Source organism: Thalia democratica, chromosome 1 (genome assembly GCF_965202585.1).
Source record: "Thalia democratica chromosome 1, ktThaDemo2.hap1.1, whole genome shotgun sequence".
Lineage (NCBI taxonomy): Eukaryota > Metazoa > Chordata > Thaliacea > Salpida > Salpidae > Thalia > Thalia democratica.
In genome coordinates, this window is record NC_139165.1 from 86847586 (window position 1) to 86919674 (window position 72089).

The 72089-nt window shown below is 24.7% G+C and overlaps 3 protein-coding genes across 3 annotated transcripts; 2 read left to right on the forward strand and 1 right to left on the reverse strand.

Annotated features, from left to right (window-relative positions):
* Nucleotides 1-1826: 1826 nt before the first annotated feature.
* Nucleotides 1827-2525, forward strand: LOC145840694 (kelch-like protein 26). The gene has a single exon (XM_082948023.1). The coding sequence runs from the start codon at nucleotides 1827-1829 to the stop codon at nucleotides 2523-2525; it is 699 nt and encodes a 232-aa protein (XP_082804149.1).
* Nucleotides 2526-15263: 12738 nt separating this feature from the next.
* LOC145844858 (calcium channel flower homolog) lies at nucleotides 15264-25584 on the reverse strand. The gene is made up of 5 exons (XM_082952282.1): nucleotides 25454-25584; nucleotides 22376-22451; nucleotides 19763-19888; nucleotides 16624-16731; nucleotides 15264-15947 (listed from the first exon to the last, which is right to left on the reverse strand). The coding sequence occupies exons 1-5, from the start codon at nucleotides 25560-25562 to the stop codon at nucleotides 15869-15871; spliced, it is 498 nt and encodes a 165-aa protein (XP_082808408.1). The 5' UTR covers nucleotides 25563-25584; the 3' UTR covers nucleotides 15264-15868.
* A 6178-nt stretch (nucleotides 25585-31762) lies between these two features.
* On the forward strand, nucleotides 31763-33233 carry LOC145840704 (la protein homolog). The gene is made up of 2 exons (XM_082948034.1): nucleotides 31763-31943; nucleotides 32353-33233. Exons 1-2 carry the CDS (start codon nucleotides 31763-31765, stop codon nucleotides 33231-33233), a joined length of 1062 nt encoding a protein of 353 aa, XP_082804160.1.
* The last annotated feature ends 38856 nt before the right edge of the window (nucleotides 33234-72089 follow it).

Here is a 72089-nt window from a genome sequence, read left to right on the forward strand (position 1 = left end):
AAAGTTTTTACCTTCTTACTAGTGTTTACTTTAATGTATTTATTTAATTAATGTTTAGATTAGACTAACTTGATACTTTGTATGCTTTATAACTTTTTTTTTCTGCTGTAACTTTAGATAATTAGGGGAACTTGAGCTGTTTTATAATAAGATTATAAATGTTAAACATTATAAAATAAGTCAACCAGGAACCGAGTTGATCTGAAGCAAGTTAACATTTTTAAGACATATATATACAACAACCCACAGTGTTATTACAGTGCCATTATGGTAAGAACTTTCGAAAAGTAATTCTGGAACCAAGCCTATTTTTTAATGTAATGTTTATTGTAAAGTAATTTTTTTAATGTTTATGAATGATAATTACTATTTATTTTAAGAAGTAAGTTTTTTATTTAATTATATATACTTTTAGTAAATTTCAATTAGATTTAATCCTTGTGTAAAAGACTTGACAACATTTAAAGTGTTTTCTAAAGTAAAATGATTTTAATTTTTCAATGTTTGATATATTCTTTATAATGAATAAAACCACCAAAAGTAATGCCTGGTTTTCAAAAGTAGTTTAAAATATCTTTTAATATCATCTAATTCTGCGTTAAGCTTAAATTTAACTATCGTTTTTATTTTGGTTCACTAAAAGCTTACAACACATTTTTTCATCAGTAACTAATAAACTTATTATATAATTCATGCCAAATTCAAATTACCAAGTGAAGTGCCTATTTATAGTTTAAGCACTGAAACTATTTTATTAGTCAAGTAAATAAGCTAGTAATTTTTATAATTGATAATTAAGTAAGTAAATCTTTGCAGATTTAATTCAAAATATAAAGCAACCTTATAAATATCTCCAAATAGAAATAAAATGAATCCGGACCATTTCGTTCAGAAAGTAAAGAAAATAGCTTATTTAAAAATAACAGAGAATGGATCACAAAAAAATGTAAAGGAATTTGAACAATTTTTACCTGGTTCAAGTAAGCTGTTATATTTTGTACTAAAAACGGATTTCATTTAAATTGAGTAATTATTTCGAACTATGTTAAGACAGTTATAATATAAAACTCTTTTGAATATATAAATATTTAATGATGTTCTTTAGTTAAATAACCAAAGCATATAGGTTTTTTTACCATAATATTTTTTTAACATTTGTTCAGTTTATTACAAATTATTTTTAAACAGGTGAAATGATAACTTTTAGAAAAAATTTCCTTCTCATTTTAAAGTCGGCAAAACTTTTACAAGCAGATGAAGGGATCTACGGGGAAGACTTGAAAGCGTTGATTAAAAATAAAAACATTTTCTGTTTCTTAAAGCTAACTAAATTATTTTCTTTAAAATTATTAAAAAAATTTTTAGTTACTGTTGTTGAAAACAACTTTGTAAGATTTTCAAAATCTCTTGGGTTTAAAAATATTGATCATGAAACAATTAAAGCTTTTATATCTGCATCAACGATAACTGTAAGTTCGGAGATTGAAGTTTTTGAAGCTATTGTTAACTGGATTGAATACGATGAAAACTCTCGAAAACACTATATGTGTGATCTTTTAAAATTTGTTAGGCTACCCTTGTTGACTGATGAAATTATAGAAAAACTCGTTAAAAACAACAAGTTTTGCCAGTCCTGTCGAAAATGCTGCATTTATATGGAAACTATCTTAGCAAATAAGCAAAAGCAAAAAAACTCAGGTTCTGATTGCTTTCAAAATCGTTTCTGCATAGATAACTTTACTCTTTTTAATTTTTGCTCTCATATTACTTGCCTTAGGTCAGACATTGAGTTTAGAAGCATTGACCAGCATTTTCAAGAGTTCGAAATGAAAAGTTTTGAGTTCTGCAACACAAGAAATCGCAATTATTTTAAACTGTATTCAACCGAAAAGAGAAGCTTCGATAAAATTGAGCCGAATATTGGTTGTGAAAATTTTCGCAGTTTCACAGCCTGTATTTTTATGGACAAGCTTTACGTGACCGGAGGTTTGGACAACAATGACGAAACAACTTATTGTGCGGTGTACGATCCTGAAACTGCTAATTTTACCAAACTACAAGACCTGCAAGAACCGAGGTGTCACCACTCTTGCGTCGTTTTTGCAGGAAAAATTGTTGTGACTGGAGGCTGGTATGCGCAAAATTCTGTAGAAGCGTATGATCATTTTGAAAATGAATGGTCGTTCATGCCTAATCTAACAGAAAGAAGGTACTATCATGGGTCAGTAGGTATGGGCAACAAACTTTATGTTATAGGCGGAATAAACATTCGAAATTGTGAAGTATTTGATTGTGTATCAAATAAGTTCACTCTCCTCAAACCATTGCCATTGGATTATGGATTGAAAGCCTTTAATGAACTTAAAATTTTGTTTTTCCGAATAAAAGACAAAGTTGTAGTAAAGTATGATTTTGAAGACAAATTAAAAGACAACATTTTTATCTACGATACAAAGAAAGATGAATGGAATACAATTTGGGTTGGTTACTTCACAGAAAACGAAGGTCAAATAATGCATAGTTAATTATCGACTACAATTTTAAAAAATAAAGATGTTGTATAAATTTTGTTTCAATTTTTATTTTAGTGATAGTTTACTTTTTAATTTTGACGATTAATGTATAACCTAATTTCAATAGGTACACAAGCTCGAAATATAGCTATGTCGTTTTTTATTGTTTTGCAAAAAAAAAACAATTTCTGATAAATATAATAAAATAACTTTCTGAGACTATCTTTTGCTACTAAAATTCTCTATGATAAATATTAATTCAAAGAAAAAAAAATTAGAGCTTACTATATAATAAAAATTGTAACTGTACTACCTTTTTTGAGTAGAATATACATATACTTAAAATATATTTTTAGACAAGCTTGAATATTTCTTAAAGCTTTTTTTTAGTGTTTTTAAATAGAACTGGTTCAACGTTTGTTTTCATATAAGTTTTCGTAAAATACTTCATTAAGTTTAGTTTATAATGATACATTGATATTTATAAACAAACGTTAAACCAGTCAAATTAAAATAAAATAATTCAATAAGTTTATTTTTCTACTTAAAATAAATTTAAGTTAAGTTACAATTATTTCAAACTTAAAAGAAACAACAGATAACTTTCGATTTTTTCTTAATTTTTTAAAATATTAATTTTTTTTTGAAACACTTTTTGCATTTTTAAGTAGAGCAAAAGTCTAATCTTATAAAAAACTTAAATTTAAAATGGGATGTAGGTAGTCTGCCTCTTTTGATTTTAAAGACTGGACAGGAATGAAAATTTGACTTAATAAGAATAAAAAATAAAATAGTTTGATAGTTAAAACCATCAAAAAAATCAGTCTCAGTCTTATACACACACTTGAAAGAGATCTTTCGTTTAATAAAAATCAAACATTTTCAATTCTTATTCAAATAGAATCCTATATGAGTAAGAACTGAAATTGTTTGCTTTTTAATAAACGAAAGATCTCTTCTAAGTGTGTGTATAAGACTGAGACTGTTTTTTTTTTCGATAAATAAAACCTTTGTTTTTCTTTTAAAAAAACGATACATGGCAGGGGTATCACGTGGGATGTAGTAATGAAGTAGATGTCTTGTTTAAAAGAAATACTAAAAAGTTATAAAGAAAACTGTAAATAGTTAATTTAAAATATACTTTTGTTGAAAACGATTCATTGTAATAGTAGTACTTTTTTTTTACTAAACTAGTGTAAAAATTATTAAACTAAGGTATATTTTAAATATTTCTAAGTTTTTCGCACCCTTAACATATATACCCTGTATCGTTGTGGTACATGTTACTTCGATTTATATAATAGTTTTAAATATTCAGGTTAGAAGACTTTTTAGTTATAGCTAAAGAAAGATAAATCTGTAATTTAGTATAATCCTACATAGATTTTCAAAATTATAATTAATAACTATTTTTTTTAATGTAAATAATCACTTTTTTAGTACTTTAAATAAGCTCTAAAAACAACACATTTTAAAAGATTGAAATAAATAAAACCTAATAAGAAATGTGTTGATACTACAAATAAAAAATAAGTATATATGATAAAGTCTATTGAAGTGTCGTTCGTTGTACAAGTGACACTCTGTGCCAAAGCTTCTCTGTACGATTCGGACACCAACCTATTTATTATATTCAACTTCAAGTTAAAGTGAATCCACAGTTAATCCCTTTCTTAATGATACGTTTTATCTTTAGTTTGTTTTCAACAGTTTAAACTAAACGAATTGTTATATTGTTGGTTAAAACATAGTATTTTAACTCATAAAAACAAAACAATAATCTTTTAAAGGCTGTAGTGTGCTTTAGGAATCTATGAGACTAACATAACTTACTTAATCTTGATACCATTATTATCTCAACTTATAGAGTACTTCTAAATTTAACTTGAATCTTTTGTATATATATACATATAACTTAACACAAGCTTTAAAACTAAAAACTTGCATGTTTCTTACATTTTTAGTTTAGCTTAACTAATTTGCTTTATTTTACATAAACGTTTTGTTTGACTAGAGATTGGTTCGCTGTGGAAACTAAGACGCTTCAATGAGTATGGTTTTTAGGGACTTTTCCAAAAATTTAATTAAATTAAAGATCGTTTTCGAGTTGGTTACCTGTTTTAAAGAAAAAAAGGCAATCAAAATTGTTTTTATTTAATTAAAAACTTGATCACAATAAATATTTTGTTTTTATTTAGAATAACAAAAATATGATAAAAGCTTACAAAGAACTATTAAATTTATGTTAAACTCAGTAAAATCTGCATTTTAATTAATAGACATATAAGTTAATTCAATAATTTTTCGTTAGAACGAAATTACTTAAAAACCATTGTAACATAGTATCAATAAATGTGCCAAAATTACTTTGAGTATGTTTTATATACGTAATGCTGAACAAATATAAGGTTAGCTTTGCACCCATCAGACGCGAAGATTAAAAGAAAATTTTTACAGCGATAATGTAAACACATACCAAAAGAAAAACACAGTTAAGCGTTAAAAGTTGTTATCAATGAAAGTCAAAGATTAAAGTATAAGGATTTTATTTCGTCTAAAAGTTTTCCAAAAACTAACGTTTATTTTAAAATACAAAGCATAGGTAGTAAATATCATTAGATTATAACAATTTTAAACATTAGCTCGGTTATAGTCAATTATAAATGATAATACTGTGATTGAGTAAAAATAAAATTAGACTGTTTATTACAAAAATAGTAGAGAAACACAATTCTAAACGTCATGAGTTCTATAAAATATTATACAACTATAAAGCATATATTAAAAGACACAACAAAAACTTATCAAAAAAGCTTTTTTGGGACTGCAAGAACAAAAAACAGTTTCCGTTTTACAAGTTTGAAATTATTTATTAAACAATATTTAACTATGACAATCATACCATATATTTAATCAACACGGCATTTAAGACTAGTTTTACGAGCACATAGTTTCTGTTTCTAAAGTCAATAAAAAGAAACCCAATAAGCATACCAAACTGGATAACTACTTATTCAATTTTTATAAAACTGAATTTAGACTAAAAAAATAAATAAGAGATGTAAAGGACACGAAAATTTTAGAGTAATATTTTAAGTTCTAAGTGTACTAAGCTCAGCAACAGTTTTTAAACCATGTATGTGAAAAGCAGCTGAAAAGTTGCGTAACTATAAGCAAGTTTTAAATAGTTAATGAAAGTTTTCTACATAGTAAATTCCAAGCAAAAACGTAAAGAATAACACAACATGCTGTTCTAAGCCTATTGCAAACAATTTTATAAAAATTGTCAACCTAAAAATAGTTTTTTTTTTGTTCTACATATAAAGTGCTAGAAAAATTTAACTATATTTTAGTAATTAACACTGCTTAATTTTTCAAAGCACAATACGTTACAATACATCTATGATGCATTTTTTAATAGTGTGTGATTTATAATGACAAAGTAGTATCGTGTATAAACTTTATTGTTTTGTAACCTAATAAGCAAACTTCCTACTTTTTTTTTAAATTAAGCGTTAAAGTAAAATCATTCCTTTTTTAAATTGATTGCCAAAGTTAAAAATTAAGTGCCATTATTGTCAAAGTTTAATTAAAACTTAGATGTAATAAACTTTAAAAAGTTATGTCGTTTACTTTATAATAAATGTTTATTAAAAGGTTTAAAAGATTTTTGTAATTTGTAAAACATTAAAGTTCTAATTTTTCAAACAATGTTTTTTGGCAAATTAAATTAATTTCCATGCTTTGTGTACTAAAATACTTAATTTCTTTTTTTTGGCAACTAGCTTTTAAATACAATCTAGGTTTATTAGGATTTGTGAATTTATTAAGTTTGTACATTGTTGATAAAAATAGGTCAAGTTCAAGCAAATAAACAACTAAACATTGCCACACATTTAGACTATGGCTAATTGAAGACTTCAAATCTCTGACCAATTTAGTTAATTTTACAGTTTTTGAATAGAATTGCTTTTTGAATACGAAAATATCAAGCTAGTTGATTGTCATTCAGGCTGGCTTTTTTTGCTTTAAAGAGTGGCAAATTATACTTATGATGTATGTATTGTTCAGTTGACAGTATTAGTTTAAATTTATAATATATGTTAAATTTTAAGTTGTGCAGCTGATATAACTTAAAATAGTATTTATATTATTGTTTACATATGAATGTAAACAATCAGTGTTGCCAAAAAACTTGAATCCTGGAAAAACTTGGAATTTGACAATGTATGCTTAACAAATCTTGTAAAACCTTCAATTTTTAAAAAAGAAAGTGAGAACCTATTGAGAACACAGCAAATAAGGAAAGTTAAAAAATATGTACATATTTCTGGCTAAAACATTCATAAAATTGAAAATTAAAAAAAAAACTTTTTTTATAAAGGGCCCCACTCAAAAATTCAAACTACAACCCAATAATTCTTTTATTTCAAACTAAAGGCAAAGGAGCGTTCTCTAGAATTTAAAAATAATCTTAATTAGCTTTGAAGACAAAATTGGATCTACAGTTAGTAAATTTTTCAAAAATTGCAAAATATGCTAATTGAGCTAAGTTAAAGCTTGTAAATATATGATGTACAGTAAAGTATTTTAATTTATTTTCAGCAATGCCTATGGTAATAAACATTTTACATTAATTATGATAAGATTTGAAGACTCTCTGTACCTTAATTTTTTTTTCTTTTTTTTTTCTCTTTGAGGTAAAAACAGCTTAGTTTCCTTTATACTAAACATAAATAAACAAATAGGTGTCACTGTTTAAATTAAAAAACAGTTTATTAACCATTATTTAATATTAAAATTAGTCTATCTTACTGTAAGCTAAGTAAAAAATATTGTTAGTTATTATGTTGTTAATTAAGTTTGGTCTGAACCAGCTATTTGATGCTAATTCAGAGGTTTCTTTGTTTTATAAAGCATTGGTTTTACCTTATTAATTTTTCAAAAGTAGTTTAATATAGATGGTATCTTACTCTTACCATCTTAAAGCACTTATCAATATGAAAATAAAATTTACACATACTTTTCTAATAAAGCTTATAACTAAAAGAATATTTCGAGTTTTTAACTATTTTGTTTTGTTAATATAAAGTTGTACGCACACTCTATTATTTTAAATTTAAACTAAAAAAGTTTATTTAAATTGAATTCAAAGTCTTCTTTAAGTATCAAGGAAGAAAAATGACACATTAAATTATACTTAATTGATATCTGATAAAAAAGTTTTTATGTAAACAAGCTGCATACCACTAATTTTTGAATTTTAAAAGTATATATTAAATTTAAATATTAACAGACTTGAAAGTTTTGAATAAAAATTTGTTCAGTTATTATTAAAGCAAATATTAGAACATTTAAAATTGCTTAATAATACATATAAACTGAGTCATATTTTTCTGTTCATTTACACTACTAGGTATTGAAAGTATACTAAAAAAAACAAATACTTTTTATTAGAAATTAAGATAAGAGTTGAGTTTGAGTGTAGAAAATACTTATGCAAAAAAAGTTATACTTATGAAATGTACAAGTTTGTTTAAAATAAAAAGCAAGCCTGTTAGTTTAAAGTGTGTTCTCACCAAAAAATTCTAATCTTCTTAGATGATAATTGTGTTACGTTGTAATTATTTTGTAGATAAAATTAAATAATTTAATTAACCTTGTAATGTGGAAAACAATGCTAGTTAACCTAAGTACTTTTTAGGATGTATAATTCACTTAGTATTTTAGAAACAACATTTATTATTGTTAATGAAAGTAAAAAAATGTTTCTCTTGAATTGTATTAGTAAAATTAGCTTAAAAAAAACTACCAGCTTTAGACAGAAGTGAAGCAAAAAGGATTTAAAAAAACTTAAGTACCTTAATCCAGCTCTAACTAAACTATTATATTTATATAACTTTTTTTGAAATTGTATTAATAAAATTGTATTAATAAAAGATCAGAAGTAATGAGTTTTTGCAGACACAGGAACAAATTTTATTATTTTTTTCGAATGAATCTAAAACCTAATAATTAAAATATTAATAACATTTAAATCATCTGTTAGTTTTTTTAAGAATTATGAAAAGAATTTGTTGTGATTTCGTTTATATTGCATTTAGTTTTTTGTTTTTTAATTTTTCATTTTTATTAATTAATACCAATTTTAAGTTCACCTAATTATGCCTTTTTCTTTAAAATTTGATTAATTAATGTTTATTTTTTTACACATCAATGAGTTAAGATTCACATTACTGCCAATGTCTAAATGTTATTTACTGTTTTGAATTTATTTGACAAGGTCAGCTAACGCTCACCGAAACCAGGTAATAAACCAAAGCAGTGCATAATCATTTGTTTTATTATATATAACTTTTTTAAACAAGCAAATTATAGCATAAAATTTTGTATAATGTACACATGAAATGTATTTTAAATTTTAAAGTGATTTGTAAACCAAACCTAAAAATATTGTATAATATAATTTTTTATTAACTTTATTTTTTGCTTCTTTTATCATCACTAAATAGAGCTGTCAATTAATCCCTACCTAATAAAAACTACAAAATGAAAGTAGCATAACTATTGCTACTTAAACTAACTAATTTCACAGTCTTAGTATATATATATTTCTAATAATGTCTGGTTATATTGAAGATGGTCAAGCTTGCAGGTCTAAAAAATTGTTTTCAGTTTTCAGCAAACAAAATCCTGACCACATATCAGATCTCATTCCGTTGTTGGGTAAAGTAAAAGATGAAAAAGAAAGTAAAAATAAAATTAATGGTTTGTTAATAAGTATTTTTGTTAAATAATATTTGATACTTTATTGCATGGCCAGGTATTGTTCCTTTAAACATATAACTTACTTGAAGCTTTCTTGAACTTGTTTTAGAAGCATTTTGTTTTTATTAATTGCATTTTTTATTGTTTACGTATTTTAAATTAATTCTTTTTAAGCTCGTTATAACTGTCAATAACTTTTTTGAACAACGATCACAGTTTTAAAAGTAATAAAACTATACAAAAAAGTATAAAAAACACAGTTAGAGTATAAACACTATTATTTGTAGATTATAAGTTATTTTAAACCAATCATTACAAAATGCAAATTTACTAACTTAAAGCTTGAATATATCTAGTTACCTACTAGATCAATATTTTAGGTGAATTCAAAAAGCTAAGAGCAACGAACATTTCAAAGCCATCTAATGTCAAACATGAAGATCACGTTGAATTTGACCAAAAGACCGGACAATTCACTGTAAACTAACTAGTATTTTGTAAACTAATTGCTTGTTTGTATTTAATTTAAAACCTTAAGGTGAAAATTGTTTATAAATCTTAATTTCCCAGGGTGTTCCTAAACATCTGAAACAAGAATTTTTAAGAGCAGTTTCATCAAAAAAAATGCCAATTGAAACCACAGCATTCGGTAAAGTAAACTTTGAGAGTAAAAACAAAAAGAAGAAAAAACATCGTTAGTTATAACATTTCTTTATAAAAATTTAACTACTAAATTAAATAAAAATTTAATTCAAACCATTTTTTACATAACTTGTAAAACTTTAAAAGTATTTTTACCTTTTAGATTATTTAAACATAGTTTTTAAATTTTTTCTAATGAATTATTTTAAATAGATATTTTATTTGTATTATGTACTAAGTTTGTTTTTATTATATTACTTAATATGTGTTAAGTTTTAATAAAAGAAGCGAGTTTGATTGTTTTTCTTATAAAAAATTGGTTCTGACATAATAGTCACATTTTTACAAAAAGCTTTCATTATTTTAAAAGGAAAAAATATCTATAAACATAAATTTTAGCTAAAGGAAAAACGATGAAAAAGGGCGATATTTCATTTCCTCAGAACATTAGACATAAAGTTCATGCGAAGATCGATTCAACTAATGGAGAGTTTTTGGTTAGTTTTTTAAAGTTTTTGATACTAAATAACTATTCATTTACATATAACAAATGAGTGACTTGATATAATTCCTTGATATTTTTTTAGATTGTGCCTGATTACGCAAATGAATATATCTCGAAGTTTAACCAGAGAAACCAGTCTAAGTCTCTGTTTTAAATTTAACCTTTAAATTCTTGTTGTTTCTTTCAAGTACTTACGTAATTTCTTAGCTTATTAGTAGTATTATAAAAATATTATACAGTATTTCTAAATGAAAGTACCAAGTCTACAGTTTAAATTTTTTTTTTACTAATTTGTACTTTATATTACTAAGCTCTCTAAAGACCCTAAGTTGAAAATTTAAACGGAAAATGTTTGACATAATAATTGAGCCCTTTAAGTATAGTTGTGCTGTTCAAATAATGTTCAATTTTAAATTGTTCTAATACTTGTAGAACACCAATGGTACACATGTATTAAACACTCTGTTTTTGATTACTTGTGCTTCAATAAACCGATTTGTTTTTATTTTTTGTTTAATATCATATATTTTTATTGTTGTAAGACGTTTTGATAAAAATATTAATATACTTTTTGTAACCATCTAACTTCTTTTTATAAATAAAGCATTTTTTTTAACAGTTATAAGGATTTAAAGTTACTAAAAAAACTAATAAAAACAATTTAGAATCATTCAGTTTAAAACGTATTTATATATTTTATTTTTGTTTTTAACACATACATTTATGAAATATAATTAATAATAAAAAATCCAGTTGCAACAAAAATAAATTTATTAGAGTAGTTTGAATCTTTAACTATTCAAATTATAAAAAAACATCAGGTTTTAAAAGGTATAAAATTCATTTATTTTGAAACTAAAAGTATTTAATTTCTAACAATTTCAGTTCTAATATAAAAAAACTATTGAGATATTTCCTAAACTAAATAAACATTATTGTCCAATTTTTAAAAAATCTTTGAAAAAGTGTTAACTAAAAAATAAAATTCCAAACAACTAAGAATTATTAGAATTCAAAATGCCGTAGTTTTAATTATGATATATCCATATTAATGACTAGCTAAAACTACTGGTTATCATAATAATAGATTCTTAATAAGTTTTAATTAAATTATGATTAAATAAACTGACTTCTTTAAAAGTTTTATTCAACAATCATAAGGTTAACTGTGCTGCCAGTGTAACTTTATTTACATTAAAGTTTCCGAAAATGGGTTAAGTGTCCCATTGGGTATCATGACAGATGTTCATGACTAGGGTTACGAGCAGTAAAGGAGCCACAGGGGAGCCATGAGGTCATAATTTGAAACATACAGTAATTAATGTCGTAGAGCATTAAAAAATCGTAGATGTTTTTATTGTTATTTTCAGTAATATTGTTGAAAAGGGCCATAACTCTTTTGGTTTCTTCGAAGGAGGCCACTTAAAAAAAAAAGTTTGCCAAACTCTTATTTACAGTAAAAACTAATATGAAGTACACGACTCCGTTTTACCGACATTCTCTTTTTAATCGAACTTCCGCACTTCTTTGCAGATTCCACAAAACTGCAACATACTGCAGCTTCAAATAACATCAAGAGTGCCCCATTAAGTATGTGTATAAAAAATACTATCAATATACATGTTTATATATATGGCATTTTTTAAACAAGAAATAAACAACTTATTAAAATGTAAAAATAATTTAAATCGGTATTTTGAAAAATTTGGATAACCGTTTTTTATATAAGCATTTATTAATTCAATATGTTAAGTAATAATTGATTTAAAATGCGATTTTTACATAAAAAAGTAAACAAATTTTGTAAGAAACAAATTGAAAAGTTTTTATAGATAAAGTACACAAATCAAGACCAGTATGTTGAAACTATGAGAACTTTACTAAAACTTTATGTTTTCCTACGTTTTTAAAGCAGTTTACTGTTTTTAAAAGAAACATTTTCAAGAAAACTTCCTGTCGGTAATTGAAAACCTTTTAGAAAGCAGTTCTTTAAATAGAAAAATTCAGGGCTGAATTTTTATGGTATTTTTTTCGTTAGGCTGTTTTTAAACAGAAAATTCACTATTTCAGTATCAATAGGTATAAACCATAAATATTTTACTTAGAACAAATGTTTGCATATCCCAAAGATGAAGTAATCAAATGTTTTTTTCAGACTGGTGTATTTAATCAATTTATTTTTTTTATGTCATTAATATTTTCAAGAGTTTTTATTAGTAATTTTGTTCTACTCTAAATCTAGTTTACCAATTTCTTTCTTTAAAATCACTTTTATTTAGGCTGTAAAAAGTATTTTCATAAAGTTTTTAGCTAAAGATAAACAGGCATTAAGTATATTAGCACATAAAAGTTTATAAAATATTTTTTAATAGTGATAAAAAATTTATACAATTGTTTATGCCTTTTGTCACTTCAGTTTCGGTATTATATTTCTAAAACTCGAAAAAAAAAACTGTTATTAAAAAGTCAGTTATAAAAGTACCACAACTTTACTTTTATAGCTTCCGCATCTTACGAAACATGTTGGATTGTTTTAGTAATCAATTAATGCAAACTAGAAGTTGCATTTTAAATAAAACAAAATAATAAGTTCTTAAACTTGGAAATTGAAAAGTGCAGAATTTATACACGTATACCAAAAAAATCAGTTGCTTCTCAATATAGGCTATGTTGCCATTTTTGTTTAGTATCAACTGATTTACAAATTTTGTAAGTTTCATTTTTTTCAAGTGATTGTTCATCGAAATAAAGAAAGGGTGAAATTAAAATTAGAAGTATCAGAAAAAAAAATTAATTAATACTTCACAATACAACAAATAACAAGTATCATTTGTATTTTTTTGAGCACTACAGCACTTTATGAACAAACTTTATGATGTAACTTGTGTTATAACTTAGGAAAAATAACTACTGTGTTTTCCAGTTAAAATTAGTAGTTTCTGAGTATTCATATTAGGTTCTTTAGCAGTGAATATTTACAAATTAACCTAAGCTTACCTATACACTTTTTTAATGTCACACAAGCACCTGAGACATACCTTGTAATACAGATTCTAATCTTTTACAATATGACGTAAATGCTATCAAATAGATCAATTTTTTAATGATTCTTTATTTACTTATAAATTTATTAGTTTTAATGCATTTATGTTTTGTGTCCTAATAATTTTTATCAATCAAAATACTATTTTTTAAAACTTGTTGTACACAATACATACCTACTTTTTTTAAAGTCATCAGGCTTTTTTATAAATAAAACTTGTTGTAAACCAACAACTCACTTGCAAGTGCTTATTTGGTATTACAACATATTTGGTTAAAAGAAGAACAAAAGTATGTTTAAAAAGGTGGCCAAGTACAACGATCTTTAGAAATATATCGCTATAATACATTTTATTAAAAAAGTGAAGGTTCATTTATAAATGTATGAACAAATTGCATAATTTAAATTTTATTGTACTAAACTGTTTAAGTATCACAAGTCATTCGTGAAATGAATCAAATAAATTAGGTTAGACTTCGACTAAATTTTTCTCTTATGGTCAGACGCAACTGAAAAGAAAAATAAACTTATAAATTTTTTTAATTAAAAAAAAACAACTATTATCATAAATGACTTGTAGTATTTCCAATGCAGAAAAAATTGACCTAAAAGATGTTTATACCCCTTGATCAAAGCCAACATCAGTAGAGTTGAGAAACGCAAGCTTAAGGTCATCTCGCTAATCGGTGATGCAAAGACAAAAATGAATTTCAAAACATTTATAGCAAACGATTTATTGAGAAAAATTATTAAAAATTGTTACTGATTGAACAAAATTCTAGGAATTCTTGAACAGAGTATTACACAAGCTTGTAGGTGCTGGCATCACGTAGTAGAGCTGCTACTAGATTAAGTGTTTTTATTGTCTAAAGATAAGTTAATAAAAATTCTTGAATAAAAAAGTTTTAAATCAGTTTGATGGAGCTTTTATAATTTAGTCGTCACTTCAAATGTTTTGCACATAATCAATGTTTTTTTTTTCTTTGTTATGATTATAAATAGCTTTTTTATACTTATTTTAATGAATGTTTTTCACTTTTTTAAAATTAAGTGGTTTTTGTTTTACGAAGACAAAACTGTCAACGTTTTAAAATTAGTGCTTGAAAGCTGTAGAAAAACATAAGAAAAAAAAATTATTTGGTATTTTCATACAAAAGTCTTTTGAATCTTTCTACTGTGGTATTTTATATCTTAAAAACCAACAGTAAAAAGCACTTTAAAGCTGAGATAAAACTCTACAAGATAATAATAATCTGTAAATCTCTTAAAGCTATTGATACAGTGAATATTTAAGTGTCAAAAGTTCAACCTTTCTATTATCAAAGAAACTTTATTGTTTGTTATTCGGTTTCCCATATATAAGGGCAATAAAGCTTATTATTGTAAATCAAGGCTTAGTTTGTAAAAAACATAGTTATCTCAACTAGTCTAAAGAACTAAAATGCATTATATGAATACAATAAGTATATTTGTTGCTCTGGACAGCTTTATAAAAAATTGTTTATGATTAAAATTGCATTAATATTGAAGTTCTTTTCTATTAGCATGTAAAATTTTTTATTATTATAGTAATTACTATATAATTAAGTATTTAGTTATTCAGAAGTGGACTGTTACTGTACATAAAAACGAAAATAATACAATACACCTGTTTTTTGCGTACAGAAATTTTATTGACTTATTACAAAAGGACTTGAGAAAATTAATGTATAAACTGTTAGAAAAGGTGAAGTATTTATATTAAACTTGATAAAAATCGAAATCTGGAACACACTACTTAAAAAAAAACAATTATTAAAAGACAAAAATTAGGTAGAACTGCATTACTTTAAATTTGTTGTAGTTATTATTTTTCGTAAACACAAAACTAATATATTTCTGTTGAGAAATTATTATATAACCTTATAAACTAGTTAAAAATAATCATACTTAAACACAATTGATAAGAAATTATATATATTAGTACGTACTAAAAAAGTAGTTCACATTTGTATAAAAACACCAACTTTCAATAACATACAATCTGAAACCAAATATGATAGTATTTTTATAAGTTTTTTGAACTATATTAAATGTATGTTGATAAATTTCAATTGAAGTTAGGCAGTTACGCATAATAACAACACAAAAAAGTAACATTCAAAATACAAACATTGAGATCATTAAATATCTTACAACAAATATTTACTATATGAAAATGATTAAATAGACACGAAATTAGTATATACTTAAAAAGATATAAGGAAAATGCTTTAAATATGCTTTTAAAATGAACTGGGTTCTGAAACTATAAAACTAAAAGTATTGTGATTCATAAAGATTTGCTGATCAAATGCAAGTCAGTTACAAAATTAAAGCAAGAAAAGTAAGTTGAAAGCAGCTCATAGTCAACAGTTTTCAAGGCTCATTGTGAAATGGTTGATACTTGCTTCCATTGTTTGATTGAGAGTTTGTTACCATCTCACTTCTGTTAGCTCTGTTAAATTAACGTTCTTGTTAAAAATATAACACTATAAAACATATAGAAAAGAATGCACACTGATACTTTAAAGTAGAATATATTTTAAATAAAGTATGATACGGTATTTAATTAATCATTTTTTACATTGTTTAAAATATTAACAAAACTTAATGAGAAGTATCAAAAACTGATTATTATCAAACTTAAAACACATACAAAATATTTTAAATACGCTACAAGTTTTCTGCACATTGAACTTGTACTTAAATATTTTCCTACACAACTTTAGAAACAATGATAAAAAAATAATCTGTAATGAATTTACATATTTTACTATGAAAATTCAATATATACTAATGAAAACATCAAAAAAATTAACATCATAAATAAACTGAAGGACAAATTTAGGATGTTTCATAATTCAAGCCTACTAAAAATATTAAGTAGTAAAAATTCAACAACGCTCACTTGTTTACAAAATGTAAAAATTCTATTATTGACCAAATCAATACCTTATAAATTAATTTGTTCCCATAAGACAAACATTTAAGTAAAAAACTAAAGAAATCATTAAAAACATTCAGTATTCAGATTTTTTTAAGAATCTACTTTAAATCTGATTTGAAAAAACTTTTGCCAGTCTAACTCAATGTAACAAAACTAAAACAAATATCTAATAATAAAAACCAACTTTTTTCCAAGTGACATCAGACCATAGAAGGTACCTGTAGCGAATACTGGTGCACATCCCAAGATTATAGTCATATTGCGGTATGGTATTATTGGAATCACTGCTAATCTGTTTTATTTGTAGTTTTTTATTGATAATACTAATCTATTTTTAAATAAGAATATGCAGTAATTAAAAAGCTTGTACACTACTACAATTAATCGTATGTTATGTTCCGTAACAATGAATTATGAAATTATAACTGTTTTAGTTTTAGTAATTTTAATACTTTGTTTTAGTATTTGTTTTAAGAACTTATACAGCTTTTTCAACTGTTTTTCAATCATAAATAGTTTGTTAGAAATAAAATTAATTTTATTGTAATAAGTTTCATTAAGATTTATGAGAATTTAGGATAATATTTAATAATAAAGAATAAATGTCAAATCAAATGTCGCTTCAGCTTAAGTTGTAATTTTGTAATTGTCTACCTGGTAATGGTGTGTAGATATTTAAGACCAATATATTTCTATATTATCACAGGGCTCACTTTTAAAAAATAACTTTTAAAGGTTTTAAAAAAAATTTTTTTTTTTTTAATATGTGTAAATACGGTTTAGGTTAAAATAATTTCTAACTACCAAAACTGATTATCGCTACTACTATTCTTAGATTGAGCCACAAATATTTAGAATGAATTTGTATTAATCCATCTAGATTCTAGTACATCATAATTAATAAATAATAAACAGGTAAAATGGTATATAAGTAAAAGTAGTACAGTAAATATTATATTCATAAAAGTAAGATATAAAAGTTAAACTGCTTACCAACTATATGAAAAGCCTTTATTTTTAGTAAAATAGTGATGAACTTAATAAACACAGTTAAAAATTGGAAACAAATAAAAAAAGGAATGTATACAACTGTTTGAAAATTAGAAAAATCTTAAGCTATACATTTAGATAAACAAACAATTATTAAACTCTATTCTTGTTTGTATTTAATGCAAGTATTTGTTTTATCATTGACAATTAAGTTATATAAATTTATTAATATCTGAAAACCAATATAAAATTCAATTTACTCATTACAAGTTTTTGAGATAAAATTGAACAAGTAGTATTCAGTAATAAAAAGAAAAAAAACAATTGTCCTCAAAATTTTTGAAGCTGGGCACAATAAACCGTTAAAACAGAAATTTCTTGCACAAGAGGAAACTAAAAGAAAGTTTTTTGTTAAAAGGTTGCTTATAATACGTTTTTTATGTAATCCATTTCAAATTATCAAAGAATAGTTTACAAAAAGAAGTGAGTGAAAACATTTCATTTGCAAACATCAATAAAATATATTTTATGTATGTTTATTGACCTTAAAAAAAACATAAGGTTAGCTGGTTTGAAATAATAACGTTTACTTATAGTATCTTATAATAGAGTTATTAATTGGACTAATGAATTCTTTGAGAAAAAAAATATTTGCAAAAATTACAAATAAACAAGTATGAAAAATACTTTTTTTGTTGTATATATTAAGGGCATAGGGGGGTTAACACTTTTTTTTGAAATTTGATATTATTTTATATACTTTTTACTAAGCTACAAGATGCTTTTTACAGTTTTATAAAGTTCAAAATAATTTTTGAGATATAGCCGGTCAAAGTCGGAGGTAATAATAGGATCCTTATTGGAGGCGCAAATTAAAACGGCAAATAACTAAAAGTCTATCATCTCCTACGTTTTTTGAAATAACTACCTCAAATTTTCAGGAAATGTTTCTTGCAGTATTTAGAAAATTCTGTGTGAAATAATTAAAAAAAATATATATATAACAAAAAAATACTGTTTTTTTGTTTATTTTTTATGTAAAATTTCTGTATTTTAATTTTTTACAATTCATTCCGACAAAATTTTCAAAATAAATCGAGGAAAACTTCTAAAAAGTTTGAGGTAGTTATCTCAAAAAACGTAGGAGAAGATAGATTTTTAGTAAAATAGTCTATTTTCGCCGTTTTAGTTTTCGCCTCCCATAAGGAACCTATTGTTACCTCCGACTTTGACCAGCTATGTCTCAAAAATTATTTTGAATTTTTTAAATCTGCAAAAACATCTTGTACCTAAGTAAAAACTATATAAAATAAGATCAAATTTCAAAAAAAAAAAATGTTTTACCCCCTATGGCCTTAATTTCAAACAAAAGGATTAAGACAAATAAATGTCTTTATCCTTAGCTTTTATAAATTTTAGCTTTTGAAGTAAGTTAAAATACTACAAACTTAAAACGAAAAGTAAAAGATAAACACTTAATTTACAACTTTACAAACATAAACCAAGTATGACTTTAGTTTAAGATAAATTGAATCTTTATTTAACATACATTTAAATCTATATAATAAATTGAAAAAAAAAGTATATGAAGTAACTTTAGCGTACTAATTAGCAGTAAAAGCATATAACCGTACTTTAAAAATAATAATACAGCTTTGAAAGGTATAACTTTCATCCATGACTTATTAACAAGACTGATCTTGGATAATAAAATAAGAAGCAAACTATTTTTTTAAATAAAACTGCTTATTATTTTAAAAACTAATATCAAAATAGACTACTGTTTTCTTTAAAACATAAAAAATAAATTTAATATTATTACGAACAATGTTAAAAGATAATTTAACTAGTAACAAACAAAAATACATACTATCTAAAAAATTTTAATTTAAGTTAGGTTAAAAATATTTTTTAAATATTAAAACGCAAAAATAAATTTAATTTTTATTTCTTTATTAACATCAGCTCTTATTTCAAAGTTTAAACGATTAAGGGCAAAGGAGTTGAAGCACCTTTATACATGTTGTTCTTATTTTTAAAATCTTTGACTTAGCTAAAAGTTGCATTTTACCATTTCTTATAATAAAAATAATGTTTTCAGATGTGAAGGGACGAAGTAATAGAATTGAATAAGATCATTATGGCAGGGTAAACTTAAAAATTCAGATAAGAAAAGTTAAATCAAAAATATATATATTTAACTTTGTTTTTATCATTACTGTTAGAACTGTTTTTTGAGTTAAATAGTGACTAAATTAAATTAACTATTTTTTCAATACACCAAGCAATTTAAATCGATTTATTATGAAACTTTATTTCTATGGAAAACTAACATGACATATATGGTTCCTTTTTGCCAGTATTTTCTCTTTTTAATCCAATTCCCACACTTCTTTGCGGATTCAACAAAAGAACAACAGACTGGAGCTTCAAACAACAACAAGACTGCACCATTAAATCTGTATATTATTAGAGTTTATTTAGATTGATTTTCATTATGACATAGAACAGTTAATAAGTTTATAAGATTAGATGAAATTATCAGAGTTGTCACTACCTGAAGCAAAAAAAAACAACTTGAGTTTGAGCATTAAACAAGCCTCAGTCAGCCCGAGTTCAAAAGATTTTTGAAGTTTAAAACTAGCCTGAGTTGTATCTATTAAATATCAAACTAACTCAAGTTATTTCAAGTAACATGTGCAACTTTAGTAAGTGGAAACACTAACTTTTATTTTTTTAAATTCTACTTTTTAAAACTAAACTATTAAAAAATTACAATTATTAATAAACTATGTTTTAATGAATATGTAAGATTTATACTTAAAAAAATCAAAACTAAAATATAAGCTGTTTTGAATTATATATTATATAAAGAAACTTTTTCGAATAACAACAGAAACGCGCAACATTGCTTATGTTCAACAATTTTAAATTTATGAGAACCTAAGGTTCAAAAAAAATTAATAAAAATTATTATTCTCAAGTATATTATAATACTAATATTATATATTATTATTTATCATATATATATTTATGTATTTATTTATATATTATCACGTATAATATTAATTAAAATTTACTTTGAATATATATATTTAAAATAGGAATATAAATAACAATTATATAATTTAAACATAAAAATCTAAGCTTGAACATTTATCAAAACTAAAATACATACATTACACATACATTTACAACATTAGATAATTGTACTTCACACAAATGCTTGCAAAAATCAAATTCTTATTATGTGCTTTAACGATCTGGCATATTTGAATAACTATATAAACACAAAATGTTTATGTACATAAATAGTACTATGAATATACAGATAATAGTTATAAATTCTAAATGTTTTGGAATTAAACTTAAAAAGTTAACAACCGTAGTAACTAATTATTTATATAATTAACTAAAAGAAGCTTTAAAAATAAATAAACTAAAACTTCAAATATAGCAAGAGAATAAAGTTAAAATATTTTTTGTTTTAAAATTGAAACAGTTTAACATAAGAATAGGTGGAAAAAAATCTAAATATAAACAAGTTAAGATCAAAGTATTTGTTGTTGTTTTTATAGAGTTGTTGTTTAAGTGTATAATTAATAGAATAATAAAACAACCAACACAAGCTTATAAGAAAACTATTGTACCTAAAATCCACAAAAAATATTCATCATTAAACAAAAGTTGTATTTTTTTGCATGAGGTAATCCTTATCAAATTTAAAAACTATTAAACCAAAATAAAAAAAAATCAACAAATGTTTTTAAATTAAAATATAGATTTTCAATATAAAAAATATCAAATATTCTATACAACAAAAGTTAAGGATAAGGTTGTACTTGTCGAATACAAGTTATTTTGTTTATCATAATCTCTGTTATCACACAGATTCCACATGAAAACTGCATGTGGATTTAGAGTCATAGAAAACTAAGGTTAGTGAAATTAAGTGGTTTCATTTAAAAGATGCTAAATAAAAAAGTGAGAACAAAGCATCTTTTAAACATCTATCTTCTAAAAATTTTCAACCAAAATATTAAGTTTTTTATTTTCACAGTTCAATCTTACGTAACTTAGTAGAAAAGTATAATTAAGATTATTTAAAGTTTTGTAAAAAAGTAGCTTTAAAAAAACTGAAAACTTAGTTTCTTAGTTTTGGTTTATATCTTTTTCACAAATCCAACATGTGAGCATTATGGTGTAAGGATACTTGTTGAAAGTATTAAGACAAAACAATTTTTTTTAAGTTGACTAAATTTTTGTTTTGTTTTTTTAATGGAAGCAAAATGAAGACAAATACATTATAGTCTATTGTTTAAAAACGTTGTGTTTTTTTAATGACTGTATTTAAAAAATTTAAATAAATTTTGGAAGTTTTTTAAACTTAGTTAAAACTTTAAAAAAACTTTGAACAAGCATAACCGTAAGAAGGAACTAAAACAAACATATAATAAAACAGTTAGATTGTAATAATAATCAATTTGACTTCTCAAGTTACAAATTTTATTTTAATCTGTTGTTTTCTTAAATTTTTTTAAACATTTGACAAGCTATTGAATAACATACTATTTTACCTCACAAATCTGGCCAAGCTTATTTAAACATTTTAACTTCATATTAAAAATGAATGTTAAACTTTAACTAACTTGTGTAAACTATTGCAGTAAAACAATCAACTAGTTCGAAAAAAAAACAGCTTCATATACACTAAATAAAAATTTATTTTTTAAGAAAACCATATAGCATACAATTCATATTTTTAAAAATATGTTAGAATTTAAAGTATTAATAGTCGACAGAAAAAAATTGTGTCAGAACACATCAACTAAGTTTAAAAGAATAATATTAAGATATATGAATGCTAATATTTTAAAGATTAATTATAAGACAGGTACAAAATCTATATATTATAAGCTGCTTATAACATTTAAAAGTAAACTAACATCATGAGAGCTGCTGAGATTATGCAAAGAGGGTTGATGATGTTTATCAGGTTTGGAACAGCTGCCACAATGCTGACTGTAAAAATAAAAGCTTCAGTAATAAAGATAAAAACATTTTAATGTAATAATAAAAAGGTTATAAAAAAAATAACTATATAATGTACATAAACATTTAAAATTTATCCATAGGTACATAACAGTAAAAGTTATTGAAATACTTATAACTTTCTTTGTAAATACAATCATAAGACTAGGGCAGGGTTGCCAAATGTTTTTGGAAAATTTTCTCCAAGTTTTCAAAATTTCCTTCAGGTTTTTAAAATTACAAACTTCTGTGTCTATTTTTAGTTTATAGTTAAGTTTAAGGTAAAAACATGTGTTTAATAGTATAAAAAATATTGAAAAGATAGTGTAAAGCTACTTTAAATGTGATTTTGAATAAAAAAATTTTAATGATGACCAAAAAATGTAATCTCTATGGTAGATTTTTTGTGTCAAATAAAAATTATGCTATTTAATATGTAAAAATTGTTTAAAATTTCTCAAATTCCAGGTTTTTCAGCCTAAGTTGTCAAAGGTTTTTCCAGGTTTCCAAGTTTTTTGGCAACCCTGCCAGGGGTATGGTATGGTAAGTTCATAGGGGATCCAGATAGGGGGTTCATTTGTAATCTAAAAACTTGAAATGTAAAACACAAGTTTCAGTCATTTCAGTTTTTTGCTCCACAGACATACAACTATCTTTTTACTATAAAACACCTAAACAAGCATGCATTTTAATAAATATAATTAACAAGTTAAAATGTTTGAATTCGTAAAAAAAATTCAAACATCAATAGTTAATTAAACAATTTATATTTATAAAAAAAAACTGTAGTTCCTTTATAAAATAAATCTTTACTTAGATTATTTTACATTTAAATCAATGTCTGTCTCTAAAAATAAGTAAAAAACTATTGGTAATATTTATTAGATGGAACTACATAGTAAGTTATATGGTTTTCAGTCATTAATTTCATGCAAAACATTGCTAACTTACAATTTGAAAATAAATCTTAAAGTAGTACATTTATACAAAAAAATCATGAAGTATTACAATTTTCCCTTAAGAAGCCTAAGACTTGTCAGTACATTATTTTTTCATATAGAATTGTTGGTATTTTATGCTTTATGAATATTCATTACTAAGTTCAAATGAACAATCAAGAAGTTTATATAGTAAACATTTTTTATTTGAAAAAGCTTGTTTTATAAACTAATCAAGGGCATAAATAAGTTTTAAAACTTATCAACAAAACTAAATTCTCTATTAACTATGATATAATAAAAGTTATATGGTTTATATATTATAGAATTATTTAAATACAAAAAATAAGTAATAAATGATAAAATTAGACAAACTAAATAACTGTTTTATCAAATAAATTTGTAATTTATTTCTAAATAACAATACTCCTAAAGAGTATAAAACACAATTCAAAATTCAGTTCATACCAGATTGAAAAGTAAGAAAAATAGAAGCAAACTAATACTGGCACAGATTTACAAAAAAAATATTTGATCTAACAACTACAGTAATGACATTGTTCTGTGTTATAAATTAAGGTGGACCAGTAGTTTTTATGTGAAAATGTGAGCTTGAAGTTCTTTCATGGTCAATGTTTTAAAACTCTATAAGATATATTGCCACTCAGGTATTAATTTAAGGGCATAGGGGAGTCTACCTTGATTTTTACAAGTTGATCTTATTTTATAAAGTTTTATCTAAGCTATTAGACATTTTTAACCACTTAAAAAAAATCAAATTATTTTTTGACATATAAGCAATCAAAGGAAAAACTGATCAAAGGAAAATTGAAGTAGGTGACCTCAATAAGTTCCTAATAGAAGGCTCAAACCAAAAACACAAAAAAAATACTATTTTATTAAAAATTTATCTCCTCTTTCATTTTTAAATCAGTTTACTTCAATTTAAAAAAAAATTTAAAGAGGCAGATGGTTGAAAAAAAAAATTTAAACTAGATAAAAACTATAATATTTTTTCATGTAAAAGTACAAAAAAAATGTTTCCTACAAGTTGTTTTAATTTTATCAAAGATTACACTGGGAAAGAATCCTCTAACTTGGTATTAACTTTTTTTATATTTAAAACTTACCTTAAATTTCACAAGCGGTAAATAATATATGGTATAATAAAATGAAAAAAATTTCAGTCAACTTTTATGTAATTAAAAAAAAATTATTTTAAATATCTTTCTCTTACATTTTTTAGCTAAGGACCACACTTTTTCAGGAAATATTATTAAATAAATTTTTTAAAATTTGAGTAAAGAATTACAAACACTTACAAGAAATAAAAAAAAATTAATACTTTATAAAGTACATACTAAAAAATACATAGAATGAGAATATTCAAAACATTAAAATATACTGCTTGGAAACTGCGTGAAAAGATAAGTTTTCAGTAGAATAATCAATTTTTGCACATTTAGATTGTTCCTTCAATAAAAAACTTATCAAACAGATTGACGTCTTTTATCAAAAATGTTGGTTCAACCTACTAAATATAATATAAACTATTTTATAACATAATTAAAAAGCTACAAAAACATTTTAATACCTCCTTTACTTACAAATTCAGCATTAAAATAACTTCAAGTGTAGTTGCCACTCTTTGTGTCAATAAAACTGCCTTGAGTCAGACTAAAATCTTTAAAATTATTTTTTGTGAATTCAAACTTTTTTTCCAGTTAAATTAACTTCTTAAAATCAGTATACACCAATTTTTTGTAAGAATGTGTTGTAAAAATATCAATAAACTCAACCTGAAATAACTAAATCTAGCTAAAAATCTACAAAACAATTTGGACCGAGATTTTTAAAAATTCATTAACTATGCCAAGTCTTTATAAAAAAAATAAACTGGCCTCAGTCATCCTGAGTTTATAATTCAAATTAGCCTTGAATTAGTTAGTGTGAGTTATCCTGAGATTTTCAAAAACTTCAAACCATCCAAAGGCATCATGAGTGTATGGCATCCCTGACCTATAAAAACTAATACAATTTTTTAACAAAACTAACTGATGGCTGCCACCACACCAACAACTTTCACCAGTATTTTGCACCACCAACTTGCCCCATCATCTTTGACATTTTCCACTGCGTCAGGGTTTTGAATTGAGTCTGACATTATTAGTTTATATAATTGTCTACCTGATGAAAACTTATATGAACAAAAATAATATTTAAAAAATCTGACATTATCAGTTAGTTTAGTGTAGCTTGATTTTTTCGTTTAATTTATAAAAAGTTCATAGTATTTAAAGTGTGTTTGTTAAAAATTTAGAAAAATAGTTGCAATCTAAAACTTGATAATGGAAAAAAATTGAGACTCACAATCCACTCACAATCAAAATCCTCAAATCAAATCCTCAAATCAACCCTATAAAAATCCATCCAGTCAAATTCAAGAACCGCTTACCAATCAGGTTAAGGGTTAGGGGTAACAGTAATAGTAAAAATAAATAAATAAAATGCAAAATACATATCAAAAACCTAATAAATAAATAAATAAAAAAATCTGGTAGATTTGGAAGTTAAGTGGATTTTGATAGTATACCAAAATAATAATTGTGAAATTTATAGCGTAATGTTGAAAACTGTGCAGGAATATTCTTTTAATTAAAGTATATTGTTCAAAGAAAACATCAGCAAAACAAACAGCTAAACCATCAAAATTTATGTTTCAATCTAGATTAGGATCATTAGACCACAAGCTTTTGGTATACTGAGAACTCAATTTCTTTTCTTTTTTAAAATTATTAGTCAGTTAAAACCAAAAAAAAAATTAAACTGTTAACATGTCATTATGTTTTACCATAAAGCTACATTTTGTTGGTATAATCAATGACAAGGCTTATGTAAATATATGTCAAAATTTTTAATATTCAATGATAAATGTAGTATTTTTCAAATTTTATAACTTCAAGTATTTTTAATATGCAGAAATTAATAACTTACAGTATGTTTGTTACTTTAACAGAGGTAGTCACTTGGTATTAATTGGTTTTACATGTATATATCACTAAAAATGGTATGCCAACCAGCAAAATTGATTTAAAAGGTTGTTTTAATCTTAGTTTATTTATATTTTTGAGTTTACTGTTTTTTCATGTTTATATATAAACAGTTTTGCTCAGTTTTCACATGATTTACTAAGCAAATGCAACTTTTATAATTTTGCTATCAAAACTTTTATTCTAAATTATTTCAAACTGCAAAAGTTTAAACTTACTTTAAATAATTTAAATAATTTAATTTTAATTTAATATAAATAGAAAATAAAAAGATCATAACTGATTAATGCATTTGTTTAAACTTAAAAACTGTTAAAATCAAATAATATTTATGTCAACTTAAATTATATCCTTTTAAATTTGAAAACAATAAGTTTTCTATTAACCTTTCAATATAAATAAATGTGTCAGATATAAGTAGAAGCTTTATATACTAAATAGACAAAACATTACAAACAGTTTTAAACTTAGTTTTTAAAACAACTTTGCTTAATTCTAATAATAAGTTGAATATTGCATGGTTAAAACCTATTGGTCAACACATATACAAAAACAAAACGAAAATAAGTAAAAAAAAAAAAACAGATTTTATTTATTAATAAAAGAAAAACAGATAAAAGTAACTATTATTTTATAACTTATAAATTCAAAGATATTTATTACACTAACATAAAATGTTTAGTTTTTCTCAAAAGTCATCAAATAGTCTGCTTTTCTCAATAATAATTTAGTATTTTCAGATTTGAGTATTTCATCAATTTAGATGTAATTTTAACAACTGATTATAGATTCACTTTGGTGGAAAAGATCACACAGTTGGATTTATAGTGTAACTTTGATAATTGCTTGCTTAAGGATATTTTTTTTTACACTTAATGATTTAAATATTGAAAATTGAACATAGTGAAAGTTTGCCAAATGACAAAACACTTTTTTATTTAAATAACAGGTGAGGGTAATAAGTGCTGATTTTATTACTCTAATAAAGTATTATTTGTAATTTGCATGTCTGATTAAAACAAATTAGAATAAAATTTAAACCAATATTCTCCTCCTTTTGACAAAACACAAAAAATTGTACAACAAAGTCTATTATGATTCATTTTAAAGTTGTTAAAACAGTTTTATAAACTATACTTCTTAAGTTGTTTTCAAAATGTTGTCCTTTAATTTATTAGTTGATGTTGTTTTTACTATGAAATAATTCAATATTTGTTTATGTTTTTGGAGACTATATTGGTCATATGATTTTTCACAATTAATTTATAAATAGTGTAATTTTTAATTTAAAAAGGTTTCATACACAAAAACTTGTTTATATGAAGTAACTTAAAAAATATAGTTTACAAAAAAAAAAAAAGATGTATCAGTTTTGATTTTTTTTATTGTATAAAAGTTACTTTAAGTTATTTTAAATTATTAATAAATATTTAAATTATTGTATTTAAGCATTAAATCAAAAACGTTGTAAAACCATAATTTTTTATTTTTGATATCAACTTATAAATTATTTATTTTATTAATATTATAAATTTAAAAACAAAACTTGAATAATGCATTTTATCATTTGGATACAAATACGATTTTGTAACTTTTCGAAAAACGAACTACACTTAAAAACTTATGAACATTAAGTAACAATAGTCTGTTTTTACAAATAAAAATTTGAAAGTTTAATTTATTATTTTCAAACATATAGTAACTAGTACTACCAGTCTGGTAGCTTTGTTAAATTTTCAAAGACTTTACTAATATATGGTTTAATAACTTAGGTCAAGATATGAAACAAAACAACTACACATTAAAAAAGTATTACAAGTTTTAATTGGTTTTTATAGTTTAGTTATATAGAATTTACACCAAAAAAAAGGATATACTAATAAAAACAGAGAGTTTTAGTTTGTTATCACTTATCAGCTTTAGTTATATACTAAAACAGTGAAAAAACACAAAAATATTGATTTAAACTTTAAAATGACGTTCTGTATAAAAACGACTACAGTTTGTCAATACAATGTAAGGAAATATGTAAACGGAAGACTTTATACCAGACATGTTATAAAGTATTGTACAGACAATGGTAAAAGTTAGTATGGTAATTTATCAATGAAGCGTATAAACTTTGGTTTGTTTTAAGTTAGTAACTTCAAGTTCGAGTACACAAAGCAGTGCTTTTTAACATGTTTGCTTTATTCCTCTAATTCCTAGTTTATAAAACGTTTACAGTAAATGGTCAAAAAAAGTTGATGTCTAGCTTTATATACTGGTCGCTTAAATAACTGATGCACTCTTTGAACCTGTATTTAGACTTCATATTGTTTTTGACCACAGGATATTTCCTTAAAAAGTTTTCTTCATTGCTTACTTTTCTATTAACGTCAACAACAGGACATCATACAGTTTTTTTAGGTAGTCCGCGCTAAAAATTTTACCTTTTTCATACTCCCCAGAACTTTTTACAAAAACGATTATAAACATATCTGATAAAAGACCTTTTACGTTGTGGCCTGAATTTTCGTCAACTAGTTTGAGGTATTGTTGCGTTGTATATCTAACCCTAGGGACTAGTGTTTTAAAAGTACAAGAGTAAATAGGCCAGAAAAGTCAAGATCTTGCTTCTGTCTACTTGTATATAAAACTGTTGATGCCCTTTTGAATTCTGTAATGCATTTTCACATTATGCTTTAAAACACCTACATTTAGATTTTTCATTGTAATTTTTTCTTATTGACGTAATCACAACATAATACAGCCTAATTAAAATGGTATAAAAACAGAATAAAATTATATGAAGCAAGTACAGGTTTTATTGGTGTAGATTCAGATCAAAGGTTTTCAAAACTAAAACAGTAGAATTTTTTTTTAATGGATTAGTGACTTCAATTTTGACTCTTTCAATGCATTAAAATTAAATGTGCATTCAAAGTTTGTGTGAAAACTACTAAAATTAATATTAATATCTATTTCTATTAGTATCAAGATCTAAAGTTGAATAGTAATTCCAGTAAAGAACATTTAATGTTATAAGTTTTTTTAAATTATTAAGAGATTTTAATGTTTTAATATGATTTGGTTTGATAAATTTTAAAAATAAGATTTGTGTACAACTATTAAAGTTTAAAAAGTTTATGATAATTTTTATTTTTACCCTATTTATTTTTCGGTTTTATTTTGTTCATAAATTACATTATTATTATTTTGTAGAATTTACACCACAAGTAATTTATTATTAGTATTTTTAAGCCTATTTTTTAGTTAATAGTATTTTCATTTTTTTAGAGCACACAGTTTTAGAACAAACAAAAAAAAAATATTTTGACTGTTCACTGAAAATTAGATCAGAGTCTCCCAAACTTTTTTTTAATGGCTGCTTTATCAAGATTACTCAAAAATCAATCATTAAAAAAAATCTTTTTTTTTTACTTTTTACCCCCAACTCCAGAATATCTAGTATAAGTTTTAGAATTACCATTTAAAATTTCTAAGACTTTTTTTTCTCTTCATCTCAACTCCAGAAGATCTAGTGTAAGTTTTAAAACCACCATTTAAAACACATAAGTTTTTTTTTTCTTCATCTGCAACTCAAGAATATCTAGTATGGTTCAAATTGTTGCTTCTTAAACCCCCTGTGGCTCCTATGCTGCTCATGGCCCAGATTGAGGCAACTTAACCCATTTTGGAAAACCCTGATTTAGATGAAGAATTTTTATCTGGTATACGTTCTACTAGTTTTCTATATCTGTAACTTACAAACTGATTTTTGGACTGTAAACTTAAGATAAGAAGTAGTAAGAGAATATAACATTTTTAAAGAACTGTAAGTAACTTTAGATTAACAAGTTATTTTGATGTTGGTAGGATTGAAATAAATAAGATAAAAATAAATTAAGAACCTGTAAAAGTTTTTTATTTAATATTACAATCTACATGCAACTACATATAATTAACTCATTTGGTGCACTATTTCTAAACTAGTGAACAGTATTTGATTTCAAAAAGTTCATTGTTATGGTCATTATGTTTAGTTTTACTTATTTACTTTTTGAAAATTAATTTATGTGCATTATATTAGTCATTAGTGTTTTATACGCAGCAAACTTGTTTATTTTGAAAATTCAGCATTAAGTTTAAGTTCTATTAAACTAGACTTTCCATGATTTTTACAATAGTAATTGTAAAATTTTATTTTTAAATTCTTTTTTTTACAGTTTAATATAAAGTGACTATGTCAGTAAAGCTTTTGATCAAAAAACAACTGTAGTGACATTTCAAAAATACTTTCAGGGTTCCAACTTAAGATAAATCCAAGAAGTTATGTTTTCTGCTTGGTAATTAAAATTTTTGTGATAACATAACTAATATTATTGTTTTGGTTTTATAGTTTTTTATTTGTAATTTTAAGTTATATGCACTTCTTTTGAGAAAGCAGAACATAAAGTACACCTTAAAATTTTTAGCATCATTTTTTTGTATGAATTTATGAGTACTTAAGTAAAAACCTTAAGTAAAAAGTACTTAAGTAAAAACCCTTATTTTAATGATCTATGAAGTTGAAAAGTACATTTTTTCATGAAAATTGTTTAGTGATGTAACACGCTTAAGGCTTAATTTACTAAGGCTGGCTTTTTTTTTGCCTTGAAAAGTGTCAACCTTGTTGTTAGTATACAATATTCTTTAGCAGTACAAATTAAAAAAAGTTATACAAACAGTTGATAACTATAGAAATTTTGGGCAGCAAAAAAATGAGGTCATAATTTAAAACTTACACTAGGTATTCTGGAGTTAATGATGAAGAACAAAAAAAAGAGTGTTAAGCGTTTCCAATGGTAGTTTTAGTAATATTGTCGAAATGGCCATAGCTTTGCAAGGTTGCCATTTGAAAAAAAAGAGAAACTCTAATTAGTATATAGTTATAAGTTTTTAATAAATGATCAGATTGGCTTCTTTTTTGATATATTTTTCTAAGCTACTGTGATTGACTAGTTGTAATAGATAGCAGTTGTTACATTTACAATTTTACATAAATCCTCTAGATACAAAAAAAAAGTTGACATTGTAAAAAAGTAAGTTTTTTAGAATTATAATTTTAAACTGATAGCTTTTTTATAGAACAGCCATCTAGAAAAATAGTACTGTTAATATATTAAAGCTTTAAACTTAATGTCATATTAGCTTAAGTATATATTACTGTAGTAAAATAGTATTTCATGTTGTTAAATTATTGTAAAATAATCTAATATTTGTACCTATAAAATAATTTAAAATCTATTGTATAAATTAATATAAACTATTTCAGACATATATTAGTAACACGATGACCACTCAACAAGATGAGTTGAAGATAAAATTGAAGCAACAAGTTGAATTTTACTTCAGCGACTTCAATTTACACAGGGACAAGTTCATGCAAAGCCACATGGAAGAATATGATGGGTGGTTCCATATCAGTGTGCTGCTCCGGTTTAAGAAGCTCGCATGTTTGTGCAGAAACCCAAGTGAGATTAAAAAAGTTTTATACATTTATTAGATTTTTATTAAGAAATTAATTAAGAGTAGACTAACTTACAATTTTTAAATTTTATTATTTAGCTTTTTTTTCTATTAATAATTTGTAGAATTTCATGAGTAATTATGAATTAGTTCATTATTTTTTGCGGTTAGTAAGTAGTGTGTTTAAATTTTTAAGTGTCGCGAAAGACTGCTATATTACGACTCGAGTTTTAAATAAAAATAGTTTTTTCTGGGTAAAATTTTTTAAATAACTTTTTGTAAATGAGTACAAAATAATAATGACAAATTTTAATATGATGGTAGCTATTTAGAAACTTTCCAAGCAAAAATCCTTATTACTGAAATATCAAGTGTTTTTAAACCTTAAGTAATTCATTTAATTTCTAAACACAGAAAAAATACTTGCTGCTTTGGAAGGCTCAAAGTTGGTTGAAGTTGACTTAAAAGATCGGGTAGTTCGCAGGCATCCTGAAAACCCACTTCCACTGAATGATGCCGCCTACCAGCAGAAACTTAATGAGAGGACTTGCTACGTTTCAGGATTCGCCAGATCAGAAAAGATCAGTGAAATGCGGGAGTTTCTCGAACAATACGGGCAAGTAGCAGGGATTGAAGTAAAATGGAACAAAAACAAGTACAAACACAGAAACCACAAAGGGTCGTGCTTTGTTACTTATAACTCGGCGAAAGATTGCAAGAAGTTTCTAAAACTTGATCAAGTAATGTATAAAGACTCGGAGCTTTCTAAAATGTCTGTAGAAGATTTTCACAAGGAAAACAAACTAAAAAGTGAGCGGGAGGATGAAAGTTCTAAAAAAAATTCCAATGTAACATTTTTGTTTGTAAACGGCCTCTCCGACGAAACGATCGGTCACAGTGACATAAGAACGATCTTTGAAAATGCAAAAGCCCCTAATTTCTTGTATTTCTACAAATTCAGCAACAAGCATTCGACGGAAGGTTACGCGGTGATGTCAAACAAGGAAGAAGCTGTTGAGGCTTTGCAGGCGATAAGTAAAATGTACGGAGACAAGTTTGCCGTTAAAACAGCCACCGATGTGAGGATTGGTGAGATGCCGGAGGGCCGGCTCGATGAAGCCAGGCAGTCTTATGAGGAAAATCACAAAATGTTTATGAAAACGAAAAGGAAAAAGTCAAAAGCGGACAAGAAGGGTAAGAAGCGTAAACAAACACAAGTCTACGAGGAAGCACCGTTTCAAAGTGAGGCCAAAAAGCTTAAATATTCACCAGCAGAAGCAATTTATTATGAGTAATAAATATTCAGTTAAAATATATGCAGTTCTAAGTCGAATTTGGATAATTTTATTTAACTGATAGCTTTATTAGTCTCTTTCACGTGTTAAAATTTTACAGTTTTTATTAACTTTATTGAAATTTAATAGAGTTGAAATAGGTTAAATTTTGTCAAAATAATTAAAAGAGTTTTTTTTTTTGGTTTTTAACTTAACATGGAATTATATGTGATAAAAGACTGATATTATACTTTGGTAAGATTTAGAAGTCTGCTTTATATATACCTAAGTTATTTATATGTGTTTTGTTCTGTTAACTAGCATAGTTTATTTAAGTTTAACCCTAATAAACCTTTTTTAAAATTTCGTTGTGTTTTTTTAAACAAAAACTGTAAGTGAAGTTAAAGGTTTTTAAAATGATTATAAAATTTTTTAGTTGTGTGCTTGATAGACCTTTTAAACATATGTAATTTTACATATTTAAAACTTAAATAACTTATATGAAGTTGCAATAAGTTAAGTTTTTACGGCTAGCTAGTGAATCGTATGTACGATATGTGTCACTACATTAACTTGGCTCGATTAGCATTGTTAGCAATTTTGAAATTTCAAAACTTTAAATACAAATAGTTTAAAGTAAATAAGATTTTTTTTTTAATTTAAGAGAACGCTTCTTTACTTCTAATTTAAGAAAAAAAAACAATTGGATTGGGGTTCGAATTTTGAGTTGGGCCCTTAGGAAAAAAATTCTTTTTTGGAACTTTTACTAGAACGGAAGATTTAGCTAAAATATATTATATTTTTTTAATTATCTTATTTTATTATGTTCTCAAGGGTTTTTTTATTCTCCAAATTACTAATATTCTAGTAGTATAAACACATTTTCCCGATTTAAACGGTCGCTGTAGCAAAAAAGAAAAACTTATTTTAGTTCAATAAATTATGACTATTTTAAATGATTAACGTTTCTTAACTGTTTTTTTATGTAAGACATAACCTATGTATGTTATACTAAAATTATCATTGTTTGAACTTGACATCCCTCATACTTCTATTCTGAGGAATTTCATTTAAAATAACGATAATATTAGTAATTTAGTAATTAAACAAAAGCCAAGCCTAATTCAGTTAAAATAAGTAAAATTCCTAAATAAATAAATTGAGTTATAATTAACAAATTGTGCATTTTTTCTTTTTTTGGGTGAACATGAAAATTTTAGAGACAGAAAAGTATTATAAAACACATGTATAATAGGAGGAAACGAGTCAACATGTTCTACATGTTCTACATGTTCTGCAATAGGTGAACGTTTAGATGCGTTTATAACCTTAAAGGTATATCATCTTTCTTATCTGAAAGGCAAAAGTTCTCTACACTTTTTCGTACATGCTCTTTTTTTCTTTTTCTTAGATGTAAAGTCGTTTTATTAAGAAAAATAGTTCGTGAGTTAAAAAATGACAATAATTTGATAATTTTTAAAACCGACAAGGCAAATGGGTGTGTGATAATAAACAAGTCTGATTATTTGGAAAAAATGAATGATATTATTAATAATTCAACAAAATTTAAACTTTTAGGCGAAGCAAAAGAACTAGATAATATTGATAAATGATAAGTGAAATTATTAAGTTTCTAAAAGAGTTATTATTCAACAACGAAACTAGTGAAATTTATTTAATTTAATTAAACCGGTTGGATTAGTTACCCCACATTTGAATGGGTTACCAAAAACTCATAAAGAGAAAATTCCTTTGTGGGCCATTTAATTTTTTTTTAAATTCAGCAGCATAAATTAGCAAAGTTTTAAACTCGAATCTTGAACCAGTTTTAAAAACTTTCCTGCGTATTGTTTTAAAGATTCTTTTACGTTCATAGACAAAATTTTAGAAATAGAAGCGAATAACACGTTTATTGCGTCATTTGATGTTAAAAGTTTATTTACTAACGTACCGTTGGAAGAGGTTATTGAAATTTGTGTTGATACATTTTATAAAATAAGTAAACCTACAGTTAATAGATTAACTTTTAAACATTTGAAACTTGCAACCTCTAGCGTTAAGTTTTAGCTTTTCTCTTAATATTGACAACATTCTCAAATATTTTTAATGGTTGTATTCAATTAAAAGTTGTTCTTGCTTTAAAAATAATTCATTGTATCTAAGGTATGAAGATGATTGCTTTGTTTTAGTTAGAAGCGAGAAAATTATTGATGAAAAGGTAGATGTAATTTATGAATTATATAGTCCAATATGTTGTATATAAATAAAATCACATCTTTATTTTTGATATCAAAAATTTATTAACCAACTTCTAAAAAATCTTGTCCAAGTACAAAAGTAAATATATGCACAAACTACAATAAATCTTTTATAATATATTACCATAGTAGATTTAATAAGGATATAGATTTAAACTAAAAGTCTTAACAGTTTCCTATTAATATTCAATAATAACAAAAACATTGAAACTATGCAATAACATTTAAGATAAACTTTAAAACTAAGTTGTCATCATAATATTTAGATACCTTGTTTCTATAATATATATTAAGACATAGAAAGCAATACAAAAATAACACTTTTAATAATTTTACAATACTTCTTTTGAAAACTTTTGCTCAACAATAACTTAATCCAAATTTGGTGGATTTAGCGTTTTAGCTGCTGCAATTTGTGCATTACCAGCTGAAGTGGTCTGCTTCTGCTCATATTTCCAGTCTTTCAGCACAACAGAATGGAAAAGGTGAGGAAACATTGCAACACAATATCTTAGTTTCCCCTCCAAAACTCCAGGCTTGTATGTGTTTTTTTACCACGAAGGCAAGGTTCTTGTAGTCCAAATGCAGCAGCGAAGACAGAGGCCTCAAGTTGCCGTCCACCATCCTCAAAGAAGGCTCGATTTTGTTGTTGTTGACGCGTGCGGGTGTGGGTCTCACGTAAGGAACCAAGTTCAGCTCTCTGTCTAACGCAAATGGCTGGGCGAGTATCATGAAAAAGTTCTGCGATCTGTCAATTGTTGACATTAAAGCAAAGTATGCGTTGATGTTGTTTAGTTTTATTATTTGGAATTTGTTTTTGATGTACAAGTGAATAAGCTTCTGCACATCTGCAATGGTGATTCGAGGAGTTGTAATGTTTGGTCTCATTACTCGGTGCTGTAAACGTGATTTTGTTTTAATACAGCTTGATAAAAGACTTCAAAAATGACTACTTGCAGTAATTTAGAAAGCAAAAATTTAAAAGTATTTAAATTAAAAAGTATTTCATTGTCGCTTTGTATAAAATTTGTTTACACAAATCGAAAGAAGAATACAAATTAATCTATAAAAACTTATAACAAATCAAAAAAAAAAAGCAACATACGTTTGTGGTATTTTGAATCATTGGTAACTGATTATGTTGATTAAGTTTACCTCGTACAAATCGCCTAAAAAAGTAAATAATTTAAAATTACTTTCTCATAAAAGATTTTAAAGATTTAGCTACTTTTTATAGTTTATTGAACGACAAAAGTACTCTCAAAATAATAAGTAGCTGGACCTGGTGCACAAAAATATATTTTGGTTTTCGAGTTGGACACCACAGATACCTTTAAACGTCTACTATTTAAGCAGGTGAGTTACAAAAAGTATGTAAAGATAAATTAAACTATTAACAATATATATATTTAAATATACATATTCCACCAATAAACAGTAAAATATATAGTGAGTAACATCATATTTTAATAATAAACCAAAATGTATGGTTTCAAATTCTTAAGCTAAAGCTCTGTTTTTTAACTCGCTTTCGTAAAACTATTTTTTGTATATAATGTTTAGAAATTTAAATCAAAATATTTTAAAACTTAAGTTTTAAATAGTTAACCTGTCCATTACAACCGAAGGTTCATTCAGGAGGCTCTTTGTCATATTCTGCCTAATAGGAGGTTTTGGAAGTATTTGCACTCTAGGTTTGATAACAAGGCGGTTAACATTTACATTTGGTTCAAGTTTTATTAACTTCTTGTTGCCTTGTGCTGGTAAGATCGTTTTGCCTCTATATCTAGGTGTAGGGATAAATCTATTTGCTGTGTGATTGACTTGGTTGTTCTGTGAATTTTACAGTTTACTCTTTATTTTTATCACCTGCATATTAAACTTAAAGCATAAAACTAAAGTATTTACGCTAGAAGACCTATTTTTGACAGATCTACCGCATACAAAACCAGATTTTCTTGCTTTACGTGTATTATGTCTGTTAAGTAAAATTAATATGTTTGTAACTATATAACTTTTTAAGTTTTGTGCCAACTTTTAATTATATTTACAGTTTACACTTTTATTACAATTGAATGGTTAAAGGTAAAACAAAATATATCAATATTTTTATCCAAAAATCTCGTCAAATTACTAATTACTATTATGTATCTCATACACTGTTTTGAACCCTGGGGTTCTTCTAGCACCCAAATCACGACCAATATCTCCAATGCGTATCAACTTGTCTTAAGATAATATTTTGTTTTCTACTATAGCTTACACATTAAGAGGTCAAAGTATTTTTATTAAACAAACAATATATTCAAAACTGATATCAGTTTTTTTTTTCTTAAAATTTTCAATTATTTATCAGAGAGTGCACTCATGTAAAATAATTAGTGCGAAGTAAAAAAGAATGTATAAGTAACTACAAACACCTTTGTCATACTTATAAGCCTTTTTTTCAAAGGTTGTTTTGTTGTAATTTTGTAAAACGTTGTATTGATTTTTATAACAAAACTTACCAACCATAAGGTATATTAGTAGGGTATAACTTAATTTTGTCCAATTATACGACCGTCTATCTAGAATAAGATTTCCTAAACTTTCTCTCATAAGGCTTTTATTGTATAATTAAAAAATCAATGCTCCCTTCCAATAAATTGTGTCAAAAACCTACCCTAAGATTTTTTTTGCTGTTAATCACCAACTCCAGAATATTTAGTCTAAATTATGCGGATAATATACTTAAAGGTAAGTCTAAAAAGAAAAAAAAAGCTGTTTCAACAAAAAAAGTATATTTTTTTAATGAAACTTATTTATGTTAAAAATCCAAGCTTTATTTTTTGACAAATTAAAAAATTTTTCGTTCATGTTGATTAGATATAAATGTAATAATAAAACATTATAAAAGTTTGCTAGCTAAGCTCTTTTAAGCCCAGACTTACTTTAAGTATACTTTCTGCCTTTCGCCTTACTTTGCAGCTTATGGCAAATATAACTCGCTAAAAAAACCACTTCGGAATGCCTTGGTTTAGTTTAAATTTTAAAAATTACCCTTAATGACAAGTCTACCTTTCAAAACCATTCTCAATTGAGCCTAGAATATTTTTTATTTGCTCTTCATCAACAACTCAGTATATATGGTGAAACTCTTAAATTGTTTGCGTTACATTCGCCAAAGGGATCATTTTAACTACTTTCGAAAAGCCTAGTCTAGACTTTATTAAATGAATCTTTGCTATTTATTTAACAGTACAAATAATGTTTTTTATTAATTTTTACTACCTATTTGTTCGTTATATATAGTCATCAATAACTTACCATGAAGCAGAAAAAAAAAGTTCATTTGAAAATAATTACTTACAGTTTTTAAATACTTTTGATTTTAAAAACTTATTTTCATTTTTATAAATAATTACAGCTATATAAGTTGTGGATTACCTTTAAAACAAAACTTAAAAACAGTATATTATTGTTTGTCTTATAAAAATCTAAACAAACTTTCACTTCACTATTTTTCTGCTCTTTGTTCTTTCTTATTAGATCAGCCAACATAAGATCATCTGCTTCATGTAGATTCATGAATTCCTCTTCATCATCATTTTTCTCTCTTTCCAAATCTTGCAAAACTTCCATTACTGTTTTCGATTTGGGCTTGTTTTCATTGAGGCTTTGAAGGTTTTCTTCCAAATCATGTTCAACGTAATTGTATAATTCACCGTCAATATTCACAACCTTCCTTCCGAAACCTAAATCCTGAATAATTCTTTCGTCATTCTCCTCTAATTCAACATAAACCGGAGGCAGATCTGGAATTTGCTTTTTAAGCTCTGCGCCTCTACCTTGAAGTTTAAAGAAAATTATAAAAGTTTTATTAAATTGATTATGAATTTATTCTTTCAAGAATTTATTTCTTAAAATAAGTTTTGGTTTAAGACCTCGTCACTGCTTAAAAAAAATCTGAAAAGATATGTAACAGTCATGGAAATTAGCATTAAAAAAGCTAAATTAAAATAAAAACAGATTTTTATCATAGTGATAATATTATTGATATGATCATTGCATAATTGACTAAATTGATAGTTAAATAAAAAAAACTTTATATTTATTTTTTAAAACTAAAAAAAAATCCTGTATCATTTCAGGAGTCATTAATTTTCAGTTGAATCAAAAAAACTTGAATCAAATAAAGTATTATTAAAAGTTTCTTAAATATATTTATATAAATAAGGTTGAAACAACATTTAAAATCGAAAAATCTGTTTTTGAATTATCTATTGTATCAAAATTTAGAGAATAGGTTGAACTAAGAAACCATAACGAAAAAAAGAATAGAAATTTTTTAGTATACTAAAAAAATAGTTTTCAGGTAGACATAAACTTTATTTAAAAATTCTCAAACATTTCCTCCTAAAACTCAAGTTTCCAGACAAACCAAACTAAATAATACTAACTCAGAAGTGTTTTAAGAAAATTTTCAAAGCTAAAACATACTGTAAATAACTAAATATTAAAAGGTTTTAAACGTTAACTTATTGCAACTCTTTGAAAAAAAAAAGAGTAAATTTTTATCTAAATTAAAACCTAGTTTACACTTATTGTAACACTTTTGGAAACTTTAAAGTACTATTTATTTTAATTGAAACTTAGTTTAAAAGTTTTCTAGACTATATTTTTAATGTTGATTGTTTAAATGAACTCGTGATCATGAGGAGATTATTAACTAATTATGAATAAAACATAGCACTTATTTTAAACTTCATTTTTTAAATATTAAATGTCTATAAACAAAATCTAAATTATCTGCATTTTTATACATTGCAAAACTTCTTTAGAAGGTATGTTTTCAGTTTTTTAATTATCCTCTATTTTTCACTCAGTTAGCATTTCTAATAATTATAGAAAAATGTTTCATAATTAAATTAAGTTTTTTTTAGTTATAGTCTATTTGTTTCGTTTTTATAGTTTGTTAATTCTGTTTTTGTTTTGTTCGAAGTCTAAACTATTATTTTATAATTAAATGTTTACTTTTATAGTAACTTAACTATATTATTGAATAAAACTCTAAGTTTCAATACTTCATTTTTTTTTGTTGTAAAGTGAATTTAATTAGAATTTGATTTCTTAACAAAGCTTCAAACTTTTACGAAAACAAAAATTTTTATAAATATTATTTGTTACCAAGTAATTTCATTGTTACTACATTACTTCACTGTTTTTCTGATCGTTGTTTTCTCTTATTAGATCAGCCAGCATAATATCATCTGCTTCGTGTAGATTCATGAACTCCTCTTCATCATCATTTTTCTCTCTTTCCAAATCTTGCAAAACTTCCATTACTGTTTTCGATTTGGGCTTGTTTTGATTGAGGCTTTGAAGGTTTTCTTCCGAATCATGTTCAACATAATTGTATAATTTACCGTCAATATTCACAACCTTCCTTTCGAAACCTAAATCCTGAACAATTCTTTCATCATCCTCCTCTAATTCAACATAAACCGGAGGCAGATCTGGAATTTGCTCTTTAAGCTCTGCGTCTCTACCTTGAAGTTTAAAGAAAATTATCAAAGTTTTATTAAATTGGTTATGAATTTATTCTTCCAAGAATTTATTTTTTAAAATAAATTTTGGTTTAAGACCTCGTCACTGCTTAAAAAAATCTAAAAAGATTTGTAACAGTCATGGAAAATAGCATTAAAAAAGCTAAATTAAATTAAAAACAAATTTTTATCATAGTGATAATATTATTGATATGATCATTGCATAATTGACTAAATTGATAGTTAAATAAAAAAAACTTTATATTTATTTTTTAAAACTAAAAAAAAATCCTGTATCATTTCAGGAGTCATTAATTTTCAGTTGAATCAAAAAAACTTGAATAAAATTAAGTATTATTAAAAGTTTCTTAAATATATTTATATAAATAAGGTTGAAACAACATTTAAAATCGATAAATCTGTTTTTGAACTATCTATTGTATTTAAATTTAGAGAATAGGTTGAACTGAGAAACCATAACGAAAAAAAGAATAGAAATATTTTAGTAAACTAAAAAAATAGTTTTCAGGTAGACATAAACTTTATTTAAAAATTCTCAAACATTTCCTCCTAAAACTCAAGTTTCCAGACAAACCAAACTAAATAATACTAACTCATAAGTGTTTTAAGATAATTTTTAAATCTAAAACATATTGTAAATAACTAAATATTAAAAGGTTTTAAACGTTAACTTATTGCAACTCTTTGAAAAAAAAAAGAGTAAATTTTTATCTAAATTAAAACCTAGTTTACACTTATTGTAACACTTTTGGAAACTTTAAAGTACTATTTATTTTAATTGAAACTTAGTTTAAAAGTTTTCTAAACTATATTTTCAATGTTGATTATTTAAATGAACTCGTGATCATGAGGAGATTATTAACTAATTATGAATAAAACATAGCATTTATGTTAAACTTCATTTTTTAAATATTAAATGTCTATAAACAAAAGAATTATAATACATTTTTATACATTGCAGAACTTCTTTAGAAGGTATGTTTTCAGTTTTTTAATTATCTTCTAATTTTCACTCAGTTAGCATTTTTAATAATTATAGAAAAATGTTTCATAATTAAATTAAGTTTTTTTTAGTTATAGTCTATTTGTTTCGTTTTTATAGTTTGTTAGTTCTGTATTTGTTTTGTTCAAAGTCTAAATTATTATTTTATAATTAAATGTTTATTTTTATAGTAACTTAACTATATTCTTGAATAAAACTCAAAGTTTCAATACTTCATTATTTTTTTTGTAAAGTGAGTTTAATTAGATTTTGATTTCTTAACAAAGCTTCAAACTTTTACGAAAACAAAATTTTTTATAAATATTTTTTGTTACTAAGTAATCTCATTGTTTCAACATGGCAGTCAAGCATCTTTTTCATATTGATTTTCACATCAGTGTCTACATTTGCATCTAACAGTGATGGGCAGAGTCTGTTTCGTAGAAGGTAAAAAATAGTAACTTATTGAACAACAACTGATAAAGTAAGTAATACATAAATAAATAATCACTGGAGTTATGATGAATTTTTTTCAACAGGTTTAAAAATTAGAATTATATATTGATTTTTTATTTGTTTTTATCTTGAAAAATTTTATGAAAACCATTTAAAATATAATTAAAGAACAACTACATTTAATTTTAAGTATGGTTAAAAATTAAAAGTATGTTTGTTTAAGTTTTGTAAATAACAGAAAATATAAATTATTAAGGAAACAAAACTAAACAAATTATAATTTTTTAACTGGTTTTTAGAGAGGGATCTTGTGAAAGTAATTATTGTTTACATAAAAATTCAAACTCTAAAAATTCAATAAAAAAGAAAATTAAGTTTCAGAACTTCGTTTTAAGGCTTAACAAGATTAAAATAAAACAAAATATGAGAAAAATTACTTTAACCTATAGTCTTTTTTCTAACCTAAATCTAAATAATTAATAATGTAGCAATGCATTTTTTAATATAAAAATACTTTTTTTTTTTAGAAATGGAATATTCTACATTTTTACAAAAAATTAAATTTACCAAATTTAAATAGTCTTGCTTCTGTTCTCATTTTAGTTTTCTTATGTTTTTACAAAACTACTGTCAGTAAAAACTTTTAGGATCATAATAATTTTATGTTACGTTAGTTTACCTAAAGTTCTAATATTAGTAAAATAACCAAGTGTTTTATTAAAAAAGTAGAAACACTATAGTACAACAATAGTACATTGAAAGTCGTGTAGATTAGTTTTTTAGTTAGCCTAACATTTATTATACATGCATTTAATCTGACTTGCTAATAATAAAATATACATCTGAATATTTTAAAGTAAAACATCTGCACATAAACTGTTTTATTAAGTTATTATAAAAATATATTTATAATACCAATATTAATTATACTAAGTTTAATTTTATGAATTAGTAGAAGTCAAAGTTATTTATTGCGTACAAATTTTATTTACCTAGCATTGAAACTAGATGGTACCCAAGTTTTTTGTTGTTTTGTTAACTCTTCAGCTTTATTTTTGTCATCCATTTTTATTTCGTACAAAACTGTTTATTTTACATTATTATTAAATTTTTAAAATAAACACTTGAAAAATTAATACAAAATTATTATAGTTTATGCCTAAGTGAAAATGATATTATTTATAGAGATTTAGCTTTAAATAAAGCTAAAATGTAGAAACTATTTTGCAGTTTTATAAAAGCTTGCAGTATTTTATAGTACTTTAACAACTTAGTACATTTAAGCTAATAACTCTTCAATATGTTATGTATATGTTGTGTATAAGGAGGATAAAAACTTTGTCAAGTCTTAAAAATGCTTAAAACTTTAATGAAATCTACGACCCGACCATCATTTATTTTTGTCCTTTTATTTTTTTTAAATTTTTTAAAGTTTATTTATTAAAATTAATAAATCTTTTTAACTCCATTTTAAAAAAATACATAAGAAGTTAGTAAAAAATTATTTTTAATAACAGTTTCAAGTATATATACATAAGTTTTAAGTGAAATAAGGTCTACTAAATAAGTCATTGTTGAGCAAAGTATAAATTGTAAGCTTTAAATAACCAAAAAATATATCACAATCAATTTTTAGAACAATACTAAACTTAAACATAATAATAATAATAAATTAGATTATACACATTAGTTTCTAAAAAAAATCATACTTTGATTACTCTACAAAAGTAGTTTTCTGCTATTGTTTTATCTACAAATACTTGAGACGCTGTAAGACGTAAATAATTTTAATAAACGATTGTATCAGTATTTAATATTAGTTAATGAGTTAAAAACAAATTTTACAGAGTAATATATCTAAAAAAGAGGTAGTATATTAAAATTATATATTTAAAATAAAATCTATTACTCTGTTTTACCGCAAAAGTATTTTTTAAATTAAAAATCTTTAATAAAGTCAAATAAGTTATAAAAAATGAAACTTAAGATTTCTTGTTTGTGTATGAATGCTGTCTTTGAACTTGAATTTATAGATATTTAAAACTAATGTATCAAGTAAATATGGTTTTAAAATACTCAAATAAGTTTATTTGTTTTAATAGTTAATACCAAAACAGTAAATAATATAAATAAAAATTTAATAACCGAAGTAAATATAACTTTTTTTGTAAGTATGCAATATTTTTTTAAATATTTAGGCCATTAAAACTATTTTATTAAGTATTTCGTGTTTGCATAATCTTTTTAGTTATGTTTTATATTAAACTTTGTTAAATAAACTTTTACACCGTCGTCAAAAAAAACTAAATATTATATTTTAGAAAATATTAAAGTAATTACAAAATAAATTTGTAAATTAAGTTTGAATTGTTTACGAATCTAATCCGTGTTTATTTACAGTTTTTCAATTTAGTTTTTAAACACGCGAGATAAATGTTACAGAGTTCTAAATATTTATAAATAAAAATGTACTTTTGAAAATATTTCAAATGATGGTATAAAAAGCTTCAGTTTGTGCAAAATAACGCCCAGTTCTAAAATAATATGTCGAAAAAATACAATCTAAGCAAAATATAAGAAAATAAATTATGCAAAAATGACGCTCGATGATAAACTGACACAATGCAAAATCGAACCACTGTGTTAAAGTAACGCCGTGCAAAAATGACACACTGTGCAAAAATGACCCCCATGCTAAAGTGACGCCATACAAAGTGACGCACTGAGCTAAGATGACGCCTCGCTAATGTGTCCTTCTGTAATAAAGTGACGCTGTGCAAAAGTGATGCACCGAGCAAAAGTCACCCACTGTGATAGAGTGATGCTGTGAAAAAGTAATTCACCGTGTTAAAATGACGCCGTAATATTATGACCCGCTCCCTTTTGTTTAGCTGTAAGTAGCTAGGAGAGTGTAACTAGTTAAAATAAATAAATTAAAACTAAGTCGTTAATTCTTTTCAATCTGTAAATTGTTTTAAACTGTAAAATGGCATTAAAATAGACAAAATGCACTAGCTTTCTACTTCTTATGTTATATAATTTTAGAAGTAAAATTTGCAAATTCCTTTATTAACCTTAGTAATAAATCTTAGCTTTTAGAATCATAAACTTAAGTGATTTTTACTCGTTCAAGTTTTGAGTTTAAAAATTAAACTATTGGAACATATTTTGAAATTTACTGAACTTAGAATATTAATATTAAAATCGGCTTTTGGTTTTTTAAAAACAACGGCTAGAAAATAACAATAACAATTTTATCTTAATTATTAACAGTAAAACCAGACTCAAGTTTTTAAATTTAGTTATTTAAAGTGAGAAAAAGTGTAAAAAATCTCGTATTTTTTTTAGATAATGTCTAACTGCTATCGACTTAGCAGTCGCAGTTTTGTAAATAGTTTATGTTTTACCAGTTTTTTATTATTGTAATAGATATTTTATGCCCTTAAAACAAAATATAATGAAATTTTTAAACTGTAAAAAAGTGTGTTTAATAGAGTTAGCTAATTGTATAGTGTTATAGTTTCTACTTTATACTTTTACTCTTTTTTTTATTCTTCTGATTCACTTTATTCGGTATTTATTTAGTTGTTTAGCTTTAACTTGAAGATTTCTACTTGTTTTATAGTTATTTTTTTCTATACTTTTAAACTATTTGCCTTTTTTTATACATTAAAAACACTTAGTGAAACTTTTTTATTCTAAGCACTAGAAATTTTTTCAAACGAAACTTGGCTTGTCTTAACAATGCAGAAATAAACAAAAAAATATCCTCCCTTTACAAAGTAAAGATCCTTATTGTTTTTTATGAACAAAGTCTACAATAATAACCGTTTAGTGATGTTATTCAATCAAATTTATCTCAGCTTTTTATAAAATAAATGCTTGATTTGGAACTGAAATTAAAGTTTCTGGCATACGACGAAAGCTTTATCTTGATAATGTCTTGAAACAAAATAAAACTGAGTAGAAGTAATAAAAAAAGAAAATTATATATTTCATTTAATTCAAATTTTATTACAGTAAGTATGTTATTATTTAATTATTTTTCCTTTTTTAATACAATTTATAAAGTTTGTAAGACCCGCTAACATTTATTTTAAACAAATATTAACAAAAACTTTATTTTGGTAAATATTGCTCTCTTACGAGAGTAGATGTTAACTATTATTGTTATAAATCATCGTTTACTTCTTTGCTTTAATACAACTGTAGGGCATAGGGAGTATCCAATTTTTAAAAGCTCTACTTAACCTTATTTAAAGCTATAAATATCAAATGTTTAACACTTTTTATAGGGTCATAGAAACTAAACACTTCAATCTAAAAAGTATAAATTAGACTTTAGCTCTAATTGTTGTGTTCTATCGGCTCCCTTATTTAATTCTTATCATGCGTTCTTAAAAATTTATGTGCAAAAATTACGGTCTTTATCTCCGAGAACCTTTTTCTATAGAAAAAAATCTTTATTTACAAATGGAATTAAATTTAATATTTTATACTATGGATTTTGCGTATCGTATGACGTAAGTCAAGCTCAAGTGTCTAAAAGAACAAATCTTTTGTTTTTGTTTACTAAATAATAGTGGTCTGATGATCGAAAATTAGTTTATCTCCTGGCTTAGGCGCTGTAGAATAATTTTAATGTTTTTTTTATCGTTTTTAAAATGAGCGTAACAGCTGTCGTACCTAGTAAAAATTGTTATCAAATCTACACGGCAAAAGAGATACAGCTAATGTATCTGATCATACCAGCTTACGGCTGTTTCGTAGTAAAAATTGATACAACATGTGTAAGTTAAAAACTGCAGTTTCTTCTTGGTCGGCACTGGCTAACGAATTTTTATAATAACTAAAAAGTCTCAGTCTACCGGAACCGGACCCGGACTTTTTTTTCAAATTAGAATCCGGCCAGATCCGGATATCAGACAAAAATAGCAATATCCGGCCGGACCCGGATAGTGAGTCCGGTACATCAGTAGTATAAACTAGCCTGAGTCAGAATGAGGTTTTTAAAAACTGAAAAAAAAAAAGAACTTCAATCTAATAATAAGTAGAACAGCTAGCTACAAGGTTTACAAATTTAGGTGTTATATCCAATTAAAAATCTGAAATCAGTTTCTTGAACAAAGTACACTAGAAAATTACAAAATATTGAAAACTGGATCAGCTCAAACTCATTCAAAATCTAAAAGAAAACTAGCCTGAGTTTTTATAAAAAACTAAACTAGCCTGAGGCAGTCCAAGATTTTCTAAAATTCCCAAAAATTTTTAAACTAGCAGGGTTGCCACTGTTTAAGTCAATAAAACTAGCTAGAGTGAGTATAAACAAGCCTGAGTCAAAATGAGGTTTTTAAAAACTGAAAAAATTACTTTAATCTATTAATCAGTAGAACAGCTAGAAGAGGTTGACAATTTTGTAGTAAAGTTGTGGACAGATTGTGGTACAATTAACTCATAATACTACTCATCATAATTAAATCCTACCTTACTTAATTAATATCTAACAAATATTAAATTCTGACTGAGACTACTTTCTATAATCAGACACGACAGTTTTGAGTGATGAATCTTTTATATAAAACACAACAATAAATACTAGCATATACAAAGTTATTAATTACTTTGGTAACACTTTAAAAACTGGAAGCTATTTAAATCTATATCAAAAGACTATAAACTAAATACTGAATAAAACTTTTAGTAAACAAGAAACTGTAAATGTTTTAATAAACTATTAAACTGTAAACCTGGCTAAAATATTTAAACAATTAAACACCAGTTGAAATATTCACTTTTAAAACAAAACACTACTTACAATAAGCATTCACAAAAAAGTTCAAGATATTTTGTTGCTTCAAGCTGCACACCAAACTAACTAACTGTTTACATATAAACTGCCTGTCATGTTCTGATGTTTTGTTGCATCAGTATTTAATTTGAAACATTTCGTCTTTTGATTCTCATTGGCTTGTAGATTCAACCGTATTAACTCTAAAAATTACCTGAGCTAAACTTGAAATAATAAATGATGCAAGTATTCATTCCAAAGTTTTCAATTTTACAACATATGTAAAAAGTTACATTTCTGAAATGTTTATTTCATAGTTTAAACGTAAACAAATGTAAATTAGTCACGTGTACATAATGAGTCAATCACGGTAGGTGTTTAATTTTAACTGACGAAAATGACTCTTATTAACTTACACAGGGTTTGTTTTTGAAACTTTTCAGTATGCTCTTTTTTACTAACTAGATCCGGGTCCGGCCGGATCTCTGTTAGGATCCGGCCGGACCCGGATGCGGACATTTTTTTTCAAATAAGAATCCGGCCTTATACGGATATCAGACAAAAATGGCAATATCCGCCCGAACCCGGATAGTGAGTCCGGTACATCACTAGTTTTAACTAAACCATAACTTTAAAATGTGCTTTTAACAAAGTAAGTACATTGGTAACGTACGCACTTTAAGAAGTAGGATTGCGCGTAAGGTTCGTGCCTGTATAAGGAATGCATTAAGTTTACAATTACATATATACAAATACATTAAATTTATAATTACATATTCATCTACTATATTTAAAGGTTTTCTATAAGTACGCAGACGCACCACCGTAAGGTACGCAAAAAAAGTCCCCTGCTCCAGAGTTTTTAATTTGAATTAACTCTATAGACAATCCAAGTTTAATATTGTTTATCAACTTCATTAGTTAAATCAAATTGTACATTTTATCTAAACTCACTAAGCGGCCTCAAACTTAACCTTGAAAATTTACTACGAAACCTGTTTATTTAACTCATTTCTCGCAAATGCTTCCATTTACTAATTAAAAATAATAATTTTTGTCATAGATTTAAAAAAGAAACCTTTTAAAAAAAATATATATACAAAATTAGTAAATGATTATACATTGTAGTGTTTGAACTAATGTATAAGTTAATTTTTACTGTTTTATAAAATTCAAATTACATTTTAAATTTATAACTGTTCAAAGGTAGAAAGCAAAAAGTATGGAAAAACTCAGCAATTCTAATCATTAAGCAACTAAGTTCACAGTGCAAAAACAAAAATCCACATAATCAAACTGTGTTATAACTGTTACCAAAAAAAATCAGTAATTCATAGAATATCATTTAAGGAGCATTATAACAAGTATTTAATCCTAAAAACGTTAAATAAACAACTATAATATTTTATATATTTTTATTTTCTATGTTTTACAACAATTGAATTATGACTAATTCTGTTATCTAGTCTTCTATTTTGCTGCTGTCTCTTTTACTTCTTTCTAATTCTTTATTTTTAAAAAAGAAGTCTTTATTATTACGTACAAAACAAAATATATAAATTGTTATAATTATATCTCCTTGTAAAAAAAAATTCTATTTTTACACTTAAAGATAAAAATTGACAGTATTAAAATAAATAAAACAAAAAATAATCAATTTTTATGACAAATATAATTTTATAATTAAGTGACACACTAAATTTTCAATTGATCTTGCTGTTGTACACAAACAAGCATTCATAAATTAAAACTTAAAATTAACTAATGTCATGTTTTCAACGTTTTGCTTAAGCCAGTATTGTTTACAATGCATAAACATAAAATCGAGTTCAATATTTTAGAGGCCTAGACACTTTTTTGTTTGTTTACAAATTAAAATTATAAATTTTTCATTTAATTGCAGCAACTTGATTGCAGCAACACCTGAATGACGTCACATCAAATTCCGGGCAGATTTAATTGCAGCAATGCTACCCATAAAACATGCCCGTAAAATAGTACCCGTAAAAAGACCGACACAGTTTGAATGATGTTGAGTAATAACGTCACTACGGACTATTAAAAACTACGCTGAAATTTATCCAGATTCCTAATCAATTTTAAATTTTATACGAGTTTTATAAATAAAAAACCAAAACATTTAAAGTAGTTTAGTTCCCCGCTCCTTATGACGTCATAACGGACTTTTCCCAACGTAAAATAGCAGAAAAGTTTTTGGTGCTTTTTGATGTACCTGATCAGTTTCGATATCAATTTAAAGTAACTAGTTATTTTATCAGTGGGTCTCTACCTCATTAAAAACTGCTTACACTAAAACAAAAAAAAAAATTGGTAGCTGGTAAATTTGCACGAGTGGGCTATATAGCACGAAGACATTTTTGCAAGAGTACACAATTTTGCACGGGTTGAAATTCATTTATTTTTATTTTTTAATGAATTTCGTTTATTTATCTATTTTACTATCAAAGTAACCCTTAACCCTTACTCTCGGTCGTAATTCTTTTTTTTTTTCATCTTTTTATTAATAACTTTTATTGTTTATATTTAATTTTTACTACCACCGTTACCCCTAGCCTTTACCCTCGGTCAGTAATTTTATTTTTTTCTGTTGTCTTATATATGTATATATTTTACTTGTTTTTTTTAACTTTCGTGCAAAAATGATCTTCCCGTGCAAAATTGTCTTCGTGCAATTTTGTCCCCTCGTGCAATTTAGTAACCTCGTGTATTATTTTCTTTGTGCAATTTAGACCTGTTTCCTAAATAATTGTTACACTTAACTTTACAATTTTTTTTTAATACCATAATTTTAGTTTTATATTCTCGGAGTATCAATTATGTAAAAGAAGTATAAACAATCTGAAGTTTACTGTGCATAGTAAAATACTTATGATGTAAGATCCACTAACTTAAAAACACAAGTAAAATTAAATTGCATATTAACAACTTTTTTCTTTATCAGTTTTACCCATACGTTACTTATTTATAACTTGATGTAGCTACTTAATGGTTTATACTAAAACATTTAATTGGTTGAACAGCGATCGGCAAACTGCGGCCCTCTAAGTCAAAATCTACGGCCCGTGAGCTTCTTTTCAGCCAAAAGTATACATTTTAAAATTAACGAAAATTAAAGATTTTGTAACTAACACTTGCAGTTAGGTTTTTAATTCAATAAATACTCTTTATTAGTGCTCTAATATTGTTTAATTTGGCACATTTTTGATCTTAAATAACATTATTAAGTTATTACTAGTACTTTTTAAAATAAATGCGGCCATCAAAGGTCATTTCTAAATAGTGCAGCCCGCGAGCAATTTTTCTTAGGAAAACTGGCCCGCAACTTACATAAGGCTGCTGACCTTTGGATTAGAACATTAAAAATAACCAACTTAAAAAAATAAAAGCATTGTTTCACTAATTTTTAAAACTTTGTTTACTTTTGTCAAGGTTATATTATAAAAAGTTGAAACAACTTAAAAAAAAGTTATAATCACAAAAATTTTATATTTTAGCTTTTTAACTATTTTTTATTATTATTTAACTCAGATAATTTTGTTTAAAATAATAATAAATTATAAACACTATAAAGTCTTATAAAAAGTAATATTATTGATTATAATCCTGAGTCAAAAAAAGCTTTAGCTATTAAAATTTTAAAATATTAATCAATAGTGAGTTAACCAGATAGAAAAAAATTGTAAATAACAATTAATATGTTTGATGTTTGACATTAAGCTTAGAGAATTGAACATATAAGCTTTTATTAGATAACTTATTTTTAAGTTTCAACAAAAAACACTATAAAGAATTGTTTAAATGGTAATACTTATTTAATCAATTGATGAAAAATAATAAGTGCTACAAAAAAAAATAATACTATTTAAACTGAGATACTAATTAGTTTGTAATACGACAAGTATGTCTTTTATACACATTAACTATATAACTTAAATATATCACTATGGTAGTGCGAGACAACTAAAGTTTATTCAAAAGTTTGCAATAAATTTTATAAATCATAATTATCTAAAAGTATTTTTTTCGTTTTTTACGTAAGTAATAATAAAAGCATGTTTAAGTAAGCAAAAAGTGATTTACAATTTTTGACAAAATAATATATGTATCTTTTTTCACAATTTATTTGTTACGTAAAATCAGCTTGGAAAATTATTAAAAGAAAGTTAATCAGAACATTTTTAAAAAGCTTGCAATCAAAGTAAGGTTCTATATATTTATAAAATTTTTCGTAAGGTATTATTAAAATTGAAAAAACAGATACAACATAAACTATTTAATTTGACAAGATTAATTTTAAGAACTTCTATTTAAAATAAATTTTGGGCACTTTAGCTTTCATATTTATGTTGCTTACACACGAAACCTACCAGCAAAAACAAACTAGTTAACCTCGAGTCTGAAACTACAAACCGAACTGTTGAAGCAGCGGCGAGGACCTTGGACGACACAGAAGCAGCAAAAGTGAGAAGAGGGATGGATGGGATCAAGTTCCGGAGGATCGTCTCAGACCGAGGGGAGTTTTTTTGCCTTTCGCGCACTCTATTCACGCACTCAGGCAGTTACTGCCAGTCTGCGATGGCGGCAAGCTGAATATTAACCGTAACTGAAACTTCTACGTCACTATGACGTCATATATACGGTTCAGTGCTGAACGCGCTTGCGGCATTGTAAATAGCGTTAGTACTATAGGGTTGCAACATGTTGAGTCAAAAAGCTCAGTCTTGGCTTGAGTCATACTTTATTCGAAAAGAAAACCAAAGTACCTGCGTTACCTGAATTATCCTTAATGTCTCGAGATACTCAAGCATTTCTAATTGTCTTGAAATATTCTGATTTAGGAAAAAATTCAAACTAGCTTGTTTTATCCTAAAATATCCTTATTCATCCTGAGATTCACAAAGTTTCAAACTGTCCTTGATTGACCTTAGTTTTCTGAATTTGTCGCAACCCAGCTACAACTATTATTGCTAATGCTACTCTGCTACTAGTCTACTACTACTGTTCCTACTTTAAGTTTAATTATAATTAAATACTTATAATAATAGTCAGGGTTGTCACTCGTTTTTTTCAATTTTTTTTCCAGGTTTTTAAAATTTCTTCAAGGTTTTTAAAAGAACACATTTTTGGGTCTACTTTAAGTTTTAAGTTATATATAAGAAACTGTGTTAAATAGTAAAAAAACATTGAAAATATACTGTAAAGTTGCTTTAAATGTGGTTTTCATTAAAAAAAAACTTTGATGATGACAAAAAAATCATATTCATACGATAGATTTTTTGTGTCAAATCGAAATTTTACTACTAAAAAAGTTAAAATTATTAAAAATTCCAGGTTTTTCAAGATATTTTGATCAAAATTCCAGGTTTTTCCAGTTTTTTTTTCGAAATTTCTCAAATTCAAGTTTTTTCCAGGTTTTTTTTGCCTAAATTGTCGAATTCGAGGTTTTTTAAGGTTTTTTCAGGTTTCCAGGTAAAGTGGCAACCCTGAATAATATAAAAATAGTTAACTGATGACTGTTTTATCTAAAGATAAATTAATCTTATATAAAGCTAATTATAATTTTTAAATACCAATTGAGTTAGGCTAAATTATTTATTTTTTAATGTTGATGTAATTTATATATAGCAATTCTTTAATGTAATGAAAGTTTATGCTAGTTATAACTTAATTATTAGTTAAAATTTACTGTAATATCTTAAAAATTAAGAAGATTTAATATTTTCAAAATACGTAAGAATAAACTAGAAGCTAAAAAAAGTTATCCTATATGATTACAACAAAAACCATTTTAAAATTAACTAATGCAGTGAAAATAATATAAATAGGTAATCGTAGAATATAAAATATTAAATATACATACATAAATATTTTATATCGTTATTACCGTAACATTTTTTTAACAGTCAATTCTTATTTCAAGCAGGTACAAGTAACTTACAAAAAAAAATAAAGATTAACTTAAAAATGTTTTAACAAGTAAACTTTTGAATTAAATTTTAAAGTGTTACTTCTATTAAGCGTAAATTAATACCAATTTAAATTTAATTTTAATTAATTTAATTATTTAAATTAATACAATACAACATTATAAACTTGTACTATAATATCTAAATCAACCATATAAAAAATTATATAATTTTTTTTACTGAAATGTTTTGTCATCAAAATAGTATGAGAACTTATTTGTTCAATAAAAAAAAATCAAAAGTTAGAATAACTAAAAGTTTGCAGAACACTTACATTAAAAAAAAAAGAAATATATTGATTAAAAATAAATTAAATAGAACTCTAAAGTATTTATTCTTTGTTTACAGAACTTAAACAAAAATAACACAAAAGGATTTAAATTTTTAATCACAAGTACAAACAACATCCTATATGGAAACTATTCAAGAAAAAATTGCTAACATAGAAATTGTGTAGTATACATGTATAAATCACATAATACTGTTTTCTTAAATAAACGTTTACTGAAGTAAAAATGTATAAAATGGAAACTTAAAAATTTAAAACAATTAAAAACTCAATGAAACTGTTTGTGTAAAGTTTTGTCGTCAAAAAAACTATAAATTTTGCTAAATTCAGACTATACGTAAAAAAAAAACTATAAACTTGATATTACTTTGTAAAAAAATGCAATTATACTTTAATAATCGGTTTCAAAATGTACACTATAAAAAAATCACAGTATAAAAATTCTTATAAGTATTTTTATCTTTAGTACAAAAATTGTAAAAACAAATGCAATTTTATAGTAAAACTTGGAAATAAGTACAAAAACATTAAATTTTTAATAATTGAACAATAGACAAATGCTTATTTTTTTAAATTATTCTGTTGGAAAAAGAAATTAAAAATTAAAAATCTGACACTCAAATAATCAAATATGTAGTTTTAAAAATTTTCAATTCATACAAAACCATTTAGAATAGCATCAAGTATAACAAACAACAAATTTAAATTAACTTGACAAATGTTTTATATAAAATTTCAAAAGACAGTTTAATAAACAAGAAAAAATAAATATAGTTAGATTGAATTAGAATCATAAATATATGACCATCAACAAGGTGCTTAAAAGTTTAAATTAAATAAAATAGTTTTCAGTTAGAAATGTTAACTAGAAAAAAAAACAATTTTAACTATTTATTAATTTTTAAGAAATATGAAGAGGTAAAGGAACTTTTAAACTAACAAACAGAAATATTAAAAAAAATCATTTTAAACTAATATATCAAGTAGAAACAACGTAAATAAGTAAACTTTACAAAACTTAACTGTATTATTCAAAAAAAAAAGCATTTTGTAAAAAAATTAAAAACACTATTTTTAATGTAAAAAATTAATGCACACAATGTTTTAAGATTAAAAAAAAAACTTGATTACCAATATATTTAAAAAAAAACAGCGTAGTATTACAATAAAATATAAAAAGGTTTTTTTCAAAATAAAAATAAAACTCATTTATTTCATCGAATTTAAAGAAAAAAAGTTATAATAAATGCTTAATCTTAAAGAGACAGTTTAAACTAATGCTTTATATATAAATTCCTCAAAATAACGTTAGTGTAATAACAGCTTTTTTTATTTTCTTTATCATAATTCAACTTATTTAAGTTTTTAGTTTTAAAAACATGACTAAAATTTAGAGAAAAAAATGTTAATATATATTTTCAATGAGAATAATAAATAAATTATTAATTAAGATGATCCGCTACAATATTCAAAAGCACGAAAAAAATGACGATTAGACGAAAAATAATATTTCTTTATTAGATTATTTATTGTTAATACAAAAATCATTAGAAAAACTTTTCAAAGTCTGGAATAAAAATAAAAGTTTTGAGGTAGTAATTCGAAAAAATACGGTTTTATTAATTTCAATACACAACAAAAAAAACTTATTATATGTTATATTGGTAGAAAATCAAACAAAACATGTAGTTTAAATAAAGCATACATATCTATTCTCAAAAATAATTAAGCAAAAATAAAATCTATTTAAAAGTTTTCTTTAAAACATTTGAAACTATTATTTTATTTTTAGCTTACTTTAAAAATTTTCATAGCAAAGTGATTAAATTTATTTATAACTTCTGATAGAAAGTAAAACAAAGAAAGCTTAATCTTTTTTTTTTTGAATGATTGAAAAATTAAATATTCGAAATAGCTAAATTAGTATTTTATTTTTAACAAGTTTGAAAAGTCTAATACACCAATGTGTTCACACAAGGACAAAATTCTAAATTCAAACGAAACTAATTACAATGTAAGAATAGCAAAACAAGTCTCTAATTACTCAAAAAAGTTATAAAAAAATCTAAGAACTTGAACTAAAGTAAAACACTAAATGTAAAAATACATAAAAACTTTTAAATCTTATTTTATAAAAATCAAGTTTTATAGATTAAATTAATTTAAAATAAAAAACAAAAAGTTCGAACTTAAAGCACACAATAAATTTTAAAAAACGAATTAATAAAATAAAATAGTAGGTTTTTTAAAAAATAAGTAAAAGTTTAAACATAGTTTGAAATTGGAAGTACAACTACCAAAACAATAGTTTAAATTTTAAACTTTTTATTAAAAAAAAAAAAGGTAAATTGATTTCAGATACTGACAAAAATTATTAGAAAAATAAGCTACACTGCATTTTTAGTTTCAAAGTTCAAAATATCAGTAATAGAAAAAACCGATTTAATATTTTTCAAGAGTTTAATACACCAACTTTTTTTAGACAAAAATTAAACAACAAACAGTATTACAAAAATTTCACTTATATACACTTCAATTATATTGACAATAATAAGTAAAAAAAAGTCTTTTTAAAACTTAAGTAGTTAAAAGTACATAATTTTGTAAATAATTAAATATCGTTACGTAATTTAAGTAAAGTTTAGTTTAGTATAACAAAAAAGAATAAACATTGAAAAAAACAGAAAGCTATTAAAAAAGTATCAAAAATTGAAAAATAAAAATATAATGATAGTTATCGTAAATCAAATTTTATATCAATTTCTCACTAAGTTATTGCTTCTTTTCAGGTTTTCACAATAAAGTTGTTTATGTGCCTGCACGAATTCATTATTCTTCTCTTTTTCACATAATTAAAATAAATGAAGTTAAAACAGTCTATAATATAAAAACTAGAGCCTTCGAAACTTTTAGATGATTCCTTATGAGCAAAGTCTTAAACCCATAAGAGTTTTTACAAAAAATTATTTTTATTGTTAACAGTTACTTATCATACTTGGTTTTAATTGATCGAATTTTTTTCAGTAAACTTCTCTAACTAGTTGATAGACTTTATAAAACAAATAATTAAAAAATAAAAACACTTTACTTTTAACTACAATCTATAAGGTTATATGTAATGTATATGTAATAACACTGAAATGTATTTTACTTAGATAATCTTTCAAGAATTTAAAATTTATCAATGATAGTTACTGAATTATTGGATGATATAAAAAGTTTTAGAATTATCAAAAAATACAACTTTAAACACAATTATTAACTTAACTACTGAAGTAAAATATCTTATTAACTAATTAAATAAGTTTTAGAATATTTTAATAATATGGTCGTGTTTGTTCAGTTAAAGTATGGAAAAAGTTTATATTTCGTTATTAAATTGTTTAGCAATAATAATAACAATAATAATGTTAATGATTGTTACAATAGTAATAATAATAAAATAGTTATGATGATAAAAATATTAATACTAGTTATAACAATATATATTCTAACTAATCAACCTAACCTAAAAGCTCTAAACCCTAAACTGTACTTATACTTAATGCCGCAAAAACCGTTTAACTCACAGTTTCTAGGTCATTCAGTGATCCGCCATTGGACATATCAGTCCTGCAGACTCCAGCTGCCTGGCGTGGAGCTGGTCACGTGACAAAAAAAGTAAAATAAGCCCCTCGGTCCCGGGAATCCCCCAACTTGATCCCTTCCTTTCCTCTTCCCTCAATCACCGCTTCCGATTACTCCCGCGTTCCTCTGTGCTGCCTCTCTGTCGGTCTGTTTGTAACTGTGACTTTTGGTAGTTAAGTTTGATAAAAACTGTTTGGAGTGTGTGAAAAGCGCAAAAAATGGGCATCAGTGTTATCAAAGTTATAAAAAAAATGTATTAAAAAAACTACATAAATTAACGTATAAAAACCTTCTTATCATGCAAGCTTATGTATTAGATAATTAATTTTACTGTTACTAAACTTTAACAAAAAACTTGACTCTATTGCTTTGTTTTTAAAAATTAATTTGGGTTTTATAGATAAAAGAAAGAAAAAATACTACTTCATTTAAATTAATTTAAAAAGATTATCGTTATTGACAAAAAGCAGAATTGAAAATAGCGTAAAATAAAAATATTTTTTTAAAGTTTTGTTAAGGTTTTTCAAGCATTCAAAAGAAATATAATCTTTATTAATTGTTTATGCAGTTTTAAATAGTTTTCTAAAAGTGTTTAATCTACTTTTTCATATCTACGTATAAAAACTGATTAATAAAAATGCGATCCATTAAATTTTTTTTTGGTTTTTTGCTTAAGCATTATAAATCAGAAACTAAAACACGAGTTCGCTAAAACCTCGTGATAGTTTCTAAATAATTTCTTATACAGAAAAATTATTGGCTATCGGCCGATTAGCCAAATAATTTTCAAGTATAAAACTTACTTAAGTCTTCTATTAAGACACACTGTGCTTTAGGTATTTTTGTTTTGTTTAAAACATATTTAAAATAAAATCACTTTAAAATAAAACAATACTTTACAAATTTTGGAAACTGGAAGTTTTGGAAACAAATTTTCAAATGGAAATCCTCTACCTTTAGTTTTTCCTTTTTCTTCTTAGGTCTAAAATTAAAATTGTAGTTAAGTTTAAAATAAGTACATAAAAACGAAGGCATACAAATATCGTAATAAGTAAATGAAGCGACAAAGAGACAACATAAAAATTGAATTAAAAAAACAATACTTAAAAATCTAACTTACTCCTTCTTGGTGAGTAGTTAGGTGTTTCAGTCAAGCCCAAACGTCTAAGGATGTAGTGGACTGAATTTTTCCCAGCAGCGTTCTTTCTCTCAGAGTTGAGCGTTCGTATCGGGCCCACTTCATTATTTTTATGTGGCTGTATTTTGTTGGAGATGGGCGCTGGTTCTTTTTGTAACATTTCGTTTTCTTTTGCGTTTGCTTTTTGACTGTTGACTTCCACTGGATTGCTCGAACTCGGTGTGCTGTCAGCGTTTGTTTCTACAACTTCAATGTTTTTGAACACTTTTTCTGTAGGAAAGTGTTTCTCTCTTCTCATCTTCTTTGCATTCAAGTCACTGGAAAAGATAGATTAAAACATGTTTGTTGATTTAATTAATAACTTATTTTTATAAGTCATATAGGGTATAAGGGTATAACATACATTTTAGATTTTTTCGTGTTTTCTTTGTTATTTAACTTTTGCAGTGATTCTTGGTCGTTCTGACTCGCAATTATCATTAGTTCTTCAAAAGTATGTATGGGCTTCCTTTCTGAATTACTATAAAAATATACTCTTGTTTTAATATCATTTATTAGTTAATTAGTTAATATTAGTTATATTAGTTAAGTAGTAAATAATAAAAATTCATCTTAGTTTATAGACAGTTTTATGTGTTTTGATATCTAACGTTCGTTGAATTTGTAAAATTCTAAATTTATGACACACTAGTCATCTAGTTTGAACTTACGTTTTTGGCTTTTTTATTGGAACTTGAAAGCTGAAGTTTAACTTTGGTTCGGCTGGTCGCTTTTGTTTCCTAAAAATTAGTTCAATGAAGTTTATGTAAGTTTAAGTATATTATAAAAAAAAAAATTATTGTTTATATAGATAACAACAAATTAGTCAACAAATTGTCGTATTTACTTTTCAATACAAATAGTGAATACTTTTATCATAAATAAGTATATGGTACGTAGTAAGTTTTTTTAGCGAAAGCTTCTAACATAAAAATAACCTATCATTTATATGATAAAAATTTCTTGAAAAAGTTTACTAATAAAAGCAATCAAGTATTAAAGCTATAACTTAGGTAAATTAAATTTAAATAGTTTTACGTATAAAACTTATTTATTTTTGACGTTTGAAAATCTAGAATATTTCGGAAAACTTTTTTTAAGTTGTACAGCTCTAAGTGAAAAAAATAGTATCAAACCTTATAAAATTGTTTGAAGTGGTAGCAGTGGTACTCAACACAGAGGTAGCACTTCTTGTACTTTTTGTTTTACTTTCCATTGAAGGCCTTAACAAGGTAAAAGTTAAATTTTTTAAAGCATAATTTTATTAATTTTAAACACTTAAAGGACTCCTAAAACTTTTCAAAAAAATAGGTTATTTTAAACTTCAAAGTTTTAGTTTTTGTTTTTAAAAATCTAATTTAAAGCTTTGAAAAAAATAAAAAGGTTTATTTGATAAAAACTTATTTTCTTTGTTTACTGTGGTTTTTAAATATTAAAGAAAAATGCATATACAGTTACCTTTCGTAACTTTACGCACTCGTGACGTTACGCACTCTTGTTTAGTTACGCTATTTAAAAAATTCTAAAAAATTCAAAAAATTTTTTAATATTTTTTAATATTGCACAAATTAGTTTTATTTTATATTTTCAATGTAAAATATTTTTTAAATGCTAACTCACTTCACTATATCTTTGTAAACTTATGTTCCTTGACTAATTGATAAACATTTAGTTATACTTAAGTATATCAGAAAATTCATTAACAATAAGAGATTAAATTAAAATTCTGAAAGAAATATGACTGTGTTAAATAATGGAAGTATAACTAAAAAATGAAAGTTTAAAACACAAACAAATGATACAGCACTCTTGCCCTATATATGAATAAATATCTAAAAAAGAAATCTAATGAAATTTCCTAGCAAGAAATAGCAGTGATACTTAAAAAATATAAAGCTTACACTTAACACAAATGCTTAATTATAAATTGAGTTTTCTAAGTAGAATAGAGTGTAAATGTTAAGTATCAAATAAATCACATATAAATAAAGATAAAATCTACTTATTATTAGAAATTTTTTTAAAAGTATTATTATTTTATATAAATTTAAATCCTTTTTTAATATATGTATAGTTTTATCTTTTGTTTTGATGTTTATAAATAAATTAAATAAATTTTTGAAAAGTTAGAAAGTCCCCAGTCTGCTTTTAACTAAAAGCAATATCAAAAAAAAAAAAGTTTATACTTAGTGTATTTGGTACTTCTCGTATCTTTACACAATTTTTTCTGTGGACACAATGTGCGTAAATACGCGAGAGGTTACTGTATACAAATATTTAATTTAAGAATTTCTTAATGCTGATGAACACCATTTATATATTTTATTTATTTTTTTTATACATAAGTATAACTTTAATAACTAACTGCGGCAATCGTTCCACAATTTTCAATGAAACTTGCTTTTGACAAGTTTCAAAAGTTTTTGTTTCAATCACTTCGTTGTACGCTTGTTTCTTACGTTCTATTGCCGCTATCTTCTCTTGAAATGAGATATGCTTTGAACCTCCTTCTTGAACTAATCTAAACTTTTCAGCGTAACGTGAGCCCTGTTTTAAGTCAACAGGCAGTTCATGCAGTTCTACGTCACTTTGAACCGAGCTTCGTAGATCGTCGCTGTGAAAAAAATACATTTTGTAACTTTTTAACTCTACTTGAAAATATTAAAGCTGATAATTTTAATATACAAAATGTTTACTTTAAAAATAGTTGCCCACGAATGCTAACTTGGCATTTTTATATTTTTTTTTGTATTTTTTTTTATTGAACATTTAATCAAAAACATTAAACATTTAATTTATTTACCAAATTAATTAATTAAACGTAAAAATTACAAAAAAAAAGAAAAACAATAGGTTTGTTTAAAAAAAAGCTGAATAAAAAACAACTTACGAGATTAAACTTTGATAACTTTCTTCATTGTCTGAGGTTATTACAACAATACTTGGCTCCTTTGTCCTAGAAAAAAAAAACAAACAATGTAAGTTATTCTAACATTTGATTTATAACTTCTTTTAAATAAATTAAAGTTATTTTATACATTTATTTTCATTAACTAAACAGTAAGTCTCAAAGTTAATCCTAGAATAATTTAGATTATAATATTAGAAGCATAAAGTGTTGGTAAGTATAAACAGGTATATCAGAACATTGTTCTTGATTTAAATTTAAAGTTCTTTTTAAAAACCTACATGTAATTTTTATCTGAAGTAGTTGGTCTTTAAACTTATTTATCAGTTACAGATATCCCTTTTGGTTTATCATTTAATTTTTTTCCAAACGATTTAGTTTCTATTTTCTCACCAAAAAATTAGGAAGATATTGGAAACACTAGTTTTTAATATAGTAAAATACCATTTGCAATAAAAACCAATATATACTTTTTAAACATTTATTTTATTTTCAAAATTTTCAAAATTCAAGTTAAATGTTATATAAAAATTTGTTTAAATATTTAAACTGAACGTGATGTAATTGTATAACGTAATTAAAAATCAAGCTATTCAAAGTAAAGTCATTTTAGCTAATTTATTTTAATACATGTAAACTGTTCTTGATATAAACTTAGACTAATCAGCAGTATTTAATTTTCTTAAACCCCAAAAAGTCTATAGTTTTCCTTATACCGCATAGAGCCATCAATCTACTTTTAAACAAATACAAAAAAATTAGTGATAAAGTCTACCCAAAAAAACGGTTTATGTTTTTACTTAAAAATTATCTATCTAAGAATAAATTGTTTAAGATTTAAAAAACGAACAAGAACTAATTGAAAAAAAAATAAAAAGTAACATTTCACAAAAGTGTCTAATTATTACATTTTTCTAAGCAAAAATTCAGAAATATTTGACACAAACACCAAACACAAGTATAGCTATTTTTTAGACAAGAGCATCTCGTTAAAAGAAGAGAACCTTGTCAAATGTTTCAAAAATTTGCTAATAAAAATTAAGAATTTAAAATCTCTTTTTCGATCACTTGCATTAATGAATATCGTATCGGAACTTAAACATTGATAAAAATTTCAAAGTTTAAAGAGGTGTGCTTGAGATGAACTTTATAGTTTAAAGTTGATGGTAATTAAAAAATAAAGGATTTAAACACACAAGTATCTGCAAATGTAAAATTAGCACTATTGTCTTTAAATTACATAATCTACTTTTTTTCTTATTTTAACTGAACATCTTGTTATTATTTACGTTGTATAGTTACGTCACAATCAAGTTAAGTTTTGAATTTTAACATTCTTCGAAACTGTTTTAGATTTGTTTGTTTGTTAGGATTGAGGGTACAATTTAAAGAACTTTAAGTGTATACATTTAGTAAATGATTAATGTAATGATTTAAGTTGCAAAAATATTTCGTATTCAACAAAACCTTATCCGACAACTGATTTATAAAAAGTATGATCTTGTTCTTTGATATTATATTTATAATGTTATTTAGAAACATGTGTCTAGTTAGTATAGCATAAAGTTGTTTTTACTTGTGATAAACTTGTTTTAAATTTTTTCTTAAATAACCTAAATATTCAAGTAAAAACTAAAACTATGTTACAACACTCATTAAAAAAGCTCTTTTTACAGCTTCTTAGTCGGATAATCAGAAAGTATTATATCATAGTATTCATTTAGTTACAGGAAAAATAAATAGTCATTTTTAAATAGAAAAAAAAAGTTTACCTTCGATCGTTTCGAGAATTTCTTTCTTTTTTTTGTGATATGAAGCTGTCTTCGTCATCTGTGTCTATATTTAAGTTGTAGAAGTAATCCTCCACACTTTCTAATCTTTCGTCATCTTCACTGTACTTTTCATGTTCAGTTGAGACAAGTGGATCCGGTGAACTTCTAAAAACCATACTAATTTAGAACTGAGTGCTAAACTAGTCTTTATTATTAAATATAAAGTATAGTTGTAGTTATTTTCCATACCTACTGAACTAACATGCTTGGAAGTGACTACCTTGATGTCTTAGGTCATATAAAAGTTGTCATTTTCAAAAGGAAAATTACTTATTTTTGTAATTTGATTGAAAAATAAATAATTTAAGGAAGTTTAAAATTTTTAAATTCTTCTTTGTTTTATATATTTGATTACTTTGACAGCTTGTGAAATAAAATATTGTCTAATTTTAATCAGAATTATTTACCGTATAATTAGATAATTTTTATTTCAAAAGAACGATTGTAAGTTTTATATGAATGGTATTAACACTAGTCCTGAATATTTTATCTCACTGACCAATATTTTATTTTAGTTTTAAATTTTACCAGTTTTTTTTTTCCTAATTTGCTAATAATATGTAATATTAGAACAGCTTTACTGATATATAATTTTAAGAAAGTACAACTAAAACTCATAAAATTTAGAAGTGCTTATTTTTTTATGCTGTATATTAAGTAATAAAACATTATAAAATTTAAAATAGTTGAACTTGATTTAATTGAAGAAAATCATGTTTTCAATTTCATTGTGATTTTTATAACAAATTTTCATCTCATAATAATTTGCTAAACAAAAGTAAACTGTTTATTAAAGTATCAATTAAATATGAAAATTAAAACTTACGAGATTAAGCTTTTATGTACGACTTTTTCGGATTCAAAATATTCCTCGGCTTCTTTTGATAAAGCTGCTAATATGGAAATTCTGTTTCTAAAAAACAAAACATACTATAAAACTGACTTTTAAATAATTATTTTACATGTTACTGCAATTTATACAACAGCTTAAATGTACTCAAGTAGCTAAACTTATTTGTATTCAACAAAAAGGACGTTTTTGTAAGTTTAATAAATAACGGGTGGCTTACGTATTATTATCGAGTGTTTTAGTTGCCTCAGCACTTTCGTTTTTCGTTTTTGGTTTTTTAGCAGAACTCTTGTTGATAAGTGGTGACTTCCTGTTAAAATAAAAATTAAACACGTTGGTTCACATTTTATAAACAGCAAAACAAAAAATGTTTCTATTTAATTTTTTGCTTTTAAATAACTATACGAGCATTAAAATAAAAGTTAAAAAAGAGTAAAACAAAACAACGTTATTTAAAAAATTGTTCTAAAAACATAAAATTCCTTAACTTTCTAGTACACCGGAAACAAAGTTTATTCTAATATGTTTGTACGCGTCTTGTGATGTAGATTTATACGATTTAATGTAATTAAATGATAGCTTAACTCTATAATTTCATAAACTATCATTTAAACTATATAAGCGACATATTAAACTGTAATTAAGAAATTCAATGCCTCGCATGATATAAAATAAACTATGAATCAGAAATTAAACCACATTTGTATTTTTTCTTAAATTTTACATTCACTTTGTTATTAGCCGCCACATATTAAATAAATATAGCAAAAACTTTGATTCAGATTTTATAAATAATAAATACTACTCTTGTTTAAAGTAATAAGATTTAAAAACAAAGTGATTTTGGTCGGGCTGTAGTCTACTTGAAAAATTTAAACTTTGAAAATTATTAAAGCTTTCTTTATGAACGGCATAAATCTAAATGTTTTTCTAAATTGTTTATGTTCTATAACAAACTGTTGCAATTACTTGCATTGTTCATTGTTCAACTCTGTTGAAATTAAGATAATATTTAGAGCTTGCTGCAGATATGGAGATAAGGTTTAAAATCAATGAAGCAACATGACATCAAAGCATATTTTTATGTGTGCAGTTAGTTGTGTTTTCTGTAGCTGACAGAAGGAACTACTGAACTTATCTTGAACTTATTTGTTTTTGTTTGTTTTAGGTATTGTTTATATAAGAATTTTGAATTTTATGTTAAATGCTTTAATTTTTTTACCGTTTTATCGTATTATATAGTTGTTAATAACAGTAAATTTTGAATTTAATACAGTTTTTCTCCACGCCCTAGTTAGAGAAACCAGAACATAAAAGACAAAGTTTTACGCTTTAAATATTTAATTTTCTAAGTACGAAGGCAAAAGTTTAAATTTGATAATTAGTCTAGAGTTTAAATAACGTATATTAGCTGCTTTTTTGTTGGTTTTCAGGACAAAACATTTAAAATAATCTACGAATTTGAACAAACGATGCTTTTTGAAGCTAAGCTTTTAATTCTCCGTTACTTTCGTATCTTTAAGCTTCGAATATTGGCTTAATCGTTCATAAAATTTATAAACTACAAAACTAAGTTTAAACTGAATTTGCAATAACCATACTTCATATTACTTCGATAAAAAAAAAGATCTTAAATTGTTTTTAAACTGTAAGCTGTAGTCATAGTAACAAATAATGTGTTTACAAGCGTGATAAGCATTAAATGGATTACCTCATGTCATTAATTGATAGCGTTGTTTTAGTTGCCCCAGCATATTCATGTCCGATTTCTTGTTGAAGAGTAGTTGCTAATGGAAACCTCTCGTATTCTGGAGATGGAATTTCTACTAAATCTTGTGACCTCCTATAAAAAGTTTTTAAAGTATGAAAATGTAGTCATGAAATACTAAAACAAAGACTTTTTACATTTTAACAACTAATGTTTTATAGCAGTTATACTTTCTTTTTACATCAAACTCTCTTCGGAGACTAAAACAAATATTATACTTTTAGCTATAAGAAAATCTTTAGTTATATACTAGTTATACTGTTTAACAAACATAAGTTTGCTAAATGCTTTCTAAAATTTCATATTTCAAAGTGTAAAAACTGTGAAAAGTCTTTAGTATTTCAGAGTATTTTAAACTACAACAAATGATATAACTGTTTAAAGTTAACTTACAAATTTTTATTTCCTCCAGAAAGTGAATTGTGTGTATTATCATCAATTGCCTTGTTAGCAACATTTTCTTTATCACTTTACGTTTAAAATAATTATTAACTTTTGAGTTAAATCTAATTTACATGTCACTTGTTATGCATTTTATATTTTTATTCGTTTTTGATTATAATAAAAGTTTATAATTAATTTAAAATTTGTTTTAAGTTTTATATAAGTCGGTAAAATAAAATTTTAATGTATGTAATTTTAAAACGATTTATAGTTTTGTACGTAAAATTTAATAAATAATATTTTAATAATACTTAAATAATATTATAAATGACTAAAAAATACTTTTCTATTTGCTTTCTAGTTTTCTATTAAATTAAACGAATAAATTGTGTTTCTAAACGTTCTAAAATATACAAACAAATATTGATGCATTTACCTCGATTTTGTTTTTAATTTATGATCTTTTAATTCTTTAATGTACTGGGCAAGGCATTGGTCATAGTTTATTTGTAGATCTTCGTCATCATCGTGTTCTTCATCGCTGTCGTCTATGGTGGTGAGGTCTACGACGACAGGAACCTCTGAACGCCTCTTTTGATCGTCGCTGTTAAAAGAAATACTTGTTTTGTTTTCAGCCTTACAAATTTCAAAAACCACACTAATTTCACACATTTTTGACATCAGTAATACTACAAGGAAAAAAATAATAGATTAATCTTTAAAATAACTTTTATTCTGAAAAGCTATTAACATTAGTTTTTTTTTATCCTTACACTAGAGCTAGCAAAAATGACTTCATTAACTATACTCGAATGTTCTTAGCATTTTAAATTTTAATGCTTTAACTTTTATTATGCTTCTGTTATTAAACTTATTTTTTCCGAGTAAAAACATTGAAAAGATTTAAACGCGTATCTTAACGTCACAAAACATAAAACAAAAATAACGATTTTTTTTGCATGATCATACAGCATATATACCCAGTACTTGACTTCGACAAAGTTTTGCTCGATGACGTAGTTTAATGACCATGAAGGGCGTAAGTTTTATTTTACTATTTTATCATATTATAAAGTTGTTAATAGTAGTAAATTTTAAATTTGATACAGTTTTTTTCTCGACGACCTAAATAAACAAACCACAACATAAGAGAAAAATTTTCATATTTACTCTTTAAATATTTCATTTTCTTCAGTAGAAAGGCAAAATCTTAAACTTGATAATTAGTGTAAAGTTTTAAAAACGTAAATTTATCTACATTTTGTTGTTGATTTTCATAACAACTTAAAAATTATCAATCATGTTAAATTTAAAACTTATGAATATGAACAAGCGATTCTTTTTGAAGCTAAATTTAAAATTTATCGTTACTTTCACATTCTTAAACTTCAAAACTTCGAAAATTGGTTTTATGGTTTACAAATTATATATACTACAAAACTTAGTTTAAAATGTCTTTGAAATAAACATATTTCATATAACTTCGATTAAGAAAGACCTTAAATTGTTTTTAAGCTGTAAGCTATAGTCAACAAATAATGTATTTTAGGCGTGATAAATATTAAATGGATTACTTCATGTCATTAATTGCTAGTGTTGTCTTAGTTGTCCCAGCAAATCCAATTATATCTTCGGTAGCAAAGTTTTCTGTTGCTGTTGAAATTAGTGGAAATTTCTCATAGTCTGGAGAAGGAATCTCGTCGAAATCTTGTGAACTCCTATTAAAAATTTATAAAATATGAAAAAGTAACTGATGTAATACTAAAACATTTTCTCAATTTTTAACAGTTACTGTTTTGTAGCAGTTATATTTGTTTTTTACTTTAAGCACTCTTCTGAGGATAAAACAAATAATTTAAGTGTTTAAAAATAACTCACAATTTTTTATTTCCACCAGAAAGTGATTTGTATACTATATCATCAGTTGCCTTGTTAGCTACATTTTCTTTATCACTATAAATTTAAAATAATAATTAATTTTAGTTCTGAATCAAATTTATCAAACCACTTAATATGCATTTGATTGTTTTATAATAAAAGATTATACTTAATGTTAAACTATCAAATGTTTAAAATTTAGTGTAACTCGGATAAACAACAACTTAAAGCAATAGTTTTGCATGCAATTGTCAACAAAAAAAAATTTAAATGGTAGTATAAACGACTGATAAGAATTTTATAAGTTATTTTCTATTAAATTAAGCAAACAAATTATGTTTCTAAATGTTCTAAATTAATATTTTAACGTTAAACCATTCACCTCAATTTTGTTTTTAATTTATTTTCTTTTAATTCTTCAATGTACTGGGCAAGGCATTGGTCAAAATTGATTCGTAGATCTCCGTCTTCTTCATCGCTGTCGTCTATAGTGGTGAGGTCTACGACGGCTTGAACCTCCGAACGCTTCTTTTGATCGTCGCTGTTAAATAAATACTTTTTTGTTTTCAGCCGTATTTTTATTTTTAATACAAGTTTAGAAAACAACGCGTTTTGGTTAAAGCCTGTTAATGTTAAAGATGTTTTGTTTATAAGTTGAAACTTGTTAACTTAAGCGTTCGAATTTAAATTTTTACCTATTTTCTTCAACTACTAAATTAGAGAGGAAATGATCATTAGAAACTGAAACATTCTGCACCGAAACTTGATCGTCTTTGATTCTTTGCTCGTCTTTATTACTGTAAGTTAATTGGTTATTTGAAAAAACATACAGAAATTAATATGTGAATTTATCTGCAAAACTTCAGACATAAATTACAAATTTGCAAGTATTTTTGGTAAATACATATAAAACAATATCCACATAACCAAATAAATTGTTCCAAAATTGTTGATTATTTAACAAAAATTTTTAAATAATTTTTATCTTAGAGTAATTCAAGAGAAAAAAAAAAGTTTTCTTTTTTAATAGTATATAAAACTAACAGTAAGCTTAAGTTTACTTTTCAATACTTTGTTTACACTTTCCTTGAATGATTTCATTTTACTTTTAGTATTAACTTAACTTTTTTAAGTAAAAATAAAAGTTAAACTTAAAATCGTTTGAGAGCTCAACTTGGTTTTCGTTTTTTTCTTCATCTTTTTCGGGTTCGATGGTAATTGAGAAGTCTTCTACTCGAATATCATTTCTAAATAAATTAAAAAGCATTTATTCTGTGCTAAAGTTTTTCGTTTAAAAAAATTGATATACTTCTTAAATTATGAAAGACTTCGTTTACATTTTTATTGTTTCAAAATTGATTAAATAACTATTATTTTATCGATAGTTTTTTAAATTTTCAACTTAGTTCTTACTAAACTTTATAAAAACTTAAACTTTACTTTAAAGTTAATTTTACTACAGGTTAAAAAACAAAAGCAGAATAATAAATTTCGAACCATTTGATTGATTTACCTGAATTTAGCAAAAAATTTTGTTTCATTTGCAACAGTAATTGTCTCTTCGGGAAGTTTCAAATTTTTAATTTTATTTTCAATATTCATGTAACCATCGAAGACTTCTTCCTCTTTTTCAGAGTCGTAGTCACTCAATGATTCATCGAACATCGTCTCATTTTGCTCTGAATCACCATCTTGTTCAGAAACATCTTTAGCTGGGAGATTTTCAACAAGATCGGTGGAAAAATGGGGTGTGTTCCTAAAAAACATAAAAATACGGCCTATAATAGATTAAATTTCAATTATAATTTTTATATAAAAAGATAACTATAAGCAGACATTATATTAATTGATTGCATACAGTATTTTAGAAAAACATATATGTTTTTTTAAAGATTATTAGAGTATTATATATATTTAATAAAATGTGATGTAGAACAAAATACTGAAGTTATTTAAATTTAGATTAAGTTATATGTAACAACAGCATAATATATCATATTAGTATTTGATGAACTTTTAATTTTTGCTAAAACTATTAGCTTCTAACTTTATAAAAAATTATACTATAAATTTTGAGTGTGCCTAATATTCATTTTTACTTACAGCTTTCGTTTTTTGCTTTCAATGTTGTTGCAAATTTGTTCGGATTGTCGTTTTAACGATACGTTCCTAAAAATTTATTACGATGTTTATTTTTTTAAATTTAAATTTAAGTGTTATATCCTTACCCACTACTGCTTTTAAGTGCATTTTAATTTTTAAATAGTTATCTGTACAAATAACATTTTTGCATTTAAAAAAAAAACATGATAAAAAAAAATACAAAAATTTATATCTTTATTTTCCAGTATTAAAAAAATAACATTAAAACTTAGTTTTACTTAATTAATAATTTATCGATTATACTTTATCTAAATTTTAAAACTATAATTATGCATATTTTCAAGATAATTGATAGATTGTTGATGTAAACAATTACATAATATAAAGTTTACTTTTTCTTTAGGTTATTAATATACAGCAATAGTGAAAGGATTGTATTTTGAAAAAAGATTTAATACTTATGCAATAATTTTTTTTTAGAAGAGCACTACTATTCACTACTTTATTTATAAAAGGTTTTGATTACTCATTTGTAGTTTTAAAATTTTAAATACATTTTAAATATTAAAAAATTTTATAATTTTTTCTTAACAAATTGTCAGATCAATTTTAATTTTTGTTAAAATTATTAAGTTGATACCTTTTAAAGAGTTAATTTTAAATTAAAAAGTATGTTTAACAATTGTTTTAACTTACAGTTTTTGTTTTTTATTTCCATAGCTCTTTTTCTTTTGTTCAGCTGGTCGTTTTAATGTTGCTTTCCTAATAGATATTTTAAATGTTAGTTTTTATAAACTGAACCTAAGTGTTATATGATTTACTTGAGTTTGCTTTCAAAGAAATTCAATGTTTATTATAATATAGGAGGAAAAATAATACATTAATACTTGTAACAAAATTTAAGTACTTATACAGTGTTTCGAATTTTTATTTGTTATGATATCAAAAACTATAAAAAATACATTTAATTAAAGATTACACATCTAGATATTTCATTTTATACAAATTTGAAGTTTTGAGTTGTATAGTTTAAAGATGCTTTAA

What these genes read in the sequence shown, in the direction of transcription:
- LOC145840694 (XM_082948023.1), top strand. Translation starts at nt 1,827, where the DNA reads ATGAAAAGTTTTGAGTTCTGCAACACAAGAAATCGCAATTATTTTAAA.
- LOC145844858 (XM_082952282.1), bottom strand. Translation starts at nt 25,562, where the DNA reads ATGTCAGACTCAATTCAAAACCCTGACGCAGTGGAAAATGTCAAAGAT. An exon ending in ATCTCAGCAGCTCTCATGAT is followed by an intron (nt 19,889 to 22,375) that starts GTTAGTTTACTT and finishes AATAATATACAG; the next exon opens with ATTTAATGGTGCAGTCTTGT. An exon ending in AAAGGAACCATATATGTCAT is followed by an intron (nt 16,732 to 19,762) that starts GTTAGTTTTCCA and finishes CAAATAAAACAG; the next exon opens with ATTAGCAGTGATTCCAATAA.
- LOC145840704 (XM_082948034.1), top strand. Translation starts at nt 31,763, where the DNA reads ATGACCACTCAACAAGATGAGTTGAAGATAAAATTGAAGCAACAAGTT. An exon ending in ATGTTTGTGCAGAAACCCAA is followed by an intron (nt 31,944 to 32,352) that starts GTGAGATTAAAA and finishes TTCTAAACACAG; the next exon opens with AAAAAATACTTGCTGCTTTG.